Genomic DNA, 72,089 nt, shown 5'->3' with positions numbered 1-72,089 from the left:
AATGAAGATTGAGAATGAACTCGCCCGATCTTCCAAATGCTTTTGGAATCGAAGCAACATATGGTAGATTTGCCATATGAAATGATTTTCGGATAAACAAATCCCTACTAAAGCTAGACCCATTCGGATGAATGAGTCTTTGAAAGCTATCACATTGTAGATTAAAGATCTTGAGTTCGCGGTTTAATTACAAAGTCTAGATCACCTTGGTCTTGTGCAAACTTTCTATGTCAATAAGAATAGCGAAATAGAAAGAGGAACTCCTAGGCTAGTGATCAACTATAAACCCCGAACAAAGCTCTTAAGTGGATTAGGTATCCTATTCCAAATAAGAAAGATCTTTACAAAACCGATTCGCATTCATCTTTTCAAAGTTTGACATGAAACTGTGGATTTGGCAAATCCAGATTGATCCAAAAGATCGCTACAAAACGGCATTTACAATTCCATTCATTTAATATGAGTGGAATGTCATGCCTTTGGATTAAAAATGCCCTTCCGAATTTCGGAAAATCATGAATGACATTTTTAATCCATTTCAAAGTTCGCATTGTCTACATAGATGATGTTTTAATCTTTCAAATTCCATTGAACATTTTAAACACCTAAACGTTTTCTATGTTGTTAAGAAAAATGGTTTAGTGGTTTCAAAGTCTAAGATATCTCTTTTCAAACGAAAATTAGATTTCTTGGTCATTACATCTCTCGGGGTACAATTACTCCAATTGAGAGATCCCTTGCATTCACTTCAAAGTTTCCGGATAAAATTTTGGAAAAACCCAACTTCAAAGATTTTCAGTAGTTTAAATTATGTTATGGATTTTATCCTAATTTAAACTGCCTTGCAAAGCCCGCATGATAGGCTAAGGAAAACCCCTCCGGGTCCGATCAACATACAAAGATAGTCCAAAGCATTAAAAAACAAGTTTTAGAAATTCTCACGATCTAGTTGATCCTTCCGATTTAAGATTGTAGAAACGGATGCACGAGTTAGGTGTATGGTGTGATTCTTCACAAGTCCAAAATTCCAAAGAATGTATTGTCCGGTTTATCATTGTCGAACGATACTAAAAGAATTATTCTACTATCAAAAGGAAATCCTTCGATAGTTCTCTGTATTTCTAAATTTCAAAGCGATCTTTTAAATCAAAAATTTCTTTTAAGGATTGATTGCAAATCGCAAAAGAAGTTTTACAAAAGATGTCCAAAATATAGCTTCAAACAAATTTTCATTGCAAGCTATCTTATCTGTTTTTGATTTCGAGATTGAATTTATTCGAGGAGAATCAAATTCTATTCCCGACTTTCTAACCAGAGTTTTTACAAAACAGTGAGGATACAAATGCCAAGAAAATCGAAATCTAAAGAAGAAAAGTCCACGGCCTCTTCAAACCGTACTAAAATTCAAAGCCCAAGGGAAGTCCTCCTTCAACTTCAAAGCCCATAAAGACCGCATATTCAACATGCACAATCCAAAGAATCCTTCACCCGTCCGATTGGGGTATGGATTTACACTCTTCGCTCCTTCCCTACTTCTAAAAAGAACCTACCCTTCAAATCTTAACACCTCTTTCTCCTATCGGGATTACCGAAGCCCGGTTCAATACCTTCTTATCCAAAACGAAGGAAGAAGCCACTCCGGCTATTCTACTTCGACACCAATATCCAAACCTCCAAAATCCTCACTGGTTTAAACAGTTGGTGGAATTACTACGGTAATGCCCTGAGACTCTTATTCCAAGTCTTACCCCTGTTCAACCTATTCAAAGCAAATTACAAACCAAATTCCATGGAAAAGCGTTTTCCTTCCTTTCTATTCAAATTTTTACCTGGTACGTGCATGGTACTTTCACTAACTGCCCGATGGTGAGATTACACTTATCCGTCGATTCAAAGTAAAATGGTGGGATAAATTCAACCACCAAGACAAATCCCTAAAAGCCGCTCAAAACTTCTCGACCAAACATAGCTTCTTGCCTCCTAAAGAACAAACAACGTTCTGGCATGAAGTCTTTTCTCCTTCCAAAGCTTGTCACCCCAAATCAAGAAGATTTCCTACAACTTATAAAATGCTTGTCCGAAACAGTTCTTCTAAAGGCAAATCCAAAGCCTCATCATCATCCTCTTCCAAAGGCTAGATCACGTGATTCGATTTGATGATCCAAATGGGAGATGATCACATGGGATACTCAAAATCTCATAACATTATCTCCTTCTTTTAAAGCCCATGGGTTAAAAACCGGAAATGGTAGCCTAAGGTTTCAGGTTGGCCAAAAAGCCCACACTAAAGCCTACAAAAAGAAAAGAAAAACAAAAGAAAAAGAAAAGAAAAGAAAAGAAAAGAAAAGAAAAGAAAAGAAAAGAAAAGACAAAGAAAAAACAAAAGTGAGTGAGAGATAATATATATATATATATATATATATATATATATATATATATATATATATATATATATATATATGTCCTAAACAAGATAAAAATGATGTTTTGGTCCCTAGCCTTTTAAAAATTACATCTTAGTCCACGGATGGCCAATTACCAATATAGTCTTCAAAAGTCATTTGTCAAAGTCGATTGCATCCCAAGATGGGAATTTTTAGTAAAATGTCATTTTGGTCACTGACTTATCAAAAAATTACACTTTAGTCCCCGGATGAGCCAATTACCAATACAGTCTCCAGAAGACGTCTATTAAAGTCACTTTCACCTCGAAGTGGGAATTTTCAACTAAAAGTCAAATTTAGTACCCTAAAAGTGCGAAGTCCTCAAAATTCAAAGTGAAATCCTCAAAATTTCAAGTAGGCAAAGTCCTCAAAATTTCAAGCAGGCGTAATCCTCAAAATTTCAAGCAGGTGTAGTCCTTAAAATTTCAAGTAGGCGTAGTCCTCAAAATTTAAAGCGAGCGTAGTCCTGAAAAATTCAAGCAACTGTAGTCCTCAAAATTCAAGCGGGTGTGTCCCCATATCAAATCAAAATTTTTTACATCAACTTGAGCTTACGGGGCGTGGCTTTTACAACTCATCAAAATATCCTTTTATCGTATCCTTGATATTATAATTTATCTCAATTTATTTAATCTCATGAGTGCTTATAAATTTCGACAAACCGGGAGTAGTTGTCAGCACCTTTTTTCCGAATCTAGATATTGAGGGAGTTATGGAAAACTCTATGATGAAAGTTACTGCCTATCTCGAGTCTCAAGGGATTAAGGACAGGCAGATCTAGACTAGGGTTGAGAATAATTGAATCAAAATTAATTTTCTTGATTCAATTTGGACCCAATTTTCAGAAAAAAAATTAAGTTTGAGGGGTGAAACGATAGTTTTCTACAAGTACATGTACTAAATCACCAAAAAATCTCAAACCTTTTACCCTCAAAACCAATCGGCTCTACACAAAGCCGATCAACTTAGCATAGAGCTAAATCGGCTCTACAGAGTGCCGATTGGCTATTTCTTGAGATTCGAGATCGTTTTATGCATATTTTTTACTTAAATGCCGAAATTGATAAAAAAGAGTTTCTAAAAGTGATTGGTGATAATTATTGAGATTTTTAAATATTTTTAGTGATAATTATTTGAATTTAAAAGATTTTATTTTATCAGATATTAATCTGATAAAGGGAAAGATAATCGATTATTTTTTATTCACAATAATTAACACTTATATACTCCTCTAGAGTTTCCTAACTCTACTGCTATAAATAGAATAATATGCTCTAGGTCTAGGATTAGCTACGCTGATTAATTATTAGCAATAATCATTAAACATAAAATACTAGAACCAAGGTATTGACAAACGTTAAAAAAGGCAGTGTGAGTTTTAGGAAATAGAGAGAAAAAGTCACTAAGTAAGAACTGATATTAGGAAACTTCTTGGAGAATGATAGAAGAATTTCAAAGCCTAAGCAGAATTGGATTCCCAACCAATCTTAGATTCAACTGCTTCATCGTCTTAGGGACTCGTAGAACAATAATCTACAGTGACAACCTAAGGGTTCCCCCACATCCATCATCATCAACATCACTTTCCCCTTTAACTAATTCTTTTGTCTTGTGATTTTGGAAATATGATTAGAATATTTGTTATTATTTTATATTTTTACACAATTATATTAGGGTTTATTATGAATTAATATGTTTTTGGCATGCTGGGTAGCGAATATGATAATATAGCTTTTATTGGATTTTGAATCTGATTAGTTAAATGATTAGGGTAGCATGAATGATTTGTGTTCCTATATAATTGGATTAGATCTTTAGGGTTACGTGATTAAAATTAAAAATCTGCCTTGAAATATATTATTTGCTTACTGTCTGTCTTGATTTTTAAGGTTCGTATGATTCTTAGGCTTTCTAGTTAAATTTTATATAGTTATATGCTTCTTATTTTATTTTACACATTGTAATTGATTTTTTATCTTCTATGCATGTGAAATCGGCTCCTAGGTGTGAGAAATCGAAGAAAAATCACAAAATGGACCATCCCAAGCCCTAAATTCGATCGGCTTTATACCCTTAGCCGATCGGCTTTGCACCTTTCTGCTCCAATTTTTGGATTTTAATGGATTTTTGGCGATATTTATGTATTGTGACTTAGTTTTCGGGCACTTTTCTTTTGTTCTTAGTTTACATTTATACTTTTGCACTTTTATTTTTATTTTATGCTTGATGAATGCCAAATATTTATAAACAAGAATGCCTCAACTAGATAAATTCACTTATTTGCTAACTTATAGTTAGTTGTTTATTCCATATGAGACCTCCGCATGAATATATACTGACAATGTATTCGATGTGATTGCCTAATTAAAAATTGGACACGTAGGCTTTGGGTTAAAATTAAACCTAACATGAAATTATAATTCATTAGGTTAAATCTAAAATCAATATAGACCTAGTGGGCTTTGTCATGCTTTAATTAAATTAATTAGGTCATACTAGATTTAAGATTACTTAATTGGCCTCAACATAGAAAGTAGTCTACTTAGGTTTAAAGGTTGTAATCAAATGAACAATTTATAATTAGGCTAGACCAGCTGGGCCTCCTTGTACATAATTAAACAGTAAGATAAGCTAACAAATCAAACATGGGTTGGGACTAATAAAATGGGCTAGACTTAAAAAGACCTCACATGCTGTAATGAATGCTTGTAAATATAAATTACCATATTTATAGGAAATAGCTCATTAAACAATAAAGTTAAAGACTAAGATACCCAAATAAGGAAGTTGGCTTCTGGATCCATCTCTGGATGTGGCGAAGCTTCCTTATGAAATTTACTACGCCACTCAATTAGTAAAAGTATCCCGGAGAATTATCGTGGTGGCGACTCTATCTCCGCACTAGTCTTTATGATTAGTCAACATGTTCCCAACTAGGTTAAAAAGCCTTGTAGTGCCACAGTTACTAGAAACACTTGGGTAGAATTAGGTGGACCGCCACCCATAGGTAGAATTAGGTAGACCTAACATGTTGTATTACTTGATGTGTAGAAAATTATTATATTGCATTTATATAGAATAAATTATTAACTAATAAAATTAAAGGCGGGAATACACAAATAACGAAGTTGGTTTCTGGATCCATCATAGATATAGCGAAACTTTCTTATGGAATCTAGTTATGCCATGTAAGAAGTAAAAGTGTCCTAGTGACTTACCTAGGTGGCGACTTTTTTTTCCGCGCTAGTCTCTATGACTAGTTAGCATGTTCCCAATTAGGTTGAAAAGCCTTGCAATAACATAGTCATTAAGGACACTTGGGTGCATGCCTGAAACCATAGTCCACACTAACCTAAACAGAATCCTATTGATGCATATCTAATCTCACCATACTATTAATATACATCAATAATATTCATCATTAATAATCATTCCACACATATTAAAATAAATCCTAATATAAGTCCTATGCAATGTCTCGAAGTGAATTATGGAAATACAAAGATAAGCAATTATGTTGAACTCGAAGATGAAGGATATCGGGCTGACAAAACAGTGAAGCTACGAAGGTCCTAACTGTCACCTAAAAAATTAATTTGATACTGTTAGTCTTAAGAGTGAGTTAAAATCTTATAATAAAAAACAAATATAAATATAATATAAATACATTTATATAAATATAGAATGAATCATAAAAGTAAATATCCATACATTATATTATTGATAAATTCATTTTTTATAAAAACATGACAAGAACATTAGCAGAACCGTAGACTCTAAATCTATTAGCCAATAGGCTCCCTTATTCCAATATGAATGATGCCTATAGAGCAAAGCTCGACCATGGTCCTTAAATCCAACGAGGTCACTTATGACAGCCTGGCCTAGAGAAGCGGTATGATGAGGGCATGAAGTGGATGCAGGGGCAAGGATAGGATACCTGGACAAGGAGCAGCTTCTAGCAGACTTCTAGGATGGCAGCACTTTAAGGTACGGGGGTACATGAATGAATCGAATTACACATTGAAATGAGGCGAGGAATAGTTCATAATACATATAAAGAGTTGAAACTAATCACATGAGGTGCTTTTTGGTTGTTTGGCTGTGGAGTTATAGGAACTCTAAAGTTAAACGTGCTTAGTTCCGGAAAATTTCAGGATGGGTGATCTCCTGGGAAGTTCTCGAACCCGCTAAAGGGACAAAACCGTGAGGCCAGTGGAGGCCAAAGCGAACAGTATCTCATGTAATATGGTTCCAGGTCATTACACTTTTCTCCGGCAATTCTAATTCTCATAAGCCTAAAGAGCTATGCTCGACCAAGGCACATCTTGTCTCTAATTGTTACTAGTGTGCACGCGGTCCTGATTTAATCTATTAGGTGGCATATTCTACTATCGTCTTTGTAACACCCGTAAATTTTATTAAAATTTTAATTTCATTATTTTGGGGGGTAATTTGGTAAATTAATATTTTTTATGAGTGATTAAACACCATTTTTAATTTTATATTATCCAATGATTATAATATATTGATTTTGGTAAATTTTAAATTTAGTTTTGTAGTTTTAAATGAGCGAGTCAAAATTATTTATATTAGCCTTATTTAAAATACTTACTTTCTATTTAATCAGATTTAATTTACACTAACTATTAATGGTTTATTTATTTTATATAGTTATCATTATTATTATGAGTCTAATTAGTGCCAATTTACTAGAATAGTGATTAAGTATATAAATATATATGTAAAAAAATAAATTAAATAAGGGTGTTACTATAACAATGTACTAAAAGGGGAGCTTGTAGACATTTTTATTTGTTGGCAAATATCACCCAAGTCCCCATCCCCTTCCTCTTTCCTCCTCCCCTGCTGCACTCCTCTCCCCCACATATCTCCACCGTTTCTAGCCACCCATCTTTGCCACCCAGCCATCAAGCTTCCCTCCCTCTTTCTTTTCCTTGCCCGCGCCACTCCTTCCTTATCCCTCTCGCCGGATTTCTGCTGCAACAAGGAGGTGAAGACGTTCTCTTCGAGGCCACTGCCAAAATAGCCTCCTGCCGTCGTTTTCTTGCAAATTTGATGCCAGATTTAAGCTCCTCACCCTCCAAAACCTTTTGACAGCCCCTCCTCGCCGCCATTCAGCTTCTTCAAGCCTCACCAAAGCCGAAACTTTCTAGCCTTGATCTAGTGGCTTCTAGTGGGTTTCAGGTGGAGATACTTGCATTTTTGAACTCCTCGCAGCTCAAGCCTTGCATAGACACTTCTAGATTCAAATTTCGATGTTGTTGACTGTATTGGCTTTCAGATCCCGATATTTTCTGGATGCGTAGAATTTTAGATTTTTGGGCTCGGTAAAATTTATTTTAACCTTAAAATTATTTAAGAATTTTAGAAAATATTATCTCCATTAATCTTTAATTATAAATAATATACTTTAATGTAATTTAATTAATTGTTAGCTTAATTGTAAATATCATCAATTCAATTGTGCGATTAATTATTATTTGGTTTAGAGATAATCGTGACTATGAATAATTAATTTAGATACCAGTAAATTAATTATGAGTGGTTATATAATAAATAATTAATACCGGACTGTTAATTAATATTTGTGATTTGAGTTGTGTTGCACAGTGGGAAAAAATAATACAGCTTTAGTGGCCTGACTCTTGTTAAATAATTGTTGAATATTAGAAGTGTTTCTGATAGGTTCTAGACCCGTTTTACGGGGGTAAACGTCTATATTTTAGGGGAGATTTTGCCAAATTTTCAGTAGAATTTTCAAGTCGGGGTGAGTTGAGATTTTTAAACAGTCTAAATCTAGGAGTCTAGACCTATGATTAATTATATAATATTTTATTAATTTAATTGTTTCATAAGATAATCACCATAAGTTCATCCAGTTCCACTTGAGGCATAGGAGCATGATAGGCATCATACTACACATGTTTTCATGCCCGATTGTTTACATTTTTATGCATGATTATCTCGTTTTATGCTAGAATCACCTGTCTTTTGTTTCCTTTCTCGTTTCAGGTCATTTTCGAAGGACACTATTAATAATTGAGGGAAATACGCATGATTACGGACCAAATTCCATCAAAATTGGGCGAGGGCTAGCACCCCGAGGGTTGAGCACGGTCTGGACTTCGACCGTGCTAAATTGCCAACTAGCTGCCTTCCAAGAGTGCCTTTTGGCACGATTTTTGTAGCCACCAGGCCCGTGGTGGCTCAACAGCGGCTTGGGCATGGCCTGGAAGAGGTCAACACAACGGAACCCTAGGGATCAACACGGCCTGGAGTCCGCCCGTGCTGACCAGCACAGGCTTGACCACAGTCGTGCTAAAGAGAGTATATAGGCAAAAGTTTGATTTTCTCAGAGGAGGCTCGATTTTCTCTAACCTAATTCGAGTATACACTCAATTCACTTGTTTTCTAAACCTCAATTGTCGACCTTGGGAGATCAAATTCATCAATTGAGGGAGGATTACACTTGTTTTCAACATCGATTTGAGGATCGAAACAACATTTGAGAGCATTCAAGAGGCAATTTAGGGTTTGATATTTTGGATTGAAAAATTAGGGTTTCTCATCCAACTTGAAAGAGAAGGGTGTACATGCCTTCAGTTTTCTTTTCCTTATTTGTTCCTTATTTTGCTTTAACTATGAACATGAGTAGCTAGATCTTTTGAACTCATTGGGGTCTTTATTGTGATGGATTGTGCTTAGTTGTTAGATTTGTAATTGCCATTCTTGTAATCTTTTTGCTATTCAGTAATAAAGTTTGATTCAGTTAGTTTGAGACATTGAATTAATTGTCATGTGGGTTGTTTCTTGACATTGAGAAATACTTGTTACAACTGGAAATTGAATAGTAAGAACTGGTTGTTAACACTTAGAGATAAGGTTAATTCACTCGCCCGATTAAGAATTAACAACTCTTAATAGATCTAAATCACGCTTAATGTTAATATGTAATAATATGATAGGAAGAGATTCCATTAGGTTAGTGCAGATTTAGGAACTCGGTGAACTCGAGAGAGGAGTCGAGTTCGATTCAGGATTTAGCCACGAGTAGCTACATTGGTAATTTATAAAATCAACCTTAGAATTCCATCACTTAGGTCCCCTTTGGGTTTGCTTCTTTTGTTGTGATTGTCTTTCGATTGTCAGTTACTATTTATTCCTTTATTTGCATTCATAATCATTAGTTAATTAATTTAGACTTCTCACACTCTATTTCAGTAGATAACATAGTGAACAGTAGTAACTCTAGGTTCACCCGATCTCCAGGGATACGACCTTGATACTCACTAGTGCTAGGCCGCATCGATAGGTTTACTGCATTAGGTGTAGGTTGCATAAGTAGCCCATCAAAGCAACTAGAGGAAACTCAGCAAAACTGTGAGTTAAAGTCATATAATCTACTATACATGTGTTATTTCCGGATTTAAATGCAATAATTTTTTATGAATAATTATTATGGCTATTAGTAGTAGTATAAATATTATTAAATATTATTTTCATTCTATCAATATTATTATTATTATTTTTTGTTATTACATTTATTATTATTATTATTATTATTATTATTGTTATTTCAATTATTATTATTATTATGAACATTACATTATTAATCTATATCGTTATAACTTATGTGATTTAATTTTAGTATTTTACGTTAATCAAATAAAATTATAATTGCTTGAGTATCATGTTACTTTTAATATCATTTATGCTAAATGTATATTGTGGCTCAGGATGAGATAGTATTAGAACATGCCACCTGATGGGTTGCATCAGGACCACATGCACTTAGATATAATTCGAGAGGCGGGTAATAGAAATTTTCGATGTGCTCCACGAGCACCGACTCTCTAAGCTTATAAAATTTTGATTTGCTGGAGAAAAAGTCTCTGATCGAGCATTGCTCTTTGGGCGCCTACTGTATTAGTATTTAAGTGACCAAACTAAATTTAAGGATTATAGTCGAGTTTCACTCTCTAAGCGCTAGTCTCATTGGAATAAGAGAGCAGACAAACTGATAGAATTGGGGTCTTAGGACTCGGCTGAGGTACTCGTCCCGTGTATATTAAAAATTACATTTTTCTAAATTATGATATGACATGTATTTATTATTCTATGATATTCTATACTATTAAATAATTACTTTATATATATAGTTGCTTTAATTCAGACTATATGGTTTTAACTCACTCATGAGATTGACAGTCTTAATTTAATTATTTTTCAGGTGACAGCTAGGTCTTCCACAATTCCTCCTCTTGAGTAGCCTAACTTTTTCCTTCTTCGGGCTTGATGTAATTATTTTTCTTGTATTCTTAACGATTTAAATTTCTAAATACTCTGCAGTATTTATATTCAGACTTAATATTTCTATCCAATATGTTGGACAACCTATTAATGTATTAATTTTATTGTTGCTGATGTACCAGTATGATTTCTATTGAATTTATGAATGAGTGTTAGTAGATATAGTGTTTAATAATTTATGTGGGATTATAATTTAATTAAGTAAGTGATTGGTCAGGCTTTCTACGGGTTTCAATAGTCTTAAACCACCCATTTCCTAGCACCAGTCACAAGCTCATAGATCGGGTCGTAACAATCTTCATCCTAGAATATATATATACAATATTAAAAACCAAAGCAATAATAATAATAATAATAATAATAATAATAATAATAATAATAATAATAATAATAATAATAATATAATTAATATAAACTTCCATAAATAATCCTAATCTTAGATATTTCTAGAATTTGACTGCCTAAATCTAAATAATCTCAAATGTAAATTTTACCGAAAATTTGATAGAACTTTCCCTAAAATTTGGATCCAAAACCTACTTAAAATACTTTTAAATATTTATTTTAATCCAATACAAGTCGGATCATCCCAAACTACAACAGTTTTCACAATTCACTAAATAAATTAACCATGATTCACAAATAAATTTCCAAATCTAACTCTAATGATTAAGCTAATTTAATCACAATTATTTAACTATCACATTTAACTAAATAATAATTAATTTATAACAATTTAACCACAATAAACTAATAATTAATAAAATTAATTAATTATTGATAAAAATTAAATTAAATTCTTGGGTCTAAGAATATTATACTAAGGCGAGTTTAATTTGTAAAACTAGCGCACGATAAACCGAGATGCTAAGGAAGGATTTTTTGCCAGTTGACATGCGTCCTAAGGTTGTCGAAGTTCAATCATCGGAAATTTTTTGAAGGTGACGAAAATTGGATATGAGGATACCATGTGAAGCTTGCGAATGAGGAGTCCAAAAATGGAGTCGTTGCCTGAAGCTCGCTAGAAACCACCAAATCGAGATCGATAAGGGTGTAATATTCGGTTAAAATTGAAAACCAAACCAAATAACAAATTTGTTCAATTTTTAAAAAACTGGTTCAGTTTTCGATTTTAAATCTATAAAAACTTAGAAATATCAATTCGGGTCGGTGCGATTTTTATGAGAATGGAACACGCTTTTGCTATCCTCCTTAGTGTCCGAGGTTTAATCCTTCAAGGGTGCATGTTTAGAAATTTCTTTTTTCTTTCCTATTAATTTTATTTTATTTAATTTTTTAATTAACTCCTTATCTTCAATTGTATATAATTACAGTTTTTAAACTTTGAGATATTTTTATTTTTTTCTTGTAACTTTAATTCTTTGATCCTATCAATTTTATCTAATATAATTTATTAATTACTATTTTTAGTTTCAATTACATAAAGTTATGGTTTTTAAAATCAAAGATAAAAATTAGTTTTTATAATTTATGAAAGTATATATCCATTTTTAAAATATGTTACGAATTATGTAATATAGTAACTTATTTAGTTGGTCTATAATACAAATTCAATTGTATTCATAAATTAATTTTATTTATAAAAATAAAAATAGATAATTCAATGAAAAATAAAAAATAAGTTGAAATGCATAATGGTAGGTATTGAATCCTAATCTATGGCTAAAAATTATGTAATATGGTAAATTATGTAATATGGTGGGTATTCATGAATTAATTTGATATATAAAAAATAGAAACAAAGTTATTCAATTTAAAATGAAAAAACAAGTTGAAATGCATAATAGTGTGTATTGAACCTTATAGCTAAAACTAAGAGCAATCATCTACCAAGCAAAACTGAATATTATGTTATAAAAAAACCAAAATAAAATATATAACCGATTACCGAACCGAACCAAATTAGAATATTTTGATTCGGTTTGATTCAGTTCGCTTTCGATTTTTATTTTTCATATAAATTTAGTTTGATTTTTTCGATTCGGATTTCGAACCGAACTGACTGATGCACACCCTTAAAGATTAGAAAATCTCGAGAAGGCGAGCTTAGAACATGACCGTCGGTGAGAGGAAATGGCCGAGAAGACTTGGGTTTAAGATTTATGATGGCAAGGACACGATTTTGGTGTCAGTTTGGATGGTAGCAGTGAGCGACGTCTTCTCTCCTTCCTTGATTCAACGTTTTCGATGAGAAATTTGGTTGGGGAGGAGGGGGGGGAGTGGGAAGAAATGGGTCGCCGGTGAGCTGAGTGGATGAGGAGGAAGGCTTAACTAGAGTTTGGTGGAGAGAGGCAGTAAAAATGGCGATGAACGGGGGAAGAAGGGGGGGCGACGCTGATAGGAGGCTATTTTGGTTATTTTCAGAAAAAGCTCCATTTCAATCCTTCCTTAACATGTTTGCTATAGTAAAGTCTAATTTTTTTATTATTTTATTAATTTTTTTAAAATATTACAAGCAAACTAATTAACCCTATCAATTCTTTTTTAAGAAAATATTACAATCTTAACCAATTAATCCTGATTTAGACTTATTAATAAAGCAAAATTGAATAATAATTAAAATAGGTTTAAACTCAAACGCATATTTTATGAATAAACAAATATAAATAAGGCTAATTGAATAAAATCGAATTTATCTTTTTAAAAATCACTAGGTTAATTTCTAAATCACCGGTAGGTGGTCCCACTATCATAAACATTATTTACCTATTCATTGTCTTTGGTTATGGCATCATTGTTTTGTAGTTTTAGTAGTAGAGAAATGGCTTTTTCTTCTTCTACTCTTTCTGAATTAAATTCTGAAGAATTTACTGTTCAATAGTCTAATATTCCAGAAATAGAAAATCAGTTACATAATTGATCCATCCCTAAACAAAATATTAATAGTATTTATCGTATTGGAACTTTTGATTTTGCACAAAATTATTCTATTAAACAAACTGAACAAACTATTGCTTTAAATAAATCACATGAAAATTTACATTTACTTTCATCATCTGCATTACATGAACATATTAAAAAGAAATTTAAATTTTTATATATAGGCATGGTTCAAATTGCTGTTAAACCTTTATTTAGAATTGGTTTACACATACATTTTTTTTTTGTTTAAGAGATGCACGACATTTAAATTTTTCAAATTCACTTTTGTATTTGAATCAAATTTAGCAAATGGTCCTTTATTTTAGCATTATCCAAATTTTTCAATTTCATTATTTGACTCGAATATTTTAGACACTTTGATTTTAACATTAAAACTAAAAATATGGATTTTGCTGAAATTCTAGATCTATAGGCTGTCATTTATAGGATTTACTATAAAGTAATGACGACGACTATAGATCCAAGAGCTAGACATTCTTTAACGAAATGAGACAATTTTATTTGAAGCTAATCCTTTACATTCTAAAATACAAGTACGAAAGATTAAAATGGAATGAGTTATCTCAGTACGGAACTTGGGATTTACGAAATTAATAAACCACAATCTATTGAAATAATTCTAGAGTTTCACAATTTTAGAACAATCTAATGGTTGTTCGAATAAGTTTTTCACCTACTTTTTACCTTCTTCTAGACTTTCTACTTTTAAAATTCTAGACCTTCTACATACACGACGTTTTCCAAATTCAAATACAAATTTACGAAGTTGATTTTGGCAATAGATTCTCAACCCGATTCATTAACATAGATCAAGATAAAAATTACGTGAACCTGTTTTGTCACCTTGAGATCAACTATGGAAAACTTTTCAACTTTAAATATGATTTCTACTCCTTTTGAAATAAATAAACCTTTTTACGATCGACTATTATCATATACGAAATTGTGAAAAGTTTTATGGTTTCAAACCATTTTCAGGGAGAACCTTTATTCAAGAAAAATTTATGAATATTTAAATTCTGTTAAGGTTAATGTTCCGTTTTTATCCGGTTTGAAATTTATTGTAACAATAATAATATAGAAAACTGAACATTAACCTTAATGTAATTTAAATATTCATAAAATTTTTCTTGAATATGTCTCTCCCCTTTAAAATGGTTTTGAACTATAAAACTTTTCACGATTGTATATGATAATAGTCGATCGTAAAAAGGTTTATTTATTCTCAAAAGGAGTAGAAATCATATTTAAAGTTGAAAAGTTTTCCATAGTTGATCTCGAAGGTGACAAACAGTTCATCGAATTTTATCTTGATCTATGCTAATGTAATCACAAAAGGCTGAGAATCCTACTGTCAAAATCAACTTCTGTAAATTTGTATTTGAATTTGGAAAATGTGTTGTGTGTAGAAGGTCTAGAATTTTCAAAAGTAGAAAGTCTAGAGGAAGGTAAAAATTAGGTGAAAACTTATTTGAATGTAACCATTAGATTGTTCTAAAATTTGTGAAACTCTAGAATTATTTTCAATAGATCAGGTTTATTAATTTCTTGTAAATTCCAAGTTCCAAATTGAGATAACTCATTCCATTTTAATCTTTTAGTACTTGTATTTTAGAATGTAAAGGATTAGCTTCAAATAAAATTGTCTCATTTCGTTAAAGAATGTCTAGCTCTTGGATCTATAGTTGTCGCCATTACTTTATAGTAAATCCTATAAATGACAAATATAGATCTAGAATTTCAAAGAAATCCATATTTTTAGTTTTAACAGCTAAAATCAAAGTGTCTAAAATATTTGAGTAAAATAATGAAATTGAAAAATTTGGATAATGCTAAAATAAACATGACCATTTGCTAAATTTGATTCAAATGCACGCTAAAAGTGAATTTGAAAATTTAAATGTCGCATCTCTTAAACAAAGAAAAAATGGGTATGTCTAAATCAATTCTAAATAAATGTTTAACAGCAATTTGAACCATGCCTATATGTAAAAATTTAAATTTCTTTTTAATATGTTCATGTAATGCAGATGATGAAAGTAAATGTAAATTTTCATGTGATTTATTTAAAGCAATAGTTTGTTCAGTTTGTTTAATAGAATAATTTTATGCAAAATCAAAAGTTCCAATACGATAAATACTATTAATATTTTGTTTAGGGATGGATCAATTATGTAACTGATTTTCTATTTCTGGAATATTAGACTCTTGAATAGTAAATTCTTCAGAATTTAATTCAGAAAGAGTAGAAGAAGAAGAAACCATTTCTCTACTACTAAAACTACGAAACAATGGTGCCATAACCAAAGACAATAAACAGGTAAATAATGTTTAGGATAGTGGGACCACCTTGACTGATAATTGGGAAGACGGGCTGACCAACGGAAAACCAGGCTGACCAACGCTACCTTAAACAATATTACGAGTTTAATGACTAGACTCTGATACCATGTGCGGAGCAGGATCTTAATAATAGAGAAATAATAGAAGAAAAGAAAGAGAATAAGTAATAAAAGAAAAGAAAGAGAATAATATAAAGTTTTTTAAAAATTTAAAATTAAAAAATAAATATAAATCTTTCCAAATTACCAAATATCCATAAAACATCAAATCAACTTACTATTACTGTTATTATTTTTTCAAAAATCAATAAAAAATTACCAATATTATCGCTAGAAAATAAAAGTATATATGATATTTTATAATCCAACACCATCGTTGTCACCACTTTATAAGCCTTCACATAACTTCCATCAACTAATTCAAAATCTAAAATGTATATATAAGTTTAATATATAAACTTAATTATATAGTTAAATAATTATAATTCAAATTATTTTTAAGGTCAAATTGAGCAACACAAAAAGTTGACTAGCCAAATTGAGCCTTTATTAAAAGTTGAGCTGCCAAATTAGACTCTATAACATGTGTATTTCACTATCTTAGAAAATGATACATTGAACCTATTCAAAAAAATTAGGAGTTATATTGGCCGTAAAAATTAAAAATGATTTACAAGAAGAAATTAAAAATATAAAACAAGAAATTAATGATTTGAAAAATGAAAATTTAGATTTCAAAGAAAGAATCTTAAAATTAGAACTAAACGGAAAAAATAAAGAAATAGCACATATTACCAGAGTAAATTTTCATAAATGGTTTATTTTTGTCAGAATTCTTATAAATGATTTTAAAATCGAGACAATCGCTTTAGTTGATTCTGGAGCAGATCAAAATTGTATTCAAAAAGGAATTATACCTACACAGTTTTTTGAAAAAACAACTGAAAAATTGCATGCCGCAGATGGTTTAAGAATGCAAATAAATTATAAGCTTTCAAAAGTTAAAATCTGTAATGACGGATTATGTTTTTACACTTCTTTTATTTTGATTAAAAATCTTTCAGCCACTGTTATTTTTGGAACTCCGTTTTTAGCTTTGCTTTATCCTTTTTCAGTTGACACTCATGGTATTAAGACTAGATTATTAGGAAAAGAAATTTGTTTTAAATTCATATTCTCTTAACAAGAAAAAGATATAAATGTTTTAAAGAAAAATTGTGTTTTTAATGATCTGATTAGCCAAAAGAAAAAACAAATTATTTTTTTAAACAAAGAAATTTTATCTTTAAAAATAAAAGAAGATTTAGACCTTGATGAGACAAAAGCTAAAATAAAAAATGTTGAAAACCTTTTTACTAATGACTTATGTGCACCTATTCCAAATGCCTTTTGGAATAGAAAAAAACACGTAATCTCTTTACCTTATGTTAAAGATTTTTCTGAAGATAATATACCGACAAAATCACATGCTATACATATGAATACAGAACTTGAAAATCATTGTAGAAAAGAAATTGATGAATTATTACAAAAATAATTAATTCGTATTCTAGTTCTCCTTGTAGCTGTTCTGCTTTCTATGTTTATAATGCAGCTGAAAGAGAACGAGGTGTTCCCAGACTTGTCATAAATTATAAACCTTTAAATAAAGTTTTAGAATGGATCAGATACCCTATACCTAATAAAAGAGACTTATTGAAAAAACTTTACAATTCAAAAATTTATTCCAAGTTTGACATGAAGTCTGGTTTTTGGCAAATTCAAATTAATAAAAAGGATCGTTACAAAACTGGTTTCAATGTCCCTTTTGGTCATTATGAATGGAATGTCATGCCATTTGGATTAAAAAATGCACCATCAGAATTTCAAAGAATTATGAATGACATTTTTCATGATCATCAATCATTTACCATTGTTTACATTGATGATATTTTAGTTTTTTCAAATTCATTAGCACAGCATTTTTCTCATTTACATAAGTTTTATAATATAATTAAACAAAATGGTTTATTTGTTTCTGAACCAAAAATGAAATTATGTCAAACAAAAATCAGATTTCTTGGACATGAAATTTTTGAAAATATTGTTTTACCAATTTCAAGAGTTTTAGAATTTACTTCTAAATTTCCTGATGAAATTAAAGACAAAAATCAACTTCAAAGATTTTTGGGATGTCTTAATTATGTGTCTGATTTTCAAGGATATTAGAATTCTCTGTAAGCCCTTATTCAATCGTCTTAGGAAAAATCCAAAACCCTGGACACAAGAACATACTCGAGTCGTACAAACTATTAAACAAAAAATTCATCATTTACCCTGTTTGTCTATTCCTCATCCAGATGCCTTTCTTATAGTAGAGACGGATGCCTCTGATTTAGGTTTTGGAGGTATTCTTAAACAAAAGTTACCTGGTCAAAATACAGAGTCCTTAGTCAGATTTCACTCTGGAGCATGGAATGAAACCCAATCCAAATATTCTACTATTAAAAAAGAGTTTTTATCAATTGTTTTATGTATTACAAAATTTGAAGATGATTTAGTTGAAAAATATTTTTTACTGTGTATTGACTGTAGTGCTGCTAAAAATATTTTAGAAAAAGATATTAAAAATTTTGTTTCAAAACAAGTTTTTGCCAGATGGCAAGCACTTTTGGGAATATTTGATTTTGATATTGAATATATAAAAGGTTCTTCAAATTCTTTACCTGATTTTTTAACAAGAGAATTTCTACAGGGAAAGAAATCAAGCTAATCTCTATGGGCACTCCCATAAAGAAGAAATTGTCGCCAGCCGATTTTGCAGCTAACAAGTCTGGACATTCTTCATCATTGATTTCTACAAACAGGTTTGAAATTCTTGACAAAACTCCTTTACCTTCTACCCCACCAAAACCTTCAAACTTTTTACAAGCTGTTACCAAACCCGGTTCTTCTAAACCAGAACCACCTAAATACTTTACAAAACCACAACAACAAATTGTTACCATTCTTGAAAATGAAATATTCAATGGAAATTTAGAAAATCCCAATTATCAGCAAATATTTCAACATATTTTCCCTTCTGGACAATTCTTTATTCCTGAAAACTCTTACAAATTGAAAAAATTCTATGAACTTATCCTTTTAGATACCAACTCAATAGAAATTGAACATTCCTTTGACCGAGACATGCCCGAAAAAATTTCTTATTCAAAATGTAGAATTTTGAAAGTCCTTACTTTAACAGATTGGAACCAAAACCCATATACTGCAAAGAAATTTTTTGTTACCTTTACACCTCCTTGTTACAATTACTTTGACTACCAAAAGGCCTGGTACAATACCTTTTACCTTCGAAACTGGAATCACTCTTGGTTCTTTATGTTCCACAAAACCAATTCAAAAAATTTTCCAAACTGGTTTTCAGATTGGTGGACATATTTTGGACTTTGCCCAGAAATCCTACCTGCTAAGATTATGGAAGGATTCACCATTTTTAAAGAAAAGTTACCTATTCTTAAGCATGACAAATTAATCATTTTTTCTGAAATCTTTAACCTACCTTGGATATTCTCTTGGCAATTCAAGGTAAAACCTTTTAAACCTTCTCCTAATGTAAATTCTATTGCCTGCTTAACCCGAGAATATAGTGTCAAGTAATCTTTTCTTTTTGACAAAGTAGCTTAATTATTTATCTTTGTCTTTTGTAATAATATCACGGACTCAAGTTTGTTTGAAGTCCGAATAGTGTTATACTTCTTATTATAAATAGATGTAAATTAGATGAGGGAAGACACGCTTGAACTATCTTCCCTACTATCTTTGTAAAATTCTCTCTTCAATAAAACTTTATATTATTCTCTTTCTTTTCTTTTATTACTTATTCTCTTTCTTTTCTTCTATTATTTCTCTATTACAATCTCAACCAATTAATCCTAATTTAGACTTATTAATAAAGCAAAATTGAATAATAATTAAAATAGGTTTAAACTCAAACGCATATTTTATGAATAAACAAATATAAATAAGGCTAATTGAATAAAATCGAATTTATCTTTTTAAAAATCACTAGGTTAATTTTTAAATCACCAAAATCTTGAAAAACATAATTATTCTAGAAAATAAAAAATAAATAGTATATAAAATATAATTGATTTATTAAAAAAATAATTTATTTAATGTTCAAAGTAACATATGAAATTCAAAATACTTAAAAAATTAAATGAAATTAAAATTAAAATTACACGGTATTATATAAATATGCAAATCATAAAATAATATTCTACTAAATTTATTATTTTTCAAGTATAACCGGAGAGTAGTGGAGAGTTGATTTGACTTTCTATAGAGAATTAAATTTCATTATTTATTTTATATTTATTAAATACAGTACAAGTTTTTAATGATATTGTAATTTTTATATTTTTATTAATAAAATTTAAAAATAAAAAAATGAAAAAAATAATACTTGTAAAATAAAATATAAAACATAAGAATTAATTCGACTTAAGTAAAATATTTTATGTTTTATATTTAAATATTTTTTAGAGAAAATATATTTTATATCTTATTTCTTCTCTTTTCTTTTCTTCTATTATTAACTATTTCTCTATTATTTCGATCCTGCTCCGCAATTGGTATCAGAGCCTAGATATTAAACTCGTAATATTGTTTAAGGTAGCGTTGGTCAGCCTGGTTTTCCGTTGGTCACCTGGCCTTCCCAATTATCACCAAGGAGGTGGTCCCACTATCCTAAACATTATTTACTTGTTTATTGTCTTTGGTAATGACATCGTTGTTTCGCAGTTTTAGTAGTCGAGAAATAGTTTCTCCTTCTTCTTCTTCTACTCTTTCTAATTTAAATTCTGAAGAATTTACTGTTCAAGGGTCTAATATCTCAGAAATAGAAAATCAGTTACATAATTGATCCATCCCTAAACAAAATGTTAATAGTATTTATCGAATTGGAACTTTTGATTTTGCACAAAATTATTCTATTAAACAAACTGAACAAACTATTGCTTTAAATAAATCTCATGAAAATTTACATTTACTTTCGTCTTCTGCATTGCATGAACATATTAAAAAGAAATTTAAATTTTTACATATAGGCATGGTTCAAATTGTCATAAACCTTTATTTAGAATTGGATTGGACATACCTATTTTCCTTTGTTTAAGAGATGCAAGACATTTGAATTTTTCAAATTCACTTTTGGCTATGGCTGAATCAAATTTAGCCAATGGCCCTGTCTATTTTAATTGTTATCCAAATTTTTCAATTTCATTATTTGATTCAAATATTTTAGACACTTTGATTTTAACTGTTAAAACCAAAAATATGGATTTTGCTGAAAATTCTAGGTCTATAGCTGTCATTTATAGGATCTACTATAAAGTAATGACAACAACTATAGATCCTAGAGCAAGACATTCTTTAACAAGAAATGAAACGATTTTATTTGAAGCTAATCCTTTACATTCTAAAATACAAGTCCCCAAAAGACTAAAATGGAATGAGTTGTCGCAAGCTGGAACTTGGGATTTACAAGAAATTAATAAGCCTCAATCTATAGAAAATAATTCTAGAGTTTCACAAATTTTAGAGCAATCAAAGGGTTCTGTTCAAATAAGTTTTTCACCTACTTTTTTACCTTCATCTAGATTGTCTACTTTTGAAAATTCTAGACCTTCCACACACACAACACGTTTTCCAAATTCTAATACAAATTTACAAGGGGTTGATTTTGAAAATAGGATTCCTCAACCTTTTTACACTGATTCTGTTAATATAGAACAAGATAAAAATTCTGATGAACCTGTTTTGTCACCTTCTAGATCAATTATGGAAAAATTTTCAACTTTAAATATGATTTTTACACCTTTTGAAATAAATAAACCTTTTTTACGATCTGATTATTACCATATAAGAAATCGTGAAAAAGTTTTATGGTTTCAAAATCATTTTTCAAAGGGGGAGAGAGAGACTATTCAAGAAAAATTTTATGAATATTTGAATTCTGTTAAGGTAAATGTTCCGTTTTTTATCTGGTTTGAAATTTATTGTAACAATAATAATATAGAATTTCCTTTTAAAAATATTTTTACAAATGATAGAATTTCTAAAACTTGGAATACAACCGTAGGAAATAAACAAATTATTTCTGTTCATCCACCTTTAGAAGAAGTTAAAATAAATGTTCATAATCAGGAAATAATTGCTTCACCCTTTAAAAAGATAAGCTCTGAGAATGATGACAAACTCCTTTTATTAAAAGATATTAGAAATGTTCAAAATCAAAATAATTATACAAATCAAATTCTTTTTACAATTGCTTCACAACTTGATAGGATAGAGACATCTAGCCTAAATAATCGTGCACCTAGGCCGGGTGGTATACCTATGAAACCTATTTTTCAACCCCATGAGATTCCCCGAACAACAATTAATTAAATTAAATGATAAAGATGATATTTTGAACCAAATAAATTTAAAATTAGCTAGTCTGTCCTTGAAAGATAAACCTTCTGTTAGTGTACTTAATTCTGATAATCCTGAACAAAATGAAGTTAAAAATTTAGAGTGTCAATTTATTAACGATAAATTTGAAATAAATAAAATATACCATAATAGAGGTTTTGACAAATCTAGGACTAGACATTATTATCCTAGACCTACTCCTCCAGATGTCTTGTTTGAGGAAAGAGTTAGCTTTACTCAAGCAAAATATGATGGAGATTCTGTTTATGAATGGAACTTAGATGGTCTGTCTGAATATCAGATTTTAAATATGTTACAAGAAATGACCATGGCCTGTACTTCGTACAGAGCTAGATCTGTAAATAATACTGATAAAAAAATAGCTCAGATGTTAATATCTGGCTTCACTGGTCAATTAAAAGGATGGTGGGATAATTACACCTCCTTAGAAGATAAATCAAGGATTTTAAATGCTAGAAAAATAGTTATAAAAACTGAAAATCAAACATCTATTCAAACTCAAGAAGAAGATGTCAGCAACTTTACTTTTGCTATTACAAAATGTTTTGTTGGTGAACCTAATCAATATCAAATTCGATCTTCTGAAATTCTTTCAAATCTAACTTGTCCTAAACTTCAAGATTTTCGTTGGTACAAAGATGTCTTTTTAACAAAAGTTTTCTCTAGAACTGATTGTAACCATAGCTTTTAGAAAGAAAGATTTATTGCTGGTTTACCTAAATTATTCGCTGAAAAAGTTAGAACAAGGATTAGAGATTTTTATGGAAATAATATTCCTTATGATACTTTAACCTATGGAGAAATTATTAATTTTATTAATAATGAAGGCTTAGCTTTGTGTACTGATTTGAAATTAAAAGCTAAAATTAAAAATGAATTTTCACAATCTAAAAAGGAGTTAGGAGATTTCTGTTTTCAATATGGCTATGAACGTATTCAAGCCCCTTCCTCAAAAACTAAAAAATATTTGAAAAGAAAATCTTCTAATAGAAATTATAGAAAAAATACTTCGAATTTTCAAAAACCTTCTTCATCCAAAAATGTTTCTCAAAATAAAAATAAAAATAATAAAAAGAAAGGTCCTCCTGTCTGTTACAAATGTGGTCGTGTTGGCCATTTTAAATTCCAATGTAGGATGAAGGAAAAAATCAACAATTTAAACATTTCTGATAAACTTAAAGATCAAATGCTTAATCTTTTACTATCTGATACAGATCTTGAAAATTCTGATTTAAGTAATTTTGAAGAAAATGATTTAAATATTTTAAGTGATTCATCTTCTACAAATACTGATTTTGAAACATGTGAAGGTCCTGGAATTTGTACAGGTCCTTGTTGTAATTCAACTTTAAATGTTTTAACAAAAGAAACCCTTTCTGATCTTTTTAAATTAGTTGACAAAATTAATGACCCTTCTGATAGAGAAAAATACTTTTTAAAATTAAGAGATATTGTTTTGCATAACGAAACCCAAAAATCTGAACATATTCCTTATAACTTAAAAGAAATTTTTCAAAGATTTGACTCAAAATCTTCTAGAAATTCTACACCTAATATTCAAGATTTACAAGAAGAAATTAAAAATATAAAACAAGAAATTAATAATTTGAAAAATGAAAATTTAGATTTCAAAGAAAGAATTTTAAAATTGGAACTAAATAGGAAAAATAAAGATATTGCTGAGTCCTCTGAAAATACGAATGATTCTCATATTAATGAATTTTTAGCTCATATTACCAGAGTAAATTTTCATAAATGGTTTATTTTTGTTAGAATTCTTATAAATGATTTTAAAATTGAGACAATTGCTTTAGTAGATTCTGGAGCGGATCAAAACTCATACAAGAAGGAATTGTACCTACGTTTTTGAAAAACAACCGAAAAATTACATACTGCTGATGGTTCAAGAATGCAAATAAATTATAAGCTTTCTAAAGTTAAAATTTGTAATGATGGACTATGTTTTTACACTTCTTTTATTCTAATAAAAAATCTATCTGCTACTGTTATTCTTTGAACTCCGTTTTTAGCATTACTTTATCCTTTCACAGTTGACACACATGGTATCAAAACTAGATTATTAGGAAAAGAAATTTGTTTTAAATTCATCTTCTCTGAGCAAGAAAAAGACATAAATGTTTTAAAGAAAAATTGCGTTTTTAATGATCTTATTAGTCAAAAGAAAAAACAAATTGCTTTTTTAAACAAAGAAATCTTATCTTTAAAGATTAAAGAAGAATTAGACCTTGATGTGACAAAAGCCAAAATAAAAGATTTTGAGAATCTCTTTACTAAAGACTTATGTGCACCTGTCCCAAATGCCTTTTGGAATAGGAAAAAACATGTGATTTCTTTACCTTATGTTAAAGATTTTTCTGAAAATAATATACCAACAAAATCACATGCTATACATATGAATACAGAACTTGAAAATCATTGTAAAAAAGAAATTGATGAGTTATTACAAAAAGGATTAATTCGTAATTCTAGTTCTTCTTGGAGCTGCTCTGCTTTCTATGTTTATAATGCAGCTGAGAAAGAACGTGGTGTACCTAGACTTGTCATAAATTATAAACCTTTAAATAAAGTCTTAGAATGGATTAGATATCCTTTACCTAACAAAAGAGATTTGTTGAAAAAACTTTATGATTCAAAAATTTATTCTAAGTTTGACATGAAATCCGGTTTTTGGCAAATCTAAATTGATGAAAAGGATCGTTACAAAACTGGTTTTAATGTTCCTTTTGGTCATTATGAATGGAATGTCATGCCATTTGGATTGAAAAATGCACCATCGGAATTTCAAAGAATTATGAATGACATTTTTCGTGATCATCAATCATTCACCATTGTTTACATAGATGATGTCTTAGTCTTTTCAAATTCATTAGCACAACATTTCTCTCATTTGTATAAATTTTACAATATAATTAAGCAAAATGGTTTAGTTGTTTCTGCACCTAAAATGAAATTATGTCAGACAAAAATTAGATTTCTTGGACATGAAATTTTTGAAAATAACGTTTCACCAATTGCAAGAGTTTTAGAATTTACTTTCAAATTTCCTGATGAAATTAAGGACAAAAATCAACTTCAAAGATTTTTGGGATGCCTCAATTATGTGTCTGATTTTTTCAAAGATATTAGAATTCTTTGCAAACCTTTATTCAATCGTCTTAGAAAAAATCCAAAACCCTGGACCCATGAACACACTCGAGTTGTACAAACTATTAAACAGAAAATTCGTCATTTACCTTGTCTATCCATACTACATCCAAATGCCTTTCTCATAGTAGAAACAGATGCCTCTGATTTAGGTTTTGGGGGTATTCTCAAACAGAGGTTACCTGGTCAAAATACAGAGTCTTTGGTTAGATTTCACTCTGGTGCATGGAATGAAACCCAATCCAAATACTCTACTATTAAAAAAGAGCTTTTATCAATTGTTTTGTGTATTACAAAATTTGAAGATGATTTAGTTGGAAAACATTTTTTACTACGTATTGATTGTAGTGCTGCAAAAAATATTTTGAAAAAAGATGTTAAAAATTTTATTTCGAAACAAGTTTTTGCCAGATGGCAAGCACTTTTAGGAATATTTGATTTTGATATTGAATATATTAAAGGTTCTTCAAATTCTTTGCCTGATTTTTTGACAAGAGAATTTTTGCAGGGAAATAAATCAAGCTAGTTCTTATGGGCACTCCCATTAAGAAAAATTATCTCGGTAGATTTTAAGGCTAAAAAGTCTGGACAATCCTCGTTGGTTTCTACCAACAGATTTGAAATACTTGACAAAACTCCTTCTACCACACCTAAACCATCCAACTTTTTACAAGCTGTTACAAAACCAGGTTCGTCTAAAACCGAACCACCCAAATATTTCACAAAACCTCAACACCAAATTGTAACTATTCTTGAAAGCGAAATATTCAATGAAAATTTGGAAAATCCCAATTACCAACAATTATTTCAACATATTTTTCCCTCTGGACAATTTTTCATTCCTGAAAGTTCGTACAAACTAAAATTTTTTTACGAACTTATCCTTTTGGACACTCACTCAATAGAAATTGAACATTCCTTTGATAAGGACGTTCCTGAAAAGATCTCCTATTCAAAATGCAGAATTTTGAAAGTCCTTACCCTAACCGACTGGAACCAAAATCCTTATACTGCCAAAAAATTTTCTGTTACCTTTACACCTCCTTGTTTCAATTATTTTGATTATAAGAAAGCCTGGTACTATACTTTTTATCTTCGAAATTGGAACCATTCCTGGTTCTTTATGTCACAACCAAATTTATTTACTTCTTTTTATTAATAATTAATATTCATTAGCATGTCATTAAACATGTCATTTGCATCATGATTATATATGATCTATTTTATTATATTATGTGGTAGATAAATAAATTATTTAGTTACATATTGATTTAATTGAAAAGTAATGATTTTGGACTAAATTGAAAAGTTAGAAAGAAAGAGGATTAAATTGTAATTTGCCTATTTCCACACCAATATACCACCTCTTTCATTTGTTCTTATCTACGTATGCTTTCCAATTTCCTTTTCTTCTTTGTCTCTCTCATTTTTCTCCTTTCCTTCTTCAACTTTGATTTTCCAAATCAAAGTCTACAAAACTTTTAGTAAGTGAAAATCAAATTCTTCTTTTAAGCTTGAAAGATTTGGGCTTTCTTAATCAAGGAAAACAAAGGTTCATCCAAAGGCAAGGAAGTGGTAAGAGAAAAAGAATAGGATTACTTTGTTATCCTATAACTTCTGGTAAGTATTTAATAGACTAAACTTTGTGTATATTGAGTAGGAATTTCTTTGATTACTTGATAATTTCTTGGTTGACCGAGTTGATATTAGTTATGTTTTTGGCTTGTTATAAAGTGAATTGATTGTGATGTGTTGTGAAGTGAATTGATTGTGATGTGTTGTGAAGTGAAATGATTGTGATTAAGGATTGATGACTTTTGTATGGATATTGTGTGATCGGAAAGTCGGTACGGGATAGCTACCCGAGTATGTGAGATGGCAAGACCGAGCCGGATAGTCTTGTCAAGTGGTTACCGAAATTTAAAAATGTGAGGAAATGTAAGGATGAGTCATCCGATCCTAATTTGATAGAAATAATGTGGAATTGAATTATTTGACTTGGTTGAGTTTGAGATTATTTGCATTACGTGAGATGAAATTATATGTTTATGAGAATAAACTGAAATGGTTGATTTTGTGATTGTTAGTTAAGTGTTGGTATAATTTTCTGTATTGATAAAGATTTGATAATTCTAGCCTAATATACTATAGTTTAGTAAATTAAATGCTTATTGAGTCGCTAGCTCATTCCTTAGCAATTTTTTTTCAGTTAGTGCAGTTGTAGATAGCCTTGTTGTGCATTGCTCTTTTTGCATCAGTCATTATTATCAGGTGGGCCAGAGGAGTTATCTAAAGCATTGGGGCATTTTGGGAACTTGTGTGAATTAAACTACTGTATAAATATTTCTTATATATATTAAGTATGTCATGCCACTTAAATTGTATGAATGTATATTGTAACTAAGTAGTAAATTATGTTTATAAAGTTATATATATATATATATTGCTATTCAATGGGAAGTTTGAGTTGGGGTGTTATAGTTTTTGGTATCAGAGCGGGGATTAGACCATTGGGACATAAGTTTGAGTACTTATATTTGTGTTTATGTTATGTTATATGAAGGTGTGTATGTGTTGTGATATGTTAAAGTGAGTTGGAATTTTTAATATGTTCCAATATGTTAAATGCTTGTGTGATTGAATTGATGGGAATAGAGGGGATTAAGAGCATAACATGCAAGCATATAGTAATTATGCACAACCATTTATTGTTGTGAAGTTTGTTAATGATATAGGCATGGATGAGCACTCCACTGGCCCAGTAGGTTCACATTCGTCAGTTCATGCACATCATATTGAACAAGAACAGATGCATGAAAATGAACAAATACAAGGAAAAGTCGAAGGGTATGCTCAAAGAAATAGTCAAGAGTTAAGAAGATTAGCTCAACAATGACCACCACCTCCACTAAACGTGCACTGCATTGGATGCAAACTTTGGAAAGTTAAGAAAGCATGGCGGGAAAGAGTTTGAGGGGACAACTGATCCAATTGTAGCGGAGGAATGGCTAAAGTCTGTTAAAGGTGTGTTTACACAATTTAATACCCAACCGACAACCCAAATGAAAGTGAGGTATGCAACCTCATTATTTCTTAAGGATGCTAGAAATCGGTGGGAGACAGGTCCCGGTAGCCAAACACAACCATTGACAATGACATGGGAAGAATTCTTAAAGGAGTTCAAGATGAAGTATATGCCACCAATATATCAAGAGAGGAAGAAACTTGAATTCCTTGAATTGAAACAAAATGAGATGTCCGTCATTCGACTATGAATTACAATTTACAAGGTTATCTAGGTATGCACCCGGAGGAAGTGGCAACCGATGAAATCAAGAGAAATAGATTTGAGAGGGTTTGAGATTGGAGATTCGTGAAAAGTTGGCAGTGCAACCACCTACCTTTATTGCTTTATTGGAAGTCGCAACAAGAGCGGAAGAATTATTCTTAGAAAGAAATATATTAGAAGCAAAGAAAAAGAAGATAATTGGGACATTTACTCCATCTTTCTCTAGAGGTACCTCATTTACACCTAGGGGAGGATCAGGGAGGTCGAGCGAGGAGGTTTTAGAGGAAGGGGTAGTTATCGGTTTAGAGGGCCAAGTAGTATAACTTTGGGTAGAAGTGGTGGATCGTTGAACATGCGAGGTAATTCGGGTTTACTTGGTAGAGGATATAGACCCGTTTGTGGCACTTGTGGAAGGACCCATTCAGGAGAGTGTTGGGGACCGAGAGTGCAGTTTGTTATAGATGTGGGAAACTGGGCATTATGCCAATGAGTGTGTGGTAGGTAGAGGAGCATCGAGTACCTACCATTCAGGGAGGACAAAGTAGTGTTGGGGATAATGTAGTACCTACAACGACCGGTCGTGGTAGAGGTAGGGGAGGTAGAAGTGTAGCTACGAAGCATATGTCCATATTGAAGATGCGAACCAATCCTTACCGGCAGGCAAGAGTGTATCTTTATTACGAGGCAGGAAGCAACTACTTCTCCAGGAGATAATAAACTGGTATAATTCCTATTTGTAGGCATGATGCATATGTGTTAGTTGACCCCGGATCTACATGTTCATTCATTTCATGTGATTTTGCATTGAAAATGCATTGTGCCATTGAATCTTTAGGACATGATATTTGTGTTTGATGCCTGCTGGAGGAGTAATAATGGTGAATACCGTAGTTCGGGCTTGTTCTGTGATGATTTGTGGTACAAATATGTCAGTAGACCTAATTGTGATCAATTTGCGAGATTTTGATGTGATATTGGGAATGGATTGGTTATCTAGAAATCATGTCATAGTTGACCGTTTAACGAAGGAAGTAAAAATGGTTATAGATGGGGAAATAAAAATAGTGTTCACGGGTGATGTGGAAAATTGTACCTACATGTTTGATTTTTCGCTCGCTTTTCATTTAATGAAATTTGGGTGTGATGCTTATCTTGTGAATGTGGTAGACCGGAATTGTTAGTCCAGGGGTTTCAGAGGTACCAATAGTCAAAGAATTCCCGGATGTATTTCTAGAAGAATTACGGATTGCCACCTCAACGAGAAGTGGATTTTGAAATTGAAACTATTCCGGAGTTGCTCCTATTTCTATAGCACCTTATAGAATGGCACCGTGAATTACAGGAATTGAAAAAGCAACTTGAGGATTTATTGGAGAAAGGTTATATTCGACCTAGTATATCACCGTGGGGAGCTCCAGTGTTGTTTGTGAAGAAAAAGGATGGAAGTATGAGACTTTGCATTGATTATAGAAAGTTGAACCAAGTTACTATCAAGAACAAATATCCTTTACCTCGCATTGATGATTTGCTTGATCAACTCAGAGGGGCAACTGTATTCTCCAAAATTGATTTGAGATCTGGGTATTGGCAATTAAAGGTTAGAGAGACTTCTATACCTAAAACGGCATTTCGGACACGATATGGTCATTATGAGTTTGTTGTTATGCCATTTGGTTTGACCAATGCATCTGCAGCATTCATGTCTTTGATGAATAATATTTTTCAACCGTATCTTGATCAATTTGTGATAGCCTTCATTGATGATATTCTGATATACTCCAGAAATTCTGAAGACCATGAACATCATTTAAGAACAATATTACAAACTTTGAGAGAAAAACAGTTATATGGTAAGTTTAGTAAATGTGAGTTCTGGATGAATAACATTGCATTTTTGGGGCATATTATATCTGCACAAGGTGTTCAACCGGACCCATCTAAGGTAAAGGCTATTCAGGAGTGGGAATCACCAAGAAATATTTCAGAAGTTCGTAGTTTTCTGGGATTGGCTGGGTACTATAGAAGATTCGTGAAGAACTTCTCCATTTTAGCAAAGCCATTGACTAATCTGTTAAAGAAACAAGTGACTTTTCAGTGGAATGATAAATGTCAAGCTAGTTTTGAGGAGTTGAAAAATAGATTGATTACAGCACCTATACTTACATTACCTATACAAGGAGGGGAATATGTAGTCTATACAGATGCTTCACTTAATGGTTTGGGTTGTGTATTGATGCAGAATGGAAGGGTTATTGCTTATGCTTCTAGACAACTTAAACCTCATGAACGAAATTATCCTACACATGATTTAGAATTGGTTGCAATTATACATGCTTTGAAAACTTGGAGACATTATCTTTATGGAGAGACATTTCGGATATTCACTGACCACAAAAGCTTAAAGTACATACCTACACAGAAAGAGTTGAACCTCGGTGCAACGAAGATGGATGGAATTATTGAAGGATTATGATTGTACCATTGATTATCACCCAGGAAAAGCAAATGTTGTGGCAGATGCACTTAGTAGGAAGACTTTGGAAAGGGTTGCAGGTATGATTTCATATCAGATGAGTTCCTTAATTTCGCTAAGAGCTATGGATATGCATTTTTCTATAAAGAATGGGGTATTATTGACTACAATGAAGACTAGTCCCCAGATACTAGATGAGATCAAACATGCACAAGGTAGTGATGCATACTTAAAGAAGTTCTGGGAAGAAGGTGCAAGATGGTAAGACAAGTGAACTAATCGAGCGAGATGATGGAATGTGGGTTATGAAAACCAGGGTATATGTACCTAATGTAGCCGCATTGAAACAAAAGATTTTTTGGGAGGCTCACAATTCTCCTTATTCAATGCACCTAGGGAGTACAAAAATGTATAACAATTTGAAGCCACATTATTGGTGGTCAGGCATGAAGAGGGAAGTTGCAGAATATGTAGCTAAATGCCTAACTTGTCAACAAGTGAAAGCGAACATCAATCACCCTGCAGGTAAATTACAGTCTTTAATTATACACCGAGTGGAAATGGGAAAGAATTACTATGGACTTTGTTGTTGGTTTGCCTCGCACTTTTAGGAGAAATGATGCTATTTGGGTAATAGTTGATAGGTTAACAAAATCAGCGCACTTTTTACCTATTCAACGGAATGATTCATTGGATAAGCTAGCCAACTTGTATGTGAAAGAAATTGTTAGGTTGCATGGTGTACCTATCTCCATTGTTTCAGACAGGGATCCTCGGTTTACATCTCATTTCTGGAAAAGCTTACAAGTGGCAATGGGAACTAAATTGCATTTCAGTACTGCTTTTCATCCTCAAACAGATGGGCAATCTGAGAGAACTATTCAAACTTTTGAAGACATGTTACGGGCTTGTGCATTAGAGTATAGCGGAAATTGGGATGAACAGGTACCACTTATGGAATTTGCTTATAATAATAGTTTTCATTCTAGTATTGGTATGCCACCATACGAGGCATTATATGGGAGAAAATGTAGAAGCCCTATATGTTGGGATGTAGAAGGGTTGAGACAATTGGAAGGTCCTGAAATTATTCAAGAAACAGTAGACAAGATACAAGTTGCGAAGCAGTGTATCAAGGCCGCACAAGATAGACAGAAAAGCTATGCAGATAAACACATAAGGGAAATTGAGTATGAAGTTGGGGATAAGGTTTTCTTAAGAGTATCACCATGGAGGGGTATCCTTCGATTTGGTAAACAAGGTAAACTAAGTCCTCGATATATCGGGTCGTATGAGATTTTAGAGCGGGTTGGTCCTTTAGCCTATAGACTTGCATTACCCCCAGAGTTAGCTCAAGTACATAATGTTTTCCATGTTTCTATGCTTCGACGATATCGATCTGATCCTAGCCATGTCATCAAGATACCAGAAATTGAAGTTTCTGAGAAACTCACATATGTTGAAGAACCGATTCAGATATTAGACCGACAGGTTAGAAAATTAAGAAACAAGGAAATTCCTATGGTAAAGGTGAAATGGAGTCAACATTCATCTAAGGAAGCAACTTGGGAAGTAGAGAAGCATATGATGGATAAATACCCGAGCTTATTTGGCATGTCTGTTGGCGATTAGTTAATTTCAATGACGAAATTTTTTAAGTGGGTAGGAATTGTCACAACCAAATTTATTTACTTCTTTTTATTAATAATTAATATTCATTAGCATGTCATTAAACATGTCATTTGCATCATGATTATATATGATCTATTTTATTATATTATGTGGTAGATAAATAAATTATTTAGTTACATATTGATTTAATTGAAAAGTAATGATTTTGGACTAAATTGAAAAGTTAGAAAGAAAGAGGATTAAATTGTAATTTGCCTATTTCCACACCAATATACCACCTCTTTCATTTGTTCTTATCTACGTATGCTTTCCAATTTCCTTTTCTTCTTTGTCTCTCTCATTTTTCTCCTTTCCTTCTTCAACTTTGATTTTCCAAATCAAAGTCTACAAAACTTTTAGTAAGTGAAAATCAAATTCTTCTTTTAAGCTTGAAAGATTTGGGCTTTCTTAATCAAGGAAAATAAAGGTTCATCCAAAGGCAAGGAAGTGGTAAGAGAAAAAGAATAGGATTACTTTGTTATCCTATAACTTCTGGTAAGTATTTAATAGACTAAACTTTGTGTATATTGAGTAGGGACTGCTGTTTGATTACTTGATAATTTCTTGGTTGACTGAGTTGATATTAGTTATGTTTTTGGCTTGTTATAAAGTGAATTGATTGTGATGTGTTGTGAAGTGAATTGATTGTGATGTGTTGTGAAGTGAAATGATTGTGATTAAGGATTGATGACTTTTGTGTGGATATTATGTGATCGGAAAGCCGAGGCGGATAGCTACCCGAGTATGTGAGATGGCAAGGCCGGTAGGGCGGATAGTCTTGTCAAGTGGTCACTGAAATTTAAAAATGTGAGGAAATGTAAGGATGAGTCATCCGATCCTAATTTGATAGAAATAATGTGGAATTGAATTATTTGACTTGGTTGAGTTTGAGATTATTTGCATTACGTGAGATGAAATTATATGTTTATGAGAATAACTGAAATGGTTGATTTTGTGATTGTTAGTTAAGTGTTGGTATAATTTTCCGTATTGATAAAGATTTGATAATTCTAGCCTAATATACTATAGTTTAGTAAATTAAATGCTTATTGAGTCGCTAGCTCATTCCTTAGCAATTTTTTTTTTCAGTTAGTGCAGTTGTAGATAGCCTTACTGCATTGCTCTTTTTGCATCAGTCAATATTATCGGTGGGCGGAGGAGTTATCTAAAGCATTGGGGCATTTTGGGAACTTGTGTGAATTAAACTACTGTATAAATATTTCTTATATATATTAAGTATGTCATGCCACTTAAATTGTATGAATGTATATTGTAACTAAGTAGTAAATTATGTTTATAAAGTTATATATATATATATATTGCTATTCAATGGGAAGTTTGAGTTGGGGTGTTATACTTTATGTTTCACAAAACCAACTCAAAAACCTTTCCCAATTGGTTTTCTGATTGGTGGACCTATTTTGGACTATGCCCAGAAATTCTACCTACTAAAATTATGGAAGGATTTACTATCTTTAAAGAAAAATTACCCATTCTTAAACATGACAAATTGATCATTTTTTCTGAAACTTTTAACCTACCTTGAATATTTTCTTGGCAATTCAAGGTGAAACCCTATAAACCCTCTCCAAATGTAAATTCTATTGCCTGCTTAGTTCGAGAATATAGTGTCAAATGGTGGACAAATTGCAAAGACATTCAAGCTAATAAAGAAACTGTTTTGAAATATTTTGCGGGAAAAAATCCCATGATATCTGGCACGAGCCAATCTATGGGACAATTTAACTTTTTATCGGATAAAAGTAAAATTTTAGCAAAATTATCTAGAAATACAACAAAGAAGGAATTCAAAGCAGCCTTGGAACAAGCTTTGTCACAAGTCTCTGGAGATAGTGACAATGAGGACTCTGGAAGCACTAGTGGACCTAGCTTTACTCCTCAAAATGAAGATGATTGCTATGAACTCGACAATTATGACATTATTTTTGACTAAATGAATAAGGAATCTTTCCTTTTTCACAAATGGACAAGGACAAAACAAAGTTGATAAGAATGAACAAGTGGCGGACAAAGAATTTTCTCTTTTTGACAAAATAGACAAGAAGATAAACAAGCATCTTTTGAAGAATGGACAAAACAAAGTTGATAAGAATGAACAAATGGCGGACAAAGAATCTTCTCTTTTTGACAAAATGGACAAGATGACAAACAACTACTGTTTTCTTTTGACAAATTAATTCAATAATGTAACGGACTCAAAATGTTTGAAGTCCGAATAGTATAGTTTTTCTTATTATAAATAGATGTACATTAGAAGTAAGTAGGCATCACTTGAATGCTTGAATTATCTTCCCTACTATCTCTCTTTGTAAAATCTTCTTTATTCAATAAAAGTTTAAATTATTTATTTATTTCTTCTCTTTTCTTTTCTTCTATTATTAACTATTTCTCTATTATTTCGACTTAAGTAAAATATTTTATGTTTTATATTTAAATATTTTTTAGAGAAAATATATTGTTTTAAAATAAAAAATATTATTAGAAGTATCATAATGGAAGTAATTTTCGCAACTTTATTAAGAAATATATAAAAATATTTCAGATTTTATTATTTTTTAAAAGATGATAAAATATATAAAAAATATTTTAGATGATATTATTATTATTATTATTATTATTATTATTTAGGTAAAAAGGAAAGAGAGGCATTGGGGCAATTTTGCTGTGCAAAACCTAAAAAGCTAAAACCCTCTCTCTCTCTCTCTCTCTCTCTCTTTCTCTCTCTCTCTCCTCATTTCTTTTCTTTTTATATAATAATAATAATAAAAAGACATTGTACAAAATCCAAAAGTTATTGTCGATTTACGCCAAATTAAGAGTAAAAGGTTTAGGGTTTTATTAAGAGACTGAGTTCAAATTCTTCAGATCTCTTTCATTTTCATTTCTAGTTCTCCAATTTCGATTTCATGGACTCTCCTTCTCCGTCTCCAGAGGATCACCATCGAGTTTCTTCTACTGGTAATTTCATATAATAATAATAATAATAATAATAATAATAATAATAATAATAATAATAATAGCAGTAAAAGTTATTATTATTTTATGTATCTTTTGAATGCTTGATAGTTTAAAAGTGTTTGTGATCTTCGATTCCCTGATCCATTAGGAAGATTTAGGTCAAATTTTAATGTATCTTGTGTATTTAATGATTAAAAAATTTGGGCGCAGGAGAGTCACTAATCAGGCGAGATAATGTGACAGAGCAGGTACTTAGTTTTGTCAATTCTTTTGATAATATCTTTTTTTAAATTTGATTTTATGCTTTAGTAGCTATTTTATGTTCTGATATGTATTATCATCAGCCACTTTCGCCCAAAGATGGAAGGCTTGTTTCGGAGAATACTTACCCGGATGCAGTAGTCATACAACAGGCGAGATCTTTGGATGCTGCTGCTGGAGATTTTAACATTATACCACCACTTAATACTTATGCTACAAATGAACACACTGTATCTTATGGCAGTAAGTCTATTTTCTACTCAGTTGTTGCTATTACTGATTTCAATTCGTTGTGCTCTTAAGAATGCTCGTGCTGGAAATTAATTTGAATATAGGGTTAATTACAAAAGAAAAAAGAAAAATCCTAATTTTATGGGTTGTTTCGGGCTTTCAGTTTTACACTAAGTGATATCTTAGCAATATGTATGTATTTAAGCGTAGGCATAAGGTTAAATGCTGTTAGTTATAGAAGCTAGTGGCAAGTATTGATTGGTTGAAAGAACAATAATGAATGAATAGTAATGAGTTCTCGTTTATGACTGCATGAAGGAGAAAAAGGCACAATGTTACAAATTAAGTAAATATAGGAATCAAATTGGAGGCACTCCTACGTACACCATCTCTTTTCTTTTTTTGAGAAGATACATACACCATCTTTTCCTCCTCTCTAAGTTATCATATTTAAGGCCCACCACTCCTTTTTGGAACAAAATATTGTTGGCCATCCTCATCAAATCCAATAAAAGTCAAAATTTTCACAATCCAACCATACAACCACACGCTTAACTGTGCAGAGTTTGAGGACTTGCACAATGCTGGACTGTGATTCAGATGCCACTCAAGTTAAGTATTGCTTGATTATGCTGAGAAGCTTCTGTTGGGTTGGAATTTGAAGATCAGAAGGAAGGTTCAGTGTTTGTTATGATGATTTGAAGAAGATGGTGGATTTATTGTTTAATGTAAGAGGCATTTTGGAGAAGAGGGTCTGATGGTGTTCTATTGGTATTTGATGGCCATGAAGGGTTTCCATTTGCTTTTTATTGTGGATCAAGGGAAAGGGTAGAGTGTAACAGGAGGGAAAGGAAAGGAAGGAGATACAGGTGCAGCAGTGCAAGGATATTCTTGTACTTCTATTTTTGTTGGGTTTAATGGCAGTGAATGGATTTTATACATTAAGGTATATATATAATGGTATGGATTTTATATATTATACTATTTTAAATGTTAAGAGTTTCAATTGGAATTACCTATAGGTTATATTTCACTTTAGGGTAATTTACCCTCTTATTTGTGCTCAGAGTCTTGTGCACTTCTGTTTTAATACATCGAGTTTGATTTATGAAAGACATCGAACTTTGACAGAATTTTTAAATGTTGAAGTGGTATTTTGTTGCCTTTCTCGGAGTTTATCATGAACAGAAATTAGAAACATGTTGAATTATGTCTCTTTCTTCTTTTTTTGAAAAAATTATTCTTCTTGACATAATATGATTGACATCATAAGCTTGGTCTATGCTTCAGATTATGGCAACAACACTGGCTCTTGGGATGGGTATCCTCAATATCTTAATGCTGCAGATGGCTTGCATATATCTCCGGTTAGAATGATGCATTCACTCTTGCACCTTATGTTTATTTATACTTTGTACTCACCAGTTTATCTTGACATTTATCAGGTTGTCTACAATGATAATTCATCTGTCATGTTTCATTCTGGTTATGGCTTCAATCCTGAGATGGCATATGGCCAATATTCTCCAGTTGCTACTCCTTTGCCTCTAATGCTAGAAGGCCAATTATACTCCCCGCAGCAGATTCCATTTGCGCCATCTTTCTACCCACAATCTGCACCTCCCAATGTGCCTTCATCAGTACCTCTTTCATCATCTGAACACATTGCATCAGAAAGTAATACTGACAACTTGCTTTTTGGGCCAGGATCAGGTTACTTAGTACAGTTTGGCTCATTTGGTGGAGGGAGCATGTCTGGCACACCTGGCTCTACTCCATTATCATCTCCATCAGTTTATTCTCATCCAATGGGCATACTTGGGCCATATGAGCACCATATTCAACAGGTTTGTTTTTTCCATTCATTATCGATTTGAAAATTTTAGCATTCCCTAAAAGGAAAGCTTCAAAACATCCATTACTTATTGGTCCTCATTATCATAGTTATTGTCATTATTTTGGCTGTAATATTTAGATTATTGCTGTAATCGTTGCTTTCTTATTGTGATTATAATTTGCTCGTAAACCAAATAACTATATTTAAACATGACCTCAGCTTTCGGCAAACCTCACCCTGTTAGTCCACCTCCAGACTTATAATCAGGTGAAGTTGTGTTATAGGCGTGGGCTCTTACTCTCCTCAATTTCGAGAGGGCATCAGAAAAAAGATTTGACTGCTGCATAACAATCCAAGACCAGCACTTCATTAATATTGATCCTATAAAACATATCTTTTATGTTAACTAGATTGTTTCTTTCTGAAAGTGGCTATGAAGGAACTTACCTAGTAAGAGAATCTTGGGTGAAACCTCTAGTTTTAGTTCCATCTTTTGTACTTTATGCTGATACATGTGCCTGAAGCAGTGGAAAAAGATAATATACTAGCAGAGGCAGAATGAGAAATTGGACTGCAGTCAGTCAGTCAATGTTACGGTAAATAGTTTTGCGTCTTCAATTCAGTAGAATATAAATGTCAAGGCCAGCCTTACTATGACTACTCTAAAAGAAGATTTTTGTTTTGTTTTCGGTTACCTTGTATATGAGCTCTATTAGTAAAAATAGAAGCCCTCAGGAAAACTGGTTTCTTGTTTTTCCCACCACCTAACAAAAACATTGCTAAGGATCTGCATAGCGATTGGGTTGATGTGAGGTGGAAGGGAGTTTATCATTAGATTTCAGCATTATAAATGGGAAATATCATGTTTGAAACTACATAGAGATAATTGTATATTTAAATAGATCTATGGAAGCAACAAATCTAATTTAAGAGGAGTAGAACAGTAACATAATTGAATTTTAGAATGGGATTGTGGACTTTTAGTATTAGTCTTTGTGCTAGTCATGAAAATTTTGTTACATAAGTTTTACTGTTTGGCCACAGTTTTAGAAAGGCTTGAAGAAAACGTCAGGTTAGAAAAGGCTCAGTAATTTCTAAAAACTAGTTACCCATGCATTTTTGGTGGATTAACACTAATGTTATGACTGTTCTTACACAAGGAAATTTGCCAGCATACCTGCATAGGTGCTTTCTTGTGGTTGATTCTTACACGCTTGTCCTACCTGATGGTTGAGTAGTTATCGTTTTGATTCTATATTAATGTTTGTTCCTTGGGGATCATTATCCGTGCAGATTTCTCAACAGCCCTCCATTGGACATTACCAGCATCGTGGCTCCTATCAAGGCTCCAGTATTGGCAGTGGTTCGATTTCTTTTCCAGGGCCTCGTGACTGGGTACGTGCTTCTGCTGACAAGGGCAGAAGAAGAGAGAGGAATCATGATTCAGTTTACACCTCTAATGATTCACTTGGTTTTGATCGTAATCGAGGACCAAGGGCTTCAAAGATTAAGGGCAAGACCTCTGAACACATTTCACTCTCTGGTAATGGCAAAGATGATCTATCTAGCTCGGCCTTTCAGCTTGATTTGTACAAGAAGTCAGATTTTGTCACTGATTATGAGAATGCTAAGTTCTTTATAATCAAGTCTTTTAGTGAAGATAACGTTCATAAAAGCATTAAATACAGTGTTTGGGCCAGCACACCGCACGGGAATAAGAAACTAGATGCTGCTTATCATGACGCAAAGGAGAAAGAAGGCAACTGTCCTGTCTTTCTCTTGTTTTCGGTATGTTATTATTATTAGTCGGAATAAGTGAATACATTTTATTCAACAATAGTTGGCTGCTCAACTAGCTGGGTCATAGTTCAATCTAACATTATGGGTAATAAAATGCAAATATTAAGGAATTAGTGAACATGTATGTTCTGTAAAATCTTTACATGATAGTATGATTACATTCTCATTAAGCTTATCTTAATGTACTGCTCTATTTACTCTGAAGTTGACTTTTGCGTTAATGAGTCTGACATTTGGGTCTTATGTGATTAACATATGCCTGTTTTCTTGGAAGTTACATCTTGGTAAGTGGCAATTTTTAGTCGTAATTTTCTAGGAACTCATAATTGTAGTGTATGGATCTCGTATGTTTTCTTAGGAACTATACAGATTTCTAAGGATTTCTGCTTTTTCTGATTCCAAAGTTAAATGCAAAGAACAATGTTAGATAACAGATGTGCTATTTGCAAAGCAATGAATTAGTCTTTTATGAAGTGATAAAGCAAAAGCAAAATGCAATTCTTTGCTGTATTTTATTTACTTTTCTCATATGATAAGAGCTAAATAGAGTGAGAAAACAAGCAAAATTGGAAGCTGTATTTGAAGCCATGATCAGTCCCTGAATTATTGTAGCAGTAGAGAGAATGAGGAGAAGAAGAACAAGAAAGGAGAGGAAAATTAGGAACACATGTCTTCCTTGTTTTTTAATTTTCAAAATTTAATTTTAAAAGATCTTAGAAAAATTTGGCACACTCAGGTCTTCCTTGTTCTACAGATATATTTATCAGTTGATTGGAAATTAATACCATTCTAAATAATTAGATTCCTGAGTGAAATTGAAACTCTTAAATAGTACAACTTTCTATATTTCTGAAAGTCTAAACAGGATGTTAGCATCCTCTTCTTCTCCTTACACCCAAATTAATTTGGAACTGACGAAAGTTAAGTAGTCCAAGAGAAGTCTTAACATCCCTTTATATTTTATGATGAACCAGGTGTTATCATTGCACCTGGTTCCTAAGATGTTCTACTCCTTGCATAGCTACAGAAACATCTGATGCCTTGGTATAGGAGGCACAGAAGCTGGAACCTTAAATTGTGAAATAATATGGACTTTTATAGGCTGATCCAATCACTATTGTTTTACAGGCTGATATACGATGACTATGTTGTCTCCATTTTGGCATTGTTGGGGGTGTACGTTAGGACAATCTTGTGCTCATATTTTAATATTGTGCCATGCCATTGGGTTACTACACGGACTTCAAAAGGCTTGGTCTAGTCTGCTAGTTCTTTACATTGGCTTTGGTTGTGGGTTCTATGTTTGGCATCTTTTTGCTTCATTTTTCTAAGTTGTACAAATATTCAAGCAACTTATTGGTTATGAAAACTACAAGTGTCTATGAAATTCGTTTGTCCTTGCTCGTCTTCCCTTTCAGAATGAGTTGTATAGTTTATGAATATTCTTGGGTTTCTTGGTCATCTTGTGCAGGTCAATGCTAGTGGACAGTTCTGTGGGGTAGCTGAAATGGTTGGACCTGTGGATTTTGAGACAAATGCTGATTACTGGCAACAAGATAGGTGGAGTGGTCAGTTCCCTGTCCAGTGGCATATCATTAAAGATGTTCCCAACAGTCGATTCCGGCACATACTACTTGAGAATAATGATAATAAGCCTGTTACTCATAGTCGAGATTCTCAGGAGGTAGAGCAATTCAATATTTTCCTTACTAATTTTTACCATTTCATTCTTGTCTTTTCTGGAATTATTTAGCAGCTTGATATCTTATGCACTAAGCAAATCCATTTTGGGACTTGTGCATTTTGGACATTTCCTGTGTTTCATGCATACAAGTCCTAGAAATAGCTTCTTTGCCTATGTTAAGTTCTAAGGTTCTTTGATTATTTTGCATGACGGATAAAGAAAGGGAAAAGTACAAAAATATACCTTGTGGTTGATGCTTTTATACTTAGAAAGATTGTGGTTTTTTTCGTGACAAAGAAGTATCTTGTGTTTTATTTTTCTTGCATTTTAATTTTCTACCACCTAATATCATTATCATTTTTATAATAAAAATTAATACAATATTAACTTTCAATAATTAAATTATTTTGTAAGTGATTTACTATCAAATCAACTATGAGGATACTCCTAAAAATATTATAGTGTTATTTTAAAAATTATTTCATTTTATTCCAAATAAAATAAAATAACATAGTAATTATTTTTACCATGAGTACAATGTAGGTAGTTATATGGTAAATCACTTAATAAGTGATCTCATTATTGAAAAATACTGGGTATTTTTTTGTCATGAAAAAAGGCCAGTTCTTAAAGTGAAAAAGCATCAAACCACTAGGCACTTTTTTGTACTTCTTTGATAAATAAATGCTCTTTCTCTAATTTTTGTTGAGCTCATGATGTATGATTCTTTGTACTTCATGACTTCCATTCTACTTTATTCACATATATATAATCAGCTAATCCACCTCAATGTGGCAATAGAGGTACTATTTACAGAAGATGTTGGGGATGGAAACTTTATAACTATATTTATTATTTGGAAAATAGGGAGAGAGGTAGAAGTTTCCGAAGGAGGTGAGGAAAGCTGGATTGGTTTTATGGAAATAATTTTGTTCGACTTTGGGCAATTTGATAAAGAGAGTATTCTACTACCCGCTAGAAGACACAAAATTCTTTTTACTTATATAAATTTGCATTATTTGGTAAGAAAACTTCAATTCAGAATACTAAAGATAATTCATAGTGTTATGTCAAGCCCATGAAATGTGCTTTAAACTGTTTGATATAAGAAACATTATAATGTCAAAACAGTTTGTTTCAGAAAGAAATTAGTGTGTAACCATTTGTGACTTGCATTAGAATTTTGGCGGCTTAGAATTTAATATCTTGACTGCATGTTGATGACTCAGCTCATCTCATCCATAACCTCACCATTGTTATTAATAGTATTTCTCATTCTTCCATGCATCACTTGCCATCTGTATGGAAATTCTCTTTTATCCTACCTGTCATTGTGGGATTTAACTTTTGAATCATTTGCTAAGACTTTCTTCTGCTTGATATTCCATTTTGGTGAAATGTGATCAGGTGAAACTAGAACAGGGTATTGAAATGTTGAAGATTTTCAAGGATCACATTGCACATACATCTATTTTGGAGGATTTTGATTTTTACAACCAGCGGGAGAGATCTCCAAGGGAAAGAAGGGCCAAACAAGCTAGTCAAACAGCAGATGCTTCATGTTCACTTGCTGACAAGGCAATAAGTCAAATATCTGCGAGCTTTGCTCAAGATCTCCGCTTGAATGACTACAGCAAAGAAACAGCAATAATTGATGCTAATCATATCTCAAAGACCAATTCTGGGGTTTCATCAGTTAACCAATCCAACACTTCCTTCCAGCATGCTAATGAGCCCAGCACTGTCCATTCATTCATTGAGGATTCCATTAGCCATAGTTTATCCAGTGCTTTGAATTTAGAAGAGGGTATCAAATATCAGGCGAGCGAATTGGATGGTAAGCCCCAGGGTTAAGGCTGTTGATAAGATGACTACAGGTTATGCTTGACAGATAGGATTTGTAGTTATAGGCAGCTTTGAGATGCTCGTGATCGGATAAGTCGTAATCTTGTGATTTTATGGATTCTTTATTCGCTGACATGGGAGGTGGTATTCAGGCACGCCGAATAGCCCGGATGCATACTAACAAGATGGTTTTTGTTATTGTTTGTTTTGTTGTCAATCTTTCAGGGGAGTTGAGAGGTAGGTATGGCATGCAAAGCAGTTTACTATATGATTAACAAGGTGTTCTCCTGTTGAATTTTCTTCGGATTGTTTGCCTTGGGAGAAAATGATGCTTTGGGAGTTAGGGAGGGAGTGGCTCGCTATTGTGGGGTTTTAGATTGTACACTATGTGCCTTATGCCTAATTTTATGTAATTTTAGGTTCTCTGTTTCTGGTTTTCTGATTTTTAATTAGTGGAAGAATTTGTACAATTACCCATTTCTTGGGAAGCAAAATAATAATAATAATAATAAAAGAAGGTTAATACAAAAATTGTCTTGTTAAGCAAATGGCTCCAAAATTGTGTGCTTGCCATATTTGAGATTGGTATTGTGTAGTAAATATGTTAAATTATTTTAATAATTTCTTATAAGTTGTTTTTAAGATATGCTTTTATAAAAAAATGAATTTATTTGTATTCCCCAAAAGTAATTTTTAAACTCTAAAAAAAATAAAATAAATTAAGATTGAAAAGCATTTTTTTTGCTTTAATATGTTATTTGCACAGTTTTGAAGGATTGTTCTTACTCTCAAATTTACATTTATGAAGTTTGGTGAAACCACTATATTAAACTTTATTTTAATTGTTCTAAGAGAAATAGGGATATAATATCTCTATTTCACTTAGAACTATTTAAATTTTATTTTTAATTGTTCTAGGTCGAGCATTTATTTTGAGCCTCATTTATATTTACTCTCAACTACTTTAAATTTTTTATCTTTTTCATCTTGTATTAAAGATTCAAGTTTGGGTTTAAATTTTGGGGTGGTTGAATATTTAGTACTTGTATTCAAAGCTCAAAATGATAGATGGAGTATTTGGGTAAGAGATTAATAGCTCTTGTAACTAAGATTAAAAATCTTAGATTGAGTTAGAGTGTGAGCTTAGAAAAAGACTTAGATTAGAATATGAGTCTTTGAAAAAATACTTAAGTTTATTATTAGCCTTGTAAAAAAACTCAAATAGAGTTAGGTTATAATTTTATTTAATAGTAAAAATATTAAGAGGATTCTTGAGGAATGGATGTAGGCAAGTATTGGCCAAACTACTATAAAATTCTTGTGTTGCGAGATTGTGCTTGATTTTCTTTTTGCTTGGTTTTGGTTTTTGACTTTTGATTTCAACCAATTCACTCTCCTTTTGGTTGCCTATAAAATTACACTCTCTTAGACAATTTCTCTTCTATTGGTTTACTTTATCCAATCTTTTCAACCTAATAATTTATTTTACAAGTTAGACTAACTTTATATTCTCTCTTTTAATAAATAAAATAAAATAAATTTATTTACTAACAAAAAAGTAAATGTTTTTCACATACACAATATGTTATAAATTAAAATTTATTATTTTAATTTTAGTTTTTGAATATTTTATTACATGAATAATGATTTTTTTTTATTTTTAACAATTTGATATTTTATAATTATTTATATAAAAATAAAATTTATTTATAATTGTTAATTTTTTGATTATTTATATTATAAATTATTTTTTTAAAATTGATCGCATTAATAAATAAATTTGTGTTCCTTTTATTTATTAAAAGAAAAAATATAAAATTAATTCAACTTGTTAAATAAGTAGCAAGTTATTAGGTTGAAAAGTTGGATAAAGTGAATCATTAGAAGAACAATTGTTAAAGAGTATTTAAGGGAGAGTGTTGCTAGCATTCCTCTTAGTGGAAATGGTACGATACACATTTTGGTATGAGAAAATCCTTATTTTTAGTAAATTTGATTTAGAAAAATCAAATATTTTTCTATATAACTCAAGGATAAATAATGGTATTTTAGATTTTTGTGATATTTATAAATTTGATTTTATACAGTTGGATACACTAATTTATGTGGCTTGTACAATCATATCTTAGATGTTGGATGTTGATTCAGTACCAGAAACATATGATATATTATTTTTAGGACACTATTCGGTATACAAATGTCTTTAGATGTATATTGGATGGTTACCTTTTGAGGGCATGTATATTCGCTAATGACAGAATTTTGTACTTTGGACTGCTAGGTAAGATATTTTTGCACCCATTGTTGCCAGGATCGTTTAGGTACATCTATGAGTGTGTATTAGATTTTATTATTGATATTTAATGATTTTGTTATTGAGATTAGTAAAGAATTATCAGATTTTACCACTGACATTTTTCCAGTTAGTTATCAGTTATCACTGATATTAAATTTCTTATCAGTTTTTCCTTATTATTTGTTTATCCTCTCATTGAGTTTTTGTTGGAAATTTATATAAAAAATAAGAAAAACGCAACAAAAGTAAAATAATAAATTTTCAATTCCCACCAAGGTTCTCATTAATGTAAAGTAGTTATAACACACAAAACAGGTAAGAGATGGAAAAGGTTTACAAAGGGAGATTTTGGCTAATCCAATGAGTGCTTCTTTCTTTATTTATTCTTGATTCTTTAAGGATGATTGATGCATTTCAAAGTTACTCAAAATGACCAGCCTCTTTTATTGATTCACACAAGCTTCTCAGTAAAGATCTCTTAAACAACTTTTAAGAGATTAAGAAGAGATATGGGAGATTGAATGGTAGTTTCAAGTAAAGGGGATGAACCATCTAGGGTATTTTACTCCAGAAAACATTTTTCTCATCAAAAGATCTCCATCCTTCCTTGCCGCCCCATAGCATATCTTCATATATATATATATATATATATATATATATATATGACATTTTAATCAAAGTCTTTAATGTTTAAGATTTCTACAAACCCTAGCTTATATTAAGTTGGACTTTTATTTTTCTAATTGGACTTTGATTAATTAATAACTAATCCATGGAATGTATGTAATGAGAATCTCATCATTATACACTCACTTTATAATTTTTCTTACTTTGTATTTATATTCCATGGTGTTCATCTGTAACAGTTTAGATTATTCCTTGATAATACCACGGCTACCCGTACCATTAAGAGTCGAACCATGCCTTTAAAATAATTGTATGTCGTCAATTATAATGTATAAATTAACATAGATCAACTGACAACTCCTCTAAAACATACTATAATAGTTTTTTACTCACCCCTTAACTTTAATATTTTCTTAGATTTATTTTGCTGCTCAGTTAGTAGCTCCTTATAGAGTGTTGTCCTCATTTCTACTTCATTGACTTCAGCTTTAATGGAGGTTGGGCCAATCGGCTTTATTATTATTTTATCAATCTGGACTGTATATTATTCTTTTATTAGGTTTCGATATTGCTGAGTGATGATGAAATATTAAATGCTTATTATAATCTTTTGGATGTCATGATTTAGTAGAATATATTTGTGTTAATCATTTGTTGGTAGTATGTTTATTAAGTCTTTTATCTTCAGAGTCAATCTCCTAATACCTACCTATCCGTATAAGGTCTTGTGTTACATTAGGTCTCAATTATAACCTTGTCTTGTAATAGTCTGGTATTTAGCAAAGGATTAAGTTGTCTATCCCATTTTAGGGATAATGAATTCATTTAATTTAACATATATTAAGTGTAGTAGATCTATTTCGATGATTATTGTAAGCACCAGATTTTGAAAATAAAGATTGAGGGATTGTTGAAAACCTGATAATGAAAATTCATATTATTCCCGAATCTCACAAAAGTTTGAATAGTCAGTGTCTCGGTCAAGGTCTTATATTGACCTAATCAACTTTTCTAATAGATCAAAACTTTCTTGAGAATGATCAAAATTAGAGTTTTATTGAGAGTCAGCAAGCACAACCGACTGGTTGTCTGTAGTGTCGTTTGACCGTGTAGAGCTATGCAATGTCATTTTTGAAAATTAAGGATAATTGCCAATTTTTATTGCAAATAATTATCAGTTTTGATTTTTCAAAGATTTTTATTGATATTATCAAGATTTTAATTAAAATATTTATTTTCTAATTAAAATTAAATTTTTTAAATATCTTTAGTTAATCTCTTAATTATCAGTATCTAATTCTAGGGTTTTTTTTAAGAAAGGTAAAGTGAATGCACTGAGATTGCATATTCATCTAAACACTTTGAAAGATATACACCCGTACATTGTCTCTGAACCCGACTCACCTCCTAAGATTCGTGGATTAGCTTTACCCGGTAAAAACCTAAGGGTTTTAATATCATGAATCACACTCTTCATTTTTTCATTTTGTCTTTTTATTACTATTTATATTGATTTTACTTGTTTCTAAATTATGATTTTTATTTTAATTCATTGCCTTTTATTATCTACTTCTGTTATTTCACATGTCTGTTGATTTCCTCTTCATTTTTAATTATCTGTATAATTAGATTTACATGTTCTCACATGTTAATAATTAATTAAACTTGTTTAATTAGATTTGCCTGTTTTCACATGTTAATAGTTAACTAGGCTTTTAATCAACTGTTTAATTAGATCTATCTGTTTTCACATGTTAGTGGTTAATTAGGTTGTTTTAGTCAACTACTAATCATCTAGCTTGTTGATTATCTTTTGAATTCGATATTGCCTAAACTTTTTGATTATTGCCATTTACTGTCTATTTCATTATGTTACTGTTGTTCACACATGTTTATAGTTTGTTTTTTAGATTTATTTTGACTTTTGTTTTAATTCATTTACTTCATTTTATCAATAATTAACTATGCTTTTAATCAACTGTTTAATTAGACCCGCCTATTTTCACATGTTAGTAGTTAAGTAGGTTTTTTAATCAACCGGTAATCATCTAGCTTGTTAACTATCTTTTGTATTTTATATTGTATATTGCCATTTGTCTATTTCATTAGGTTATTATTTGTACTCACATGTTAGTAGTTAATTAGGCTTTTTTTTTTTAATCTTCTGTCATTTTCTTAGATTTATTTTGTCTTTTGTTTTAATCCATTTACTTTATTATTTTACTAATTTAATTTGTATTCTCATGCATATTTGTTATTTTGGGTGTTTCTAGAGCTTAAAAAAATTAAAGATTGACCAACATATGGCAAACAGACCACAAAGCCACACGCCATTGTCATATAGTCAATCGGCTGTGTGTAGTGTCGTTTGGCACTATGTACATCTATTACGACACTGCGGACCAAATCTTGTCCTTTTTGCTATTTTTTTATATTTTTTTCTCGTATTTTCATTTCTTTTTATTTTTTATTAGTAGTTGTAGGAGGGTTGTGAATTTATTTTATTTTATTTTTTATCTTATTTTTTATCTTTTAATAATTATCGGAAATATATTAGACTACTAATTCAAATTAATTCACCTTGATATTAGGCATTAAGTATTGACAATTACATGAAATTAATTTCTTAATTAGGAAAAGATGGTAAAATAGGTGAGTTAATTAGAATTAGAATATATTAGGTGATTTTGCCATGTGCCAGTTAAAACTAATTCATTTAGATAATATGTATTAAAACATTGTCGGGTGCATGCAATTGATAGATTAATTGGAAAAAGATAGTAACCATGGTAATTTAATCAAAATTAAAATAGAGTTAGAGGAATTTGCCATGTTGTAGTGTTTATTTGTATTGCCATATGCCATGATATGTTTATAAGGAATAAACTATTAAATAATAAGATTAAAAATAAGAATATATAACCAGGAAAATTAGTTTTCGGATCCATCTTTAGATGTGGCGATATTTTCCTAAATAATCTAAGTCTACCACAAAATTTAGAAAAAGTGTCTTACGATCACCTAGGTGACGATTCCATTCTTTATGCCAGTCTTAGTAATTGGTTAGTGTATTTCCAATTAGGTTGAAAAGTTTTACAATATCATGGTCGTTAAGTATACTTGGGTGCGTGCATAAACCACTGCCTAAAAACTTTTATATCTTCCTGCACTCGATATAGTATTTGTTAGCCTAAATGCTTTGTTACAAGGCTAAAGTCCATAATTTTAATCTTGTCACACAAATTGAGGTCTTGATCTAATATTTTCTTGAATATTGTTGTTGTAGCGTGGATCCAAGCAAAGAATTCAAGCTTGCTTCAAAATCGTGGCCGCACCCTCCTATGGCGCAACCACGAAATTGATAAGTTTGTGGACAAAAGGATTTGAAGTCTTATGACTAAAAATCGTGACTGCACCACAATAGGCATGATCGCAAAAATAAACCTTTTGAAGGCAAAGACAAAAGAGTTGCAAAGGTCAAGAATCACAACCGCACTTAAGAAAGGCACAACTGCGAAATTCATGAAATGTTATGACTGTTACAACCCGCCAACAGTTATTTTTGAAGCCACAATGGTTGAGTACCACATCAGATAGCCATTGGAGTATTTTTAAGAATCACAGCTGCGATGCAAGAAGTGGGACCGCGATTTTGCATTCTGAAAGTGCATTAATGTACTGTCCAAAAGCAAAAATGAGGTGAAGTTTTTGGGATACATGAGTAACGTCTCTTTGAGATTTTTAGGGTATACAAGCTACCTCAAATGGTCTTTAATGGTTGATCAACAATCACCAAAAGCATACGTTATTGTACATTCAATTTTCTTCTTCTTGTAATCAATTCTAACAATCTTTGGTTATTGTAAGAGCTTGAATGCTCTTGTAAGGTTTGAGTGTTAGCCTAAACACTTGGGATTGGGTTTGAGAGTTAGCCTAGGTAAAAATCTTCCTAAGGTTGTGTATGAGCCATAAAACACAAGTTGTAAGGTTTGATATGAGCTCCAAAACACTAAGTTTGGAGTGAGCTTGTGAAAACTCCATTTATAAAGATTGAAAGTATAATGAATACCCAATTGAAGATTGGAGAGTGGATGTAGGGTTAGTTAACTCCCGAACCACAATAATTTCTTTTATTCTTTCTTTTCTATCCCTAAACATTATTCAAGCAAAATTTTTATTTTCCATCATTCTTTTAATTCACCAATTCAATCAATCTTCTTAGTTCATAAGGACAAACAAGTGATATCAGAGCTTAGTACTCACAATTCAACTTAAATGTAGGAGTTAAAGATTTGACATGGCTAATGAAGGTATCCACCATCTTACACCTTATTTTAATAGGTTTGATTATGCCCATTTGAAGTACAAGATGAAGATATTAGATAGCGACGCGATGGATGTGTGGGATTGTGTAAGAAAGGAATGGAGACCTCTAACAAAAACAAGAGGATGGTGTAGACGTTCCACTCGATAGAGATGAATGGGTGGATGCTCATAGAAAAGCTAATGGTAAGAATAAAAGAGCAATGATCATCCTCAGTTCACTCTCTAGAGAGGAATGTGAGAGAGTTCAACATCTCCCAACCACCTATAAGTTTTGGAAAGCCTTGGAGAACTACCATAAGGGTACAAAATAAGTAAAATCTAAGAAGGTCCAACTCCTTGTGACAGAATATGAACTCTTCAAAATGAAGCCAAATGAGAGCATCATTGACATGACTAACTAGCTTCTCACCATCATCAACAATCTCTGAAAATTGGGTAAGCATTATGAGCTTGTTGACATCAACAATAAGATCCTCAAGGCTTTACCACTCAAGAACTGTAGTTTAAGGGTGGCAAGTATAGAAGAAGCCAATGAGAACTTGGAGAAGTTATCCATGGCTGAGCTCAAAGGCAAGCTTCTTACTCATGAGATGGCTATTAGAAAGTAAGAAGAGCAAGAATAGGAAAGGGAGTCAAGAAGGAACCCCTTGGCTCTCAAGAGCTCTACTAGACAACAAGAAAGTAAAAGCTCTAATGGATCCAAATCTAGTGAAAATGAGGATGAAGAGCTAGCAATGCTTTCCAAGAGAGTCAAGAAAATCATAAAGAGTAGAAGGAAAGAGAAAAGGCCCTTTAAGAAGTCATTTTCCAACTTCAATACCAACTCAAGCTTCAAAGAAAGCAAGAAGAAGAAGAGTGATCCCATTTGCTTTGGTTGTGAGAAGCAAGGGCACATTAAGGTCGATTGCTTCAAGAGAAAAAAATTAGAAGATTGAAAAGGAGGAGAAAAGAAAGACTTTAAAAGCCACTTGGGATGACTCTTCATCAAATAAAGATGAAGATGAATAAGTGGCCAATCTATGCTTCATGGTAGAAGAGGATGAAACAAATGAGGCATGTTCCATATCTCACACTTGTGATGATCTTGATTGTGATAACAATGTGCATCATGATGATGATGAATTGGTTGAAGCCATGAATTTAAAATGCAAAAAGTATTGTTTGAAAATGAAGAGTTATAAAGAAAAATAATCCAAGTTTGAGCAAACTTAAAGGATCTTCAGAGATAAATCTCTTTTTTAACTTCCTCAAATGATAACTTAAAGAAAACTTTAAATGAGCTCTCATCTCAAACCACGTCCTTGAAATCTATTTTAATAGAAAATGACTTTTTAAAGATGGAGGTTGAGGAACTCAGAAGTTGAATTTTAAAATATTATAAGGGAAAGGAAGCCTTAGATACTCTAATTGTGTCTCAAAGGCCTCATTTGACAAAAGTATGGTTTGGATTTTAATGCGCATCATCATCTATCTCATTCCCTTCCACTTCTATATTTATTAAGGCCTCAACACCATAAACCTCTTCAATTGAGGGTGCTGATAAGAAGGCCAATGCACACACAGAAGCTCCACCTCTTAAAAGGAAGGAAAGAGCTTCACAAGTTCCAAAGGCTAAGCCTAAATGAGCTAATCATGCATACATGTATAAGAGGCATGCAAATAACCACACACCCAAAACTTGTCATTGTATGTCTAATAAAATAAGAGGTGTGTTGGGATCCAAGCCTCAAGCAAATAGGGACTTGAACAAAAGGAAATACAATCCTAATGTTCAATGTCACTATTGTATGAGGAATGGGTATATTAATATTTATTGCTACATTAGGAAGGTACATCTCCAATTAGGAGAGACTCATGGCTAACCCTCAAGCACCCAAAATGGTTTAAGTACTTAAAAGAAAAGGAACTTAATTTCATTCTTGTAGGTATGCTTAAAGACAAGCTTGAAAAAAGGAGATTGGCATGTGGGTAGTGGTTGCTTAAGGCACATGACTAGAAACGCCAATCTCTTTTCTCACTTGAAAAAGATTGATGAAGGAAAGGTAATATTTGGGAACAATCCAAGGGCAAGATTGTCGGCATTGGCTCCATTAGTAAGAAAGACTCTCCTCTCGTTGATGATGTTCTTCTTGTTGATTTGAAGCATAACATAATGAATGTAATTCAATTGTGTGACAAGGGTAGGAAAGTCACCTTTGACTTTAAGGGTTGCCAAGTCACTCCTTAGGAAATGACAAGGAAATCTTTAGGGGAGAAAGGTTTGGTAATACTTACACAATTAACTTACACAAGATTGCTAATGATACTTTTGAGTGTCTTGTGTTCATTAGTGAGGATTATTGGCTATGACATATAAGGCTTGGACATGCAAGCATGAAGCTCCTTCGTAGCCTAAAGAAGGATGAGTTAGTGATTGGATTGCCCAAGGCGAAGTTCATAAAAGATAAGGCTTGGTGGACCTTGCCAAATGGCGAAGTTCAAATCCCAAAATGAAGTAAGTACTTCTAGACTCCTTCAACTAATTCACATGGATTTATTTGGCCCTACTAGAGTTACTAGTCTAGGAAGAAAATATTATGTATATGTCCTTGTTGATGACTACTTTAGATTTACATGGGTTAGTTTCTTAGCTCATAAGAATGATGCTTTTGGAGCATTTAAAAGTTTTGCAAAAAGAGTTCAAACTAAAAATAACTTTTACATTTCCAAAATTAGAAATGATCATGGAAAGGAATTTGAAAATAATTTATTTGAGTCATATTATGATGAAAATGGTATTTGTGGATGGCGGTTTTAGGCGTGCATCAAAATGTCTCTAGTGACTACGACAATGTTAGGCTTTTCAACCTAATCAGGAACACGCTAACTAGTTATAGAGACTAACGCGGAGATGGAGTCACCACTTGAGTAATTCTTAGGGAAACTTTTACTAATTTGAGTGGCGTACTAGATTCCATAAGGAAGCTTTGCCACATCCAGAGGTAGATATGAAAGCCAACTTCCTTATTTGTGTAACTTAGTTCTTTAATTTTATTATTTAACAAGCTACTCCCTATAAATATAACAGTTTATATTTACAATCATTCATTACAACATGTGAGGTCTTCTTAAGTCTAGCCCATTTTATTAAAGCCCAACCCATGTTTAATTGGTTAGTCTATTTTACTAATTAATTATGTATAAGGCCTTACCTAGTCTAACCCAGTTACAAATTATGCTTTGATTCCAACCTTTAAGACTAAATGGACTACTTTTTATATTGATGCCCAATTAAGTGATTTTAAATCTAATATAGCCAAATTAATTCATTTAAAGCATGACAAAGCCCCTTAGTTCTATATTGATTTTAAATCTAGCCAAATTACCATTTGGTTTAACCTAATAGACTACAATATCATCTTAGGCCCAATTTTTAACCCAAGGTCTATATATCCAATTTTTAATTAGGCAATAACATTACAACTATTTGGCATACATCAAACATAAAACAAATATAAAGGTGCAAGAAATTAAATCTAGCTATTATAGCCATTCCTACAACTAAAAATGAAAGAGAAACACCTAAAAAACTAAAAACACTACATAAACATTGCTAAAATGCATTAAAAATCCAAAAATCAGGGCTAAGATGTGCAAAACCGGTTGGCTTAGGGCATAGGGCTGATCGGCTCTAGGGCTTTAATTGGTGTGTCTGCGATTTTTCCTTCGATTTTTACACCTAAGAGCCAATTTCACGTGTATAGAAGATAGAAGATGAATTAAAACGTGTAAAATAAAATAAGAAACATAAAAAATGTAAAAAATTGAAATTTACCAAGAAAACCTTAAAATAGGCAAACCCTAGAAATCAAAATATACAGTAGGCAAATATGATATTTTAAAGCAGGTTTCAAATTTCAATCATATAACCCTAAAAGTCTAATTCAAGTGCATAAAAATATAAATCAATTATGTTTACCTACTTATTTAACTAATCAGATTCAAAATTCAATAAAAAAACATATTATCAAATTCAAAACCTACATGTTCATATTATCAGATTCAAAACTCAACAAGTTATAACATGTTAATTCATAAGAGAAACCTATTCTAATCACAGAAAACATATGAAATAATAACAAAACATCCTAAACATGTTTCTAGAATTATAAAACAAAAGAACTAGTTAAAAGGGGAAAGTAATGTTGATGATGTGAATGTGAGGGGAACCCTCAGGTTGTCACTGTAGATTGCTGTTCTGCAAGTCTCAAAAGATGATGAAGCATTGATTCAAAGGTTTGGTTAAGAATCCAATTCTGCTTGAGATCTAGAAAAAACCATTGTCGTTCTTTAAAAGTTTCCTAATCTAGGATCCTTTCTTAATGACTTACTTTTAGTTACCAAAGAAAGAGACTCTCTATTTATTTTGAATATAGATTTTCTCTTTAGCTTAGGATCACTCTTTAATTGCTAAAAAATGATGATAATTTGTAACCCTAGGACTAGGTTATAATGATGCTTATATAGGGTTAGGGTCTGGAAACCTAAAGGAGTAGAACAATAAGCTTCAATCATTTTCTTTGATTTTTTATAATTTTTTTATTTTATAGGTTAGTAATATCCAATAAAAAATCTTTAAAAAACCTCAATAATTATTATAAAAACTTTCTAGAATTTTTTTCAATTTTCTTTAGACGTTTTAATGTCAAAATACGCATAAAATGGCGTCGAATCTCGAAAACTAGCCAATCGACACTGTGTAGAGCCGATTCCGCTATATGTAGAGCCTATTGTCTTTGTGGGCAAAAAGTTTAGAAAATTTTGACAATTTGGCCCATGAACTTGTGGAAACTTTCGCTTTACCCCTAAAAGTTAATTTTTTTGACAATTGAGTCCAAATTGATTCTAGAAAAGTGATTTAATTCAATTATTCTAATGCTTAACTTGGATTCGCCCTTCCTCAATCCCCGAGACTCAAGAAAGGCAATAATTTTCAATATAGGATTTTCCATAATTTTCTCGATATCTTGATCTGGAAAATGGGTGTTAACAGTATTTCTTATGATTTTTCATTCCCTAGAACACCACAACAAAATGATGTTGTAGAGAGAAAAAATATAATACTTGTAGAGATGGCTAGAACAATGCTGAATGAGTATGATTTGCCCACTTACTTTTGGACCGATGCCATTAATACATCTTGTTATTTAATAAAAGAAATTTTCCAAAGACCCATATTGAACACATGATCTATGGAATGAAAGAAAGCCCAAAATTTTATATCTAAGAGTATTTAGATGTAATTGCTATATTTTAAACACGAAGGACAATCTTAGGAAACTTTCATCCAAAATGGATGAAAGCATATTTCTAGGTTATTCTTCCTCTAGCAAAGCTAATAGGGTTTTTAACGAAAGGTCTATGGTAGTTGAGGAGTCTATGAATATTATTTTTAATGAGTTTAGTACACTTGATCTTGTGATATTGTATTTGGTACTACTAATGAATCCTTGTGTGAGGAATTCTCCAAGTGTATGACTAGGGAATTTGAGATGAGCATGATAGGAGAACTCAAGTACTTCATAGGATTGCAAATCAAGCAATGAAAAAATGCATTATCATCAACCAATCCAAGTACATAAGAGAGCTTCTCAAGAAGTTTGGAAAGGAGGGATGAAAGATTGCCAAGACACAGGTAAACACATCAACCAAATTGGATAAGGATGAAAAGGGTAAGCCAATTGATGAGAAGAAGTGTAAGGGTATGATCAGATCTCTACTTTATCTCACAGCTTTTAGACCCGATATTATGTATTGTGTTTGTTCATGTGCACGTTTCTAATCTAGTCCTAGAGAGTCACACTTGCATGCAGTTAAAACAATCCTAAAATATTTGAATGGCACTATGTATTTAGGTATTTGGTATCCTAAGGATACATCATTCAACATAGTAGGCTTCTCTGTTGTTAACTATGCAGGCAGTCTCTTAGATAGAAAAAGCACATCAAGAACTTGTCATTTTTTAGGAGAATGCTTAGTTTCTTTGTTTAGTAAGAAGCAAGTCTCGATTGCCTTATCCATCGCCGAAGAGGAATATGTGGTGGTAGGTTGTTGTTGTACCTAAATTCTTTAGATAAAGCAATAACTTAAGGAATATGGTCAAGTGCTCAATCTCATCCCTATAAAGTGCAATAACACTGGTGCAATAAATTTATCTAAGAACCCCATTCAACATCGAAGGAGTAAACACATAGAAATTAGGTATCATTTTTTAAGAGATCATGTGCAGCCGAGGAAACAATGCCATGGGGGGTCCTGAAAAGAGAAAGGCGGCCTCAGAGTGGAGCTTGGGTAGGGGGTTAGATAAAAAGTTATGATCAGAGTAGGGTGGGGTGAGTGATTGGGCGTAGGCTAGGCTGAACTAGCTTCAGTTCTAGACTAAGCTCGAGCGAGGTCAACCTTATCCTCGTGCCTGCTCAAGCTTAAGCTCGGGCAGGCTCAGCCTTGAGCTCGTGCAAATGGAGCCGACAAACTATATAAAGGGGCAGAAATCACATCATTTGTCATAATCTCATACAACTTTTCTTAGAACTTCTCTCTCTAGAATTCTTATTAAACATTTTTTACAACGAAGAAATGGCGGGACGCAACTAGGAAGCTAACCAACTCCCAGTAAGTCGAGATTCAGGTTGACAACTACCTAGAGCGAGGGGCCATCCGGTGACTGTCCCAAGATAGTCGATTGTAGTGGCATTGGAACACGAGCGACAGTGCCCGCAAGAATGGACGAAGACCCTACTTTTGGCTACGCCGACTACACACTATAGCGCAAGGGCTCAGGGCCAAGTACTTAATTTTTAATTAATTAAATTTGTTTTTTAATGCTGTAGATTTGCATGTTTAGGAAATGGCATGTTAGCTTAGTTAGTTGTAAGACAAATGTATGTTGGGTAACCTATACTATTTTTGGCAGAATTTACATTTAATTATGTATAGGATGAAATGAAAAAGTAGGGATTAAATAGGATTGTGTCAATTAGAATCCTAGAGTGCTCAAATTTAGGTGGCTCATAGACAGGCGAAGCATAGAACAAAATAAAATAGAACTAATTAAATCTAGATGACCGTATACTGAAATGAAATAAAGTAGAATAAAATAAGATTTGTTAGGAACATACATGATCATTTACCTGTATATCTAGGCAGGAGGACACATCTGTCCATGAGCTGGTTGGCAACATTGCCAGTTTATCTGAGTGGTGGGTGCAGCTCTTGTTCTATATGGGGGAGATGCTGGAGGTGATTGGCTTCAACACGTTCTTGGGCACCCTAACAAGGTTTAAGCCTAAGAATGAAGTTATCGCAGTAACGACCTTGTTGGAAAGGTGGTCCGACACCACCCATACCTTTCTGCTTCCTTTCGGCGAGATGACGATCACGTCCTTGGATTTTATCGCCCTGACAAGAGTTCGATTCGATGGGGTGCCGGTGCACCTAAATGACAGACTAGCGCATAACCCAAGCCTTGTTTTTCAGCTACTCGGGTGCTCACCCTTCATTAAGGATGAAAGGAAGTTATTGTATGGCAAGCTGAAGACCCATTGGTAGCCACGCTGCGAGACTACACTCTCCCCCTTCTCCGACGAGGAGGTAGACTAGTATGCTAGGAGCTTCCTGATGTACTTGCTCGAGGCGACTCTCTTTACTAATGCAGAGTCGACCATTCACCTTAGCTTTCTAATGAGCCTGGTGGATCTAAACACCGTGGCATCATTTGCTTTCGGTCCGGCGACCCTTTGCCAGTTGTACCATTTCATGGATTCCTGCTACCGCGATGGTGCGAGGGTTGGTAGCTTCGCCTACTTGCTTCTGGTAAGTTTGTTGACCTGGCTGCTATTTATTGTACTTCATCTATTTTACAACTTACTCGTCTCTCCTCTTCTCTTCAGATCTGGGTGCATGAGTACCATCTATTGGGGATTGGTGCTCCTACTGGACCTTTAGGCGGACATGCGGTTAGAGTCAGAGAGCTCCCACCAGTTGGATTAGTATCGGCAGCGGCTGAACATGGTCACCTATTCAAAGGTAAAAATAAGAAGTTAGTTATTTGTAATCAATCTCACAATTATTATGTACTTATTTTTTTATTTACGCTATTCACGTAGCTGCGGGTGGACCCGTGGGGTGAGTTTGCCACATGGTTTACCATCATGGTGTATGTAGTAGCCTTCGATGAGTGCCGCTTTTTGATAGAGAGCTCTATGTATCGGTGCTAGTACTTTGGCAACCGGATATGTGAGTGGAAAGCTGGACCAGGTGTTTGGTTTATGCCATTCCAGTTGCTACATCTTGGGACTGTCGTTACGCTGGGGAGGCTGGTTGACGTGGAGCTGGAGGAGGCTCGAGCAGCCTCCTACTTTGAGGGAGCTGGGAGCCTGGAGGTCTCCTATATTGACTTTTTCGCTTCTTTACTCTTGAGGTGGGTTGGTCTGGTGAAGACGCGTTAGTTGGGGCAATGCCATGACTAGCGGAAAGGAGTCGAAAGAGGGCCTGCGACGTAGGTGCATGTTCATCTGCTACTCCTACTGCATCGCCACCAAACATGGTGATCGGGGACTTTGTCACTCCTCCTTTGGCGATCATTTTTGTGCCTTAGGGTGGATGTATCACCTCTATGATGGCCTTGATTGACCTTGACTTCCTTCCTCCCTACAATCCCGTAGGGACCACTCATGTGAGGACCCTACTAGGTGAGCATTATGATTTCTCGCTTTTAGTGACTCATTGACATCTTTATTCACATGTAGGATCCCTGCTAGTTGGTGGACCAGCTGTACCAGATCGCGAAAGGATTACAGGCGCTCACCCTGGGTTGGCACGCGGACTACCAGGTACGTTTGTTATGAATGTTATGAATGTCATGTATGCATGTCTGATATGTGGGTGTTTGCTAATTACAATTTTATCTTTGCTGCTCTAGGTAAGGCGTAGCGCCATCTTTGGGAAGAGATGAAAGCTGAGAGCACTCGTATCGCCGAGATGTGCCGTACGACTTACATTGTTGAGGATTTCCACGATGTCTTTCGCTCACATCCATCCGACCCAAGTGCCCCGGGGGTAGCAATCCCTAATAGGCCAGTTGCCCTTGTTTTCATCTTACACGATGATCCTTATTTGTTTACCCCCCTACCCCTAGAAATAAATTTTCCAATTTTATGACTACTATTTTGATACGTACATTTTGCTGGATTATTTTGAACATTCTATAGTTTGTCTTATTTTGCATATTAATAATACAGTTGTATTCCCTTATTTCCTCGCTAACTATGGCAGCATATGCTGGTGCCCGCTGTCGGTTCGTTGTAGCTTTCGCTGTGCCTGTCACTTTTGATTCTTGAAAAGGAAATTGCTCAGCCTGAAAATAAGACACATGAGATTAGAGAATAACAATTTAGAGGGGGAATAATTGTGAAGGAAAACCTTACAACCCGATTGATATGACTTCACTTGATTTATTAGAAATTGCCCATAGGGATGCCTAAACCACTTTGCACTACCCTTGAGGCCCATCATCAACAAGTTCTGGTGCTGTGCTTGCGCGAGTTTATCCTAAGCTCACGCGAGGATAGGACTAAGCTCGCACGTGGTCAGTCTGGGTGCACACTTCATACATAAGCTTAGGGTAGCTTCTTCCATTCAGCCATCTCCTTCTCCTACCATGAGCGAGGCTTTCAGAGACCTCTTGTGCCTTCTACTGAAGCAGGTTGAGAAAAGTTCATGGCCTTACTAGAGTCCCAACTTGCCAGTTTGAGATATCTCCAGGATGTCAGCCTAGATCTCCCTTTCCTCGGCTTTCACCTGAAGTCATCTGATGGGCTTATCCTAGCTCCTTTAGAGGTTCCCCCATTGCATGAGGTCTCCAGTTTCTTTGACATGGGAGTGTCTTAGGGGGCCCAGCCTCGTGCTCTCTTCCTTTGTTGGACTCTTGAGCCAATTTGCCTTTAACTCTCGCACATGGCTCTTTGTCTTCCAATTCTATCTGATGGCTCAGTTCCTGTTTGCCCAAGAAGTCGGACTCGAAGATTTAAAATTAATTCTTATCCTTGCCCCAATGTGCAGTTTATCGACCATTGCCCCGCTCGTGTTGGCGGATACGCTGATCGGGTTAGATTGGATCAAAAGGGATGAGAATTCCTAATTTAATGGCAGTTCGGTTGTCTTACAAGTCAGTGATCATACCTTCCAATTTCTTTATTTTATTGCTTTACTTTTTGCCTGGGTTGCTGTCAGCACCCCTTTTCCGGATTTAGATATCGAGAAAATTATAAAGAATTCTGTGATGAATTACTGCCTTCTCGGGTCTCGGCAGACGAAGGACAAACCAATTCGAGATTAGGATCGAGAATAATCCAGCTAGAACTACCTTTTCTAAAATCAATTTGGACTCACTTGTCAAGAAAAATAAAGTTCGAGGGTCAAAACGAGGGATTGCACAAATTCAGGGAACTAATTGCAAGTTTTTCTTAAGCTTTTCCAATGTGGCTCTACACAATGTTGATCGGGGTTTTTTCAATTTGAAGTCATCTTTCTCGACGATTTTATGTCCAGATACAGATACTAGAAGTTTTTTAGCGATAATTATGATTTTTAGTGATAATTATTGAAATTCAAAGAATTAAATTTGGATATTTATCAACTTATAATAGAAATTATAGTCTCCTTTAAGGTTTCCTTTGAAACCCTACATCTATAAATAGAAAGAGGCATCTAGGGTTTTGAAGAGGACATTGAGAAGATACTGAGAGAATACATAGAAAGAAAAAGCAAGAGAGAAAAGGGATAAATTTTTTTCGTTCTTTAGATTCAAGTTACTAAGAAAAAAAGGCCACTCTAGAAAGAATCATTTTTGGAAACTCTATTTTAATCGACAGAAGATTTTCAACCTCTCTCCAGTACTGGATTACCTACTAGTCTTTGACTCAACTGCATCATCATCACTTGAGACTCGCAGAACTATCAACTACGGTGACAACCTGAGGGTTTCTCCATATATGCATGCATCATTATCCTAAACTGGTTTCTTTGTTCTTTTCTTATTTTATTATATGTTTTCTTTAGAAACATGATTAGGATTATTGTTATTATTTATGATTAGTATGATTAAGTTAGGGTTTCTTGTGGATCTACATGTTAATTGGATTTTGAAATATGATAATAAGAATACTAAGATTTTGAATGTTTGCAAGTAAGCTGTCTCTTCAACCCTGATGAGACACATGCAGTACGATTAATAATTAGATCGATATTTTCATTATGATTCAATAATTAAATATGTTTAATAAGATTATATGATTGATTTGCCATCTTTTTGTTTAAGGTACTTTTATTTTCTAGGATTTTTTTTTACTTTTTAGGATTTTTAATCAATCAATTGATTTTTGTTGTTTTTTTATTTCATTTATTTCATATCTAATTAATTTTACTCTCTGTGCATGTGAAATTCGGCTCTAGGGATGCGGGATATACTGGCGACCGCTCGGAAGCCTAGAGCCGATTGGCTCAAGGCAGAGCCAATTGGCTTTATATTAAGTCGATCGACTGTGCAATATTCTGTCCTAAATTTTTTGGTTTTGGTTGAGTTTGATGTATTTTAGGTACTGTATCAGATTTTTAAGTCTTTTTCCTTTACAGTTTTAGTTATAGGCTAGGTTGTGATAGTTAGGTTTATTTTCTGCATCTTATTTTGTTTATTTTGCTTACTGTATGATTGATTAAATATGTGTTATGTGATTGATTAATTAAAACGAGCCACATAGACTTAGGGTTAAAACTAGACCCAATATGAACACTGTGATTTAATAGGCTAATTAACATTAACTAGGCCTAAACTCTAAAATCGAAATAGACTTAGTGGGCCTTGACATGTTTTAGTTAGGATTGGGCTTTATTAGAATTAGACTCATACAGAACGAGCCTTGTCATAATAAGTAGTCCATTAGGTCTAATGGTTGGAAATAAAAACTATACTATGTAATTGGGTTAGACTAGGTGGGCTATATGTACATAATTAACTAGTAAATTAGACTAATAACTCCAATATGGGATAGGCTTAAATAAAATGGGCTAAATTTAGGTGAATTATGTGTGCTATTTAGTATGTCTGTGAATAGACTGCTTGTGTTTATAGGAAATAATTTGTTAAACAATAAAATCAAAGACTAATATACATAAATAAGGAAGTTGGCTTCCGAATCCATCTCTGGATTTTGTGGCATAAGCTTCCATATGGAATCTAAGAAACACTACTCATTAGTAAAAGTGTCCTGGTGATTATCCGGGTGGCGACTCCCATCTAGTCTAAGTGACTAGTTAGCGTGTTTCCGATTAGGTTGAAAAGCCTTATAGTGCCGCAGTAGCTAAAGACACTTGGGTGCATGCCCGAAATTGCCGCCCATAATGACGATTCCACTAGGGATAAGAGAAACTGATTCCCGTGTATGTTTATCTTTAATTTTATTATTTTAATAAATTATTCTTCCATCACTACACCATTATCACACATTGTACACTACGGGAGCCTTTTATCCTTACCCAAGACTCAGCTCATGGTAATGACCATAGTAATCTCCTTTAGATACCCCGTTTCTTTCTAGATGAGATGTTTTTCCTTGTAAGTATCTTAAGCCCAAGTATTCAAAAGCCCGAGAAATGCAGGCTTTTATACTTACACTGAGAAACATTATCTTGTTTGTTTAAATTTGCTTTGAGAGCTTATGGCATGTGCATCGCGTCTATTATCCTATGTTGATAGAAAGCCTAGACCTAAAATCCTAAGGAAGAAAGACTCACCATGAATCATGTGTGGAAGAAATAGGGCTGGAATGAGTGCTAACCTCTTCTTTTTCTTTGTGCATTGCACGTGCATCATGCATCTCATGCATCACATGCGTCATCCTAACCTTTATTTTTTAGCCGTATAGATTCTCATATAGGTTAGAAGAGGCAAGACAGTGGGAGGTTAGAAAGAGTGCATGTTCCTCCAAAGATTGGAGTGGTATTAGAACACCTTGAAAGACCAAGATGCCAAGCTACCGAAGAGATGGCCAACGAGAGAGTTAACAAATAAGATGTTGAGATTCTGAAGAACACTGTGGTGGGCTTCGGTTTCGGGCATGCACCCAAGTGTCTTTAGTGACTACGACACTGTTAGGCTTTTCAACCTAATCGAAAACATGCTAACTAGTCATTAAGACTAGCATAGAGATGTGAGTCATCACCCAGGTAATCACCGGGACACTTTTACTAATGAGTGGCGTTTCTCAAATTCCATAAGGAAGCTTATGCCACAAAATCCTGAGACGGATTCGAAAGTCAACTTCCTTATTTGTGTATATTAATCTTTAATTTTATTGTTTAACAAATTATTCCCTATAAATTCAAAGAATTTATACACAGGCTTACCAAAATAACACATATAACTCAACCTAGTCTGGCCCATTTTATTCAGACCCAACCCATATTGTAATTGTTACCCCAGTTTACTAGTTAATTATGTATGTAGCCCACCTAATATAGCCCAATTATACATTATACTTTTGATTTCTAGCCTTTAGACCTAATTGACTACTTATTATGGTAAGGCCTATCCATTGTGATCCTAATTCTAATGAAGCTCAATCCTAACTAGAACATGCCAAGGCCCGCTAAGTCTCCTTAGATTTTAGAGTTTTAGGCCTAGTTATTGCCTATTAGGATATAATATTCACGTCGGATCCAGTTTTAACCCTAAGTCTATATAACCTATTTTAATTAATCAATCACATAAACACATATTTGATAATCATACAGTAAAAAAAATAAACAAAAAAGATAAAAAATAAATCTAATTATTATAACCTGGCCTACAACTAAAATTGCAAAAGAAAAAGATATAAAAACTAATACAATACATCAAATACATTAAAATCAATCAAAAGCTAAAATATTTGGGATTGAAAAATGCATGATTGATCGGCTTAATGCAAAGCCAAATGGTTCTACATTGAGCCGATAGGCTCTAGGGTTCCAGGCAGGTCTTTTTGTCGATTTGTCAGTGTATTTCACATCCCTATAGCTAAATTTCACATGCATAGAGAGTAAAATTAATTAGACATGAAAGAAAATAAAATGAATACAAAAATAAAATCAATAGAAATTAATCAAACGATTAAAAACCCTAAAACTGATAAAAATCCTAGAAATTAAAAGTATAATAAGCAGAAAGATAACAAATCAGGCATGCAATCCTATTAAACATATTTAATTACTAAATCATGATGAAAATATAAATCTAATAATTATTCCTATTGCATGTGTCTAATCAGATTCAAAACTCCTAATTGATAAAATTATCAGATTCAAAATCCTAGAGTTCTTATTGTCAGATTAAAAACCAAATTAACATGTATATTCAAGGAAACCCTAATCCAATCACACTGATCATAAATAATAACAATAACCCTAATAATATTTCTAAAAATAAATAACAAAAGAACCCTTATGTTTGGAGGAACTCTCAGGTTGTCACCGTAATTGATATTTCTGCGAGTCTCAGGTGATGAGGAGGCGGTTGAGTCAAAGACTGGGTGGGAGTCCAGTTCTAGATCTAGTGTTGAGAAAACTTATATTGATTAAAAAATAAGTTTCCAAAAATGGTTCTTTCTTCAGTAGCTTCTTTCTTAGTGACTTGAGTTAAAAAAGAACGACAACCTTTCTCTTTGGTTTTTCTCTTTGTATGTTTCTCTCTATTTCTTTTTCTTTCTCTTTCTTTCTAAGTGTTTTTTTTATCAATTGCCAATTACCAGTTTCCAGTTGATAGTTAACCCTAAGCCTAATCACCTCCTTCTATTTATAGAGGAAGCCCTAAGGGAGACGATAATTTAAAAAACAATGTTGATAAATATCCAATTTGATTCTTTAAATTTAAATAATTATCATTAAAAATCATGATTATCGTCAAAAAAACCTTCTAGAATTTGTATCTAGACGTAAAATCATCGAGAAAAATGACGTCGAATTAGAAAAACCTTATTAGCACTATGTAGAGCTTATTGGCTCTACACAGGGAAGGTTTAAAAAAATTTGCAATTAAGTCCCTAAATTTGTGAAAATTATCGTTTCGACCTTCCAACTTTTGTTTTCTTAATAATTGAGTCCAAATTGATTTTAAAGAGGTAATTCCAACTGGATTAACCTCAACCCTGGCCTCAAAATCGCCTGTCCTTCATCTCTCGAGACCCGAGAAGGCAGTAACTTTTATCACAGGTTTTTCATATTTTCCTCGATATTTAGATCTAAAAAAGGGGTGCTGACAGCTGCCCCCAATTTGTTAAAATTTATGAGCATGCAATGAGTTAAATAAATTGAAACAAGTCATAGACATCAAGGATGTGACAACCTGACCTAGAGAAGCGGTCTGACGAGGGCGAAAAGTGGATGCCGAGGTAAAGATAGGATGCCTGGACAAGGAGCAGCTTCTGGCAGGCTTCTAGGATGACACCACTCTAAGGTACGGGGGTACATAAATGGATCGAATTACACATCAAAATGAGGCGGGAAATGGTTGATAACATATATGTAAAAGAGTTGGAACTAATCATATGGGGCGCCTTTTGGTTGTTTGGTTACCGAGTTGTAGGAACTCCAAAGTTAAACGTGCTTGGTTTCTAAGATTTTCAAGATGGGTAACCTCTTGGGAAGTTCTCGAACCCGTCAAAGGAAAAAAACCGTGAGGCTAGTGGGGGGCCAAAGTAGACAACATCTCATGTGATTTAGTTCCGGGTCGTCACAAAGGATATAGCAAAAGGATATGTGAGCTGTAGAAGGCACGCCTCGTAAGTTCGAACTTCGATCACTGATTCGATGTGGGGACCACGCCCGCTTGGGTTGAGGACTTCGTTTGCTTAGGTTGAGAGCTTCACCTGCTTGGGTTGAGGACTTCACTTGCTACTTGGGAACTATGCCCGTTGAATTGGGATCCACGCCCATTGAATTAGGAACCACACCCGTTAAATTGATAATTGCAGAGATTTTTCTCTAGCTATTTTCCATTCTATAAAATAATTTATCATTTTGGGTCAATTTGGGAAATTTCTACTTTTGGGTACTTAGGTTGAAATTTCCCACCTTGGGGTATGGTTTGATTTGTTTTTATGCTTTCTAAAAGCTACACCGATGTTTGGACAATCCAGGGACTAAAATATAATTTTGATGGGTTGGGGATTGAACTTGTAATTTTCTCATAAATATCCGCTCAGGGTGCCAAATAGGCTCTTACATGTCTTATGTGGACTTGTACAACTATTTAGACTAAAACGTGATTTTGATAGGTCGGGAACTTAATTAACATTTTTGCCATTTCTTTAGGACATATAAGTAACTCTATATTCATATTTCATTTACTTTACTCATTTTCTTTACTTTTCTCTTAAAACCCTTTTTCACTATTTCTTCGATTTCTCATTCGATTCTTAACCAAATTCCACAAAATCAGTCCCAAAATGGTAGGGTCATCTTCTAGATTTGCTAGGCGTACCTCTATTGTACCAAACTGGTAGTTCTCTGCCCCAATTTCTTGCCAAAATGATCTTGGGCTTGTGAAGGGAGAGGATATTCCACTTCTAGCAAAATTAAACACCCACTGCGCATTTCTAACTGTCGGAGAGGTAACTTCTTAGCTTAAATTGTATTTTTTTACAACTTAGAGACTTGATATATGTGTTAATTATTCAAAATATATGAAAAATCAACAAAAAATTTGGTGCCCTAACCTATGGAGCCTATCGGCTGCATGCACAGCCGATCGGCTCTACGTAGTGAAAATCGGCCGTGCACAGGCCGAACAAAGGTTTTTCAGGGCTTTTTGCAAAAAGTAACAATAAGTAGACATATACTTACCTCTTTGGGGTCTTTTTGTATGCACATGATGTTTAAAAATACCTGTGTTTTGACCTTCTAAAGTGACGTAGTATCGATGCGGTTCGCCAAAAATTTCTATGGCGCTCGCAAGTGGTTCGACGAGCTTCCTAGCTCAGTTCAAGCCAGGATCGGAGACATCGGCTTTTGTCGATTCATGGCCATGCTCCCATCAGTCACCAAGAGGGTTGATCATAATTTTGTCTATTCCCTGCTCGAGAGGTGGATGAACATGACTCATACCTTCCACACTCAGGTTGGTGAGTTGACTCTTTCTCCTCTTTCTTGTTCTATTATCACCAGTATTGACTTTTCTGGCATGCATGTGCCATTCGATGATGTGATCCACTATCAATGTTCCGATGTCTGAGAACGCTTCATTACTGACCTGCTCGGGTTCTTGCCGACGTTCAAGAACTCGCGATGCGTCGCTTATCAAGGCATCCCTCTCCACTATGGAGTCTTTGTTCCTCGAAATACTTGGGAGGTTGACCAGATGGCCTGAGCCTTTTTAGTGTACCTCTTAGGTACAACATTGTTTAGTGACTTTAGAAACTCAGTGCACTTCCACTATCTAGCACCGCTGTGGGATTTAGACCAGGTCTCTTCTTACAATTGGGGATCTGCAACTCTTGCTTATTGTATCATCAGATGGACGTCACTATCTGAGGCAGCAAGAGGATCTAAGACTTTTGGCATGCGATCCATGTAAGTTAGCCATTGACTTTTTTTTCTCAGTTCTTTTTATAGACACGGTGAATGCTAACTCTTTGCTCTGTAGGTTTGGGCCTTAGAGATCGGCCTTCTAGTGGACTCACAGCCCATCTGCACCTCATGGGCTTCTTCTCACTTGAGTCGTTGGGGCTTGAGCAGGACCGTTACTTTGGAGTGGTCTGGGGTTCACGTGCATCGCATGTGGATCAATAGCTTGACATGGGAGAAGGTAATTCATTAGTTATATTCATGCTTTATTTATATTGTTCATTACCTTTTTTAGTTTACAGATCCGAAGTGATTGGCTAGGAGAGCACATTGAATGGGAACCCTATATGCTTTCTGTAGCTAACCTCAAGTAGAGGAGGATCCTACTGACCAGACTTGCCTATCGGGCCTAGTACTTAGGAGAGAGGATCTACGGCTAGGAGCAAGGCCCCAACAGGCGCCGAGTTCCATTATCTCTTCCTCTTTCCATGTTCTAGATAAAAGATCTTGCTGGAGAGGAATTAGCGGAGTGCTTGATGGGGTATGACGAGCCCGAAGACCTCACCATTCGATCTCGGCGGATGGTCTATACCTCGTTCATCCCTTAGCAATTAGGCATCATATCTCTCGATAATGACGTCGTAGCTCAGGTATTTTCTTATATTCACTTAGAATTCCCTTTTTGTTGTGTGTTGCTTTCTTAATCATTTATTTACAGCTCATCCATCAGGCTCTTGATGCTCATGAGCTGATTGAGGGAAGGTCCTGCCGACACTCCAGGTCTTCCCAAAATGTAGGCTCTTTTACTAGTGTAGTCTCTAAGGCACCTCTTACAGCCATGTCTAATATGGTTTCGGGGAGTTTTTCGTTCCGTCATAATCTGATGGTCTCATATTGGAGCTTATATAGTGTGATGGAGCATCGGCTTGCCATGGAGCAGTGTCTCCTTTTGGAGTTCACTCCGAGTACCTGCACTCATGTAAGTTACTCCTCTTCTGTGTTTTAACCTCTTTATTTTCCTAAAAGGCTAGTGATATATATATGCAAACACAGGTTCAGAAGGATCCATTCGAGAATGTACATCGGTTGGTCGATGCCGCAAGGAGGCAGTTCTTCATCCTCAGTGAGGACTGGCGGGTAAGGAAATGACTTATGCAATAATATGCATGTATGAAATGCACTAACTAATCTCCTTTAGGGTTTTTCATAGAGGGACCATGAGGGCTTGCAAGGGCAACTGGACGACCGGCAGTGTCAGATTGACGCTCAGAAACTTCGGATCAACACGCTAACCCCTTTAGTTATCAGCCTTGCAGACTAAAGGAATGGATACTGACTTGGATGATGAGATAGGGGCTGGGAGAGAACTCCGGCTTCTTATCTTTCTTTGTACTTTCTTCTTATTGCTTGTAGAACTTGAAACTTTTTATAGATTTTTGACTTTTGAAGATATAAAATGTGATTTTGGCGTTTGAATTGCCTCTATTTTGAATTTGTATGAACTTGTGTGTACTGAAATCAAGTGAGCGCCCCCAAAAACTGCCAAAACGGGCCAAAAATCACATTGCGAAGCCATAACTCAATCGACTGTATACTCAGCTAATTCGGTTGTATACTCAGCCGATTCGGCTTTATGGTTGCAAAGTCCGATTTGGATACTGATTCAAGGCCTACATAAACCATGAGCCCTTCCTCCTTTCTCATGCATGCTTTCACACTTCAAAGGTCAAAAAATATATCTCAGAAAAGTGCCAAAAGCTTTCAAACTCTTCAAAATCCTAACTGGTGATGATTGGATCAAAGTTGGGAAATTCCATCTTTCATCTTTGAAGGCCATGCAACACATCAAGCTTGATTATAGGTTCCTCCACTCTATTGTCGATTTCTGGTGCCTAAGAGACCATGTCTTTAGATTCAATGTACAAGAATTGTGCCCCATAATTGAAGAATTTTCTATTATTCTTAGCGTTTCCATGGATTCTATATATCCTATCGCCCTGCCAAAACTTAATGAGCCCTTTCCCATCAAACTAGTGGCTTTATTTGACATGCCCCAACTAAGGTACTTTCCTATTCTGTTGGCGAGTACATTACTCTTACTTCATTAATCTCTTGTTATGAGAAGAAGGAGAAAGGCACTACTTCTTGGATCCGGATGCTGGGCTTTTCCCTTTATGCCTAATTTCTATTGATTTCTCCTCAAGGAGAGAAAGATATCATAATTGCTTGCATTATTGACCAAGTGGAGCATGGAGCAGATCCAATTCCAGTCATCTTGGCTGAAACCATCATTGGGTTAGACATGTACAAAACCCATCAATGGTTTGGTGGCAACCTCATTCTCTTACAAGTATATAACCAAATGTCTTTTCTTTTATTTTATTTTGCCTGAACTTTTACCTAAGCTGCTCTTTCGGGTTTTTAACTTAGCAGACTTTTGTCTTAACTTTTGCCTAAGCCACCCTTTCGGATTTTCGAGTTGGCAGACTTTATTTTTGCCTAAGTCGCCTCTTCAGGTTTTCAACTTAGCTTATTTTTTTTCTCTTTTCTTTTCTTTTTGCTGATTTGGCTGCGAGAGAAGCTCTAGATATTGACCATCCCAAGGGGTGTTGATAAGTACGAGCCGAAGTATGTGCAGACCCATTTTATCATTACCCCACGAGGTAATGATGGTTGGATTTCCTGGATAAAGGGCATTCCCTACACACTTATTCACTGGACTTGCCCTTGGTGGAGAATCAAACATGTGACGCTCATATGTACAATAATTGTATACCCTCATCCGGACTACGAGCATCCACCTTCTACACTCTTTCGACAATTTGCTGCCAGTATGGGTAAAAGCAACGGATTTTAGAATTTCCACTTGAATCACATGAGTGCAAGTACTCGAAGTGAAATGTAGAGGAAGGGATTGCTCCATGGCAAACTGGTGCTCCATCACACTATATAGGCTCTAATATGAGACCATCAAATCAAGAGGGAACAAAACACTCCCTAGAACCATATCAGATATGGACGTAAGAGGTGCCTCAGAGGCTACACCAATAGAAGAGCCTATAATATGGGAAGGCCTGGAGCGTCAGGTGGACCGTCCCTCAGTCGACTCAAGAATAGTGGGAGCCTGGTGGATGAACTGTAAATATATGATTAAGAAAGCGGGACACAATAAAAGGGGAATTCTAAGTGAATCTAGAAAAATACTTGAGCTATCGCGTTATCGCCTAAAGGCACGATCCCCAACAATTGAGGGATGAACGAAGTATAGTCTGTCTGCTAGGGTCAGATGCTGAGATCCTCGGGCTCGTCATACCCTGTCAAGCACTACGCTAACTCATCCCTAGCAAGATATGCAGACCAGAACATAGAGAGAGGAGGAGATAAAAGAACTCGGCGCCTACTAGGGCCTTGCTCCCAACCATAGATCCTCTCTCCTAGTACCAGGCCCGAGAGTCAGGTCCTATCAG

General features: G+C 33.4%; 1 protein-coding gene across 1 annotated transcript; it reads left to right on the top strand.

The window, feature by feature from the left end:
- Positions 1-35,814: 35,814 nt before the first annotated feature.
- LOC8285992 (YTH domain-containing protein ECT1) lies at positions 35,815-44,282 on the top strand. The gene is made up of 8 exons (XM_015723654.3): positions 35,815-36,081; positions 36,292-36,329; positions 36,426-36,585; positions 37,864-37,940; positions 38,019-38,420; positions 39,704-40,198; positions 41,682-41,894; positions 43,302-44,282. Exons 1-8 carry the CDS (start codon positions 36,030-36,032, stop codon positions 43,746-43,748), a joined length of 1,884 nt encoding a protein of 627 aa, XP_015579140.2. The 5' UTR covers positions 35,815-36,029; the 3' UTR covers positions 43,749-44,282.
- The last annotated feature ends 27,807 nt before the right edge of the window (positions 44,283-72,089 follow it).

Source organism: Ricinus communis, chromosome 2 (genome assembly GCF_019578655.1).
Source record: "Ricinus communis isolate WT05 ecotype wild-type chromosome 2, ASM1957865v1, whole genome shotgun sequence".
In the NCBI taxonomy this organism is placed as follows: Eukaryota; Viridiplantae; Streptophyta; class Magnoliopsida; order Malpighiales; family Euphorbiaceae; genus Ricinus; species Ricinus communis.
The sequence above is the reverse complement of the archived record's forward strand: the minus strand, read 5'-3'. Positions and strand labels throughout refer to the sequence as shown.

Coding starts and splice junctions, on each gene's coding strand:
- LOC8285992 (XM_015723654.3), top strand. CDS start 36,030: ATGGACTCTCCTTCTCCGTCTCCAGAGGATCACCATCGAGTTTCTTCT. Junction 36,082..36,291: donor CCATCGAGTTTCTTCTACTG/GTAATTTCATAT, acceptor ATTTGGGCGCAG/GAGAGTCACTAATCAGGCGA. Junction 36,330..36,425: donor GAGATAATGTGACAGAGCAG/GTACTTAGTTTT, acceptor TATTATCATCAG/CCACTTTCGCCCAAAGATGG.